Source organism: Microtus oregoni, unplaced genomic scaffold (assembly GCF_018167655.1).
Source record: "Microtus oregoni isolate MIOR12 unplaced genomic scaffold, Mior012 000020F_ref0000438, whole genome shotgun sequence".
Lineage (NCBI taxonomy): Eukaryota > Metazoa > Chordata > Mammalia > Rodentia > Cricetidae > Microtus > Microtus oregoni.
Window position 1 is genome coordinate 37,817,885 of NW_024543079.1, and position 72,089 is coordinate 37,889,973.

The window sequence follows — 72,089 nt, forward strand, 5'->3', positions numbered from 1 at the left end:
TGTGGGCATATTCAGTATTCACTGATTGCCTTACGGGTCCTATTCTGTCTCTGTTCCTTTTCTTTTCTATCTTTGTTCTTCTTGCCTAAAATTTCTAATCTACCCGCCCCTACCCTGGAAGTGCAAACCCCATTGAGGCTGGACCCCAACAGGATGGGCAACTTATCAGCAGGGTCTCATTGTCCCCAGGGTCCTGGATCACCATGGATCTCAGGGGTCAAAATATTGGATGTTCTCTTTGGCCCTCATCCCTTTTGGTGTAGGCTTTCAAGGGCAGTTTTGACGGTCTTCTGCTGTAAACTCTGTACAGCATTTAGATGAAGTCTGAACCAAACAACCTGAAGAGTTTTCAACACATAAGTCCTGGCTTTGGTAAGGCTTGGTTTTCCAAGTGGCTAAAGTTTAACAAAGTTACCAAAAACTTAAGTGATTATCTACATTAAACAAATTTAAGCAGTAACATTTTTGATTATTTATTTCTCAGGGCAGGGTTTCTCTGTGTTAACCTGGCTGTCCTGGAATTCGCTCTGTAGACCAGGCTGGCCTTAAACTCACAGAGATCCACCTGACTTTGCCTCCAAAGTGCTGGGATTAGAGGTGTGCATCAGCACACCTGTTTCTTAAAAAAACTAAAAAAAATTCAAAGTTAATTTTTGTTACCATGAATAGATTATTATCACCTTTGGAATTTTAATAAACTTTAATTGCTAAACATGCCATCCTGAAATTCTGTCTTAGTTAGGGTTATTATTGCAGTGATGAAACACCATGACCAAAGCAACTTGGGGAGGAGAGAGTTTATTTGACTTATGTTTCCACATCACTGTTCACCTTGAAGGAAGTTAGGACAGGAACTCAAGAGGGACAGGGACTGTGGAAGGGCGGTGCTTATTGGTTTGCTTTTCATGGCTTGCACAGACTGATTTCTAACAGAACCAGGATCACAAGCTCAGGGGTAGCCCCACATACAATGGGCTGGGCCCTCCCACATCAATCACTAATTAAGAAAATTCCATGCAGGCTTGCCTACAGCCCAGTCTCATGGAGGTGTTTTCTCAACTGAGATTCCTTCCTCTTCAATAGCCTTAGCTTGTATGGCATTGACTTAAAACTAACCATCCCAATGGATCCTTTGTCAGCTCAATACACAAACAAATCACTGTTAAGCCACAACCTTTCCTTTCTTGTTAATTTCCAAGATCACACATGAATATCCACATTACAATATAAACATCGCAACTTTTAAAAGTCCCACAGTCTTTAAAAATTCAAACACTTAAAAATTCAGTCCTTTAAAAATATTCAGTCTCTTTTAAAATCCAAAGTCTTTGTAAAATTCCAAATCTCTTTAAAATTTCAAAGCCTCTCAACTGTGGATTCCTTTAAAATCATATTCCATAATAAAACCAAATTTAAGCAGTAACTATCTACAATTACAGCCCTACAGGAGGTTCTAGAAGGAAAACATCAACCTGAAGAGGCTAACCACACCCAAGAAAACAAAAGGAATAAATAAAACCAGACGAGCAAATCAGAGGAAGCGGGAGAAAATTCACACCGCCACATCAAAATAACAGAACCAACAAACATTGCTTATTGATACTGCTCAACATCAATGGTCTCAATTCCCAATAAAAAAACACAGACTAACTGAATGGATTTGAAAACTTTTGCCTGTATCCAAGAAACACACAGACATACATCAGGGTAAAAAGATGAAAAAATATAATCAAAATTAACAGACCTGAGATGCAAGCTTGTATAGCCATTTTAATATCTGCCAAAAGAAACTTCAAAAAAAAAAAAAAACCCTCATCAGAAGATACAGGAAAGGATACTACATACTCATTAAAGAGAAAAATCTACCAAGATGGCATTCTTAATATCTATGCACCAAACATAAGAACAATCGAACTCTTACAAGAAACATTATGAGTGGGAGATGAGTGTAATTGAGATGCAGGTTTTAAAAGATATGAAGAATAAATACAAAACAGTTGTCAATCAGAAAGAAAGAAAGAAAGAAAGAAAGAAAGGCTACTAAGGCTTAAATCACATATTGACCACACGCACTGATAGTGGGAGACTTCAATACCCCACTCTTGGCAATAGACAGGTCATCCAGACAAAAAATTAATAGAGACATGCTGGAACTAAATGATGTCATAAATCAAATGGACCTAACAAATATTTTCAGAACAATTCACCCAAATATAAAAGAATATATGTCCCCAGCAGCCCATGGAACATTCTCCAAAACTGACCACATACTTGACCACAGAGCAATTCTCAACAGACACAAGATAATTGAAATAACACTCTGCATCCAATCTGATCACCACACATTAAAGCTGGATTTCAACAAAAACAGAAACAACAGAAAGCCTACAAACTCATGGAAACAGAACAAATCACTACTGAATGAAAAATGGGTCAAGACAGAAATTAGGAAAGAAATGAAAAACTTTCTAGAATTGAATGAAAATAAAAAAAAAATCAATGTACTCGAACTTATGGTGCACAATGAAAGCAGTTCTAAGATTCAAGTTCATATAGCACTAAATGCCTCCATCTAAAAAATGGAGAGGTCTCAAATTAGTAACTTAATAGCACACCTGAAATCTCTAGAATAAAATGAAGTAATAACACCTCAAAAACTAGATGGCAAGAAATAATCAAACCCAGAGTTGAAATCAATAAGATAGAAACAAACAAACAAAAAAACCACAAAGAATAAATGAAACAAAGAGTTGGTTCTTTGAAAAAAATCAATAATATTGACAAACCCTTAGCCAATTTAACTAAAAGGTGGAGAGAGAAGATCCAAATTAACAAAATTAGAGACAAAAAGGGAAGCATAAAAACAAACATGGAGAAAATCCAGAGTCATAACGAAATAATTTAAAAACTTGTACTCCAAAAAATTGGAAAATCTAAAAGAAATGAATAATTTTCTTGATGTACAACACCTACCAAAGTTAAATCAAGATTTAAAAAAAAAAAACAGTTTAAACAGACCTATAGTCCCTAGTAAAATAGAAGCAGTAATTAAGTCTTCCAATAAAAAAAAAAGACCAAGACCAGATTTCTACCAGGCTTTCAAAAAAGAGTTATTTCAAATATTTCCCAAAGTATTCCACAAAATAGTAACAGAAAGAAAATTGCCTAATTCATTCTACAAGGCTGCAGGTATTTAAGTATTTACCCTGGTTCTTAAACCACATAAATTACCATAAGGAAAGAGAATTACAGACTAATTTCCCTTATGAACAGAAATGCAAAAATTCTCAATAAAGACTTGCAAACTGAATCCAAGAACACATCAAAAAGATTATCCACCATGATCAAGTAGGCTTTACCCCAGAACGTCACGATTCAATACACATAAAACAATAAATAGAACCCACCACATAAATAAACCAAATGACAAATCTGCAAGGTCATCTCATTCAATGCAGGAAGGCCTTTAACAAAATCCAACACCCTTTCATGATAAAGTCTTGGAGAGATTAGGAATGCAAGAGACATACCTAAACATAGGAAAGGCAGTTTACAGCAAACCTATAGCCAACACCAACTTAAATGGAGAGAAACTCAAAGTATTTTCACTGAAAACAGAAACAAGACATGATTACCCACTCTCTCCATCCCTTGAAGTCTTATCTAGAGGAATAAGACAACTGAAGGAGATCAAGGGGATACATATAGAAAAACGAAGGCATCAAAGCATTGTGACTTACAGATTATGTGACAATGTACAGTGAGCCTAAAATCTTTCCCAGGTAATTCCTACAGCTGATAACCACTTTCAGCGAAGTAGCAACACACAAAATTAAAGCAGAAATCAGAAGCCCTCCCATACAAAAATGACAAATGGACTGAAAAAAAATCAGGGAAATAGCACATTTCACAATAGCCTCAAAACTATGAAATATTTTTGGGTAACTATAACCAAGCAAGTGAAAATCTTGTATGATAAAAAATTTTAAGATATTGAAGAAAAGTCAGGCAATGGTCACATGTGCCTTTAATCCCACCTCTCAGGAGGCAGAGGCAGGAGAATCTCTGTGAGTTCATGGTTAGCCTGGTCTACAGAGCAATTCCAGGATAACCAGAGTTTCAGGGAAACCCTGTCTCGAAAAACCAATGTGTGTGTGTGTGTGATATATATGATGTCAGAAGATGCCTAAGACCACCAGAAAACACAGATATTTACATTACAATCCATAACAATAGCAACATTACAGTTATGAAGTAGCAACAAAAATAATTTATGGTTGGGGTCACCACAACTTGAGAAACTGTATTAAAGGGTCACAACATCAGAAAGGTTGAGAACCACTACTCCAAAAGAAGAAACAATAAAGCTGTCAATTTTCAGAATATAAATAGAGAACGTTTGAAAAATATGACAGGGCCCCAGACCTTAGTAGACCCCATCCCTTAGCACAACTGACTGCAGGACGGAAGTACCATTCAGGTCATAAAATTCAGCATATAGACAGCACCACCTGCCAAAACTAAAACAAAGACCTAATCCATCCAAGTCCATAGTTCTGAAAAAGTCTCTACGTGTAGTTCCACTTCTGGCTAACTCTTCTTGTTAACTGAAGTATGTCAACCCAGAACCTTGTTTTTGTGCTTAAAAGCTCAATCCGAGAAAGGTATGGGGCTACACTTGGATCCCAAACACCCAATATAGTAGCCAACTGGCTAATAAAGACTTTCTGTTGGCTTAAACCCATATCAGAGGAGTTGTCTCTGGTGGATATCCCACAGCAAAAGCAGTATCAGATTTAAAATAGATTTTTGAGGAACAGGAGACCAGAAAGAAAGTCTTAGAGAGCGTGTCAAAAGTAAAAATGAATGTTGAAGTACTCAACAAATCTCAGCCCTCCACTGCCATCCATCCCTTTGTCCCCTTGCCTCCTCCAACAAAACTTCCGCTTCCTCCTTCACAACCACGCTTTGCTCCTCTCTCCCTAGCAACTCCCAAAGAGACTTGGGCCATTCTCAAGACGAACCAAATTCTATAGGAAAAGGAAAATAGTATTAGAGGTCCTTTAAATCTAAAACTAAGAGGAAGAGGGGACTCAGATTCTGTCTTTACTCCCTGGAGAGAAGTGAACTGAAACCTTTGATTATGGGCTTCTCTGACCTGTATCAGGAAGGACTAGGAATTTGTAAAAAAACAAAATTTCATAAACCAAGATTTTTCTTGCCTATATCAATTAATCCACTTATTGCTTTCAGGAAGTAAGGCAGAAGAAGGTTTTGCTCTGCAGAGTGGAATCCGCTACCCTTGAGGACTTTTGCAAATAGAGGCAGATGCCAAAAATGCTCGTACTGAGTTAAGAAATCATCTTACTGGTCTGACACCAAAATTATTACACGAAATTCTGACTGTACCAAAATAACACAACAGTGTAAAATAAGGCCAGGGGAAACTGTACCTGACTTCTATGTCTGGTTTGCAAAAACATTAGAGTACTCAGGAACTCTTCCTAAGAACTTTGAGGGTCACAGGAATGATGTCTGTCTAGTTCCTGGGTCTTGGCTGCAGTGTGCTTTGGGGTGGGGGTGAGGGGACTTGTGCCTATGTTATATGTTATATTCTCTGAAATTGCAACTTCCCTACAAATGAGTATTTCCTCTAGGAGGGAAAGGAAGACTCCCTAGTCATAAACAAGAGAGAAACAACAGTCATGCCTGAGCATAAGATCCTTGAAGGCCCCTCCCCAACAGTGTAAAGAGCAGTAACACCTGGTTAAGAGACGTTTGGACTGTAGAACAGCTTGCAAGCTGCACAGCAGATCTGGGGTTGCAGGGTTTGGGGAGCCATCACCCATGTTAAGTGGGTTTCCTAGTGATGCAGCTGCTTTTGAATTATCTTGTAAGGAATCCTCATCCATACTCATGTTAGTAATTCCAATAAAAACTCATTAGTTCACCAAACTGGATACTAGTACAATTGTGACTTCAGCCTATCGCGAGCTCCCTTTTTGGAGAAAGTTGATTTTCCTTATTTTTTTTTTGACAAATTGTCCAAAGTTTTATATACAGAGTCACCAAATCTGTCCCTCTCACAATTGGTGAATCAAGATAATCAAATTCATTTGTCTCTTTAAGATTATAAAATAGTTAGAATCATAGGCAGATAGAAAGAAAGAAAGAAAGAAAGAAAGAAAGAAAGAAAAAAAGAAAGAAAGATGACACACACACACTCTGTCTACCAACAGAAGGTTCAAGAATCCAGTAATTATTCAGTCCACGAGACTGGATGTCTCAGCTGGTCTTTGCTGTGTGCTGGAATTCTGAAGAAGTAGGCTCCAATGCCAGTGAAGGGATGGACTTGCCCGCAAGAGCAAGCAGGCAAAGAGAGCTTCCTCCTTCCATATCCTTTATATAGACTGCCAGCAGAAGGTATGGCCAAGATTAAAGGTGGATCTTCCCACATCAAGAGATCTGGATTAAAAGTGAGTCTCTCCACTTCAAATTATTTAATTAAGAAAAACCCCTCAGAAGCGTACCCAGCCACTTGGGTTTTAGTTAATTCCAGATGTAGTCAAGTTGACAACCATGAATAGCTACCAGAAATCCACCCCTTGTCAAACTGACACACAATCTATCTCCTTATGTCATGCTTTATTTCTAAATGATAACAATAACCAGATCATAATTATATATAACATGGTATAACTATCCCATGTACAATAGCAAAGAGATTATATGTTTAACCAGGTCATTATTATGCCTAATATAACTATTCTTTATACAACCACTAATGCATTATGAATTTTAGAATAGGGGAAAATATCTCCTGAAGGACATTTTTTAGTATCTCAAACTTAATATAACAACCACTAATAATTGATGTTATATGATAAAAAATTAAAAGAAAAAACAAATATCTGTACAAATATATTCTTAACATAATATGACAGAAATGCTCATGTCAGTTATAATCTTCTATTCTGCAACCGATCACGTGGCCTTAGCTCGTATTTATAATTACTGTGCTCTACTTGCAATTCTGGACTTCATCCACCCTTAGCAAGCACCTTGGGAGATCATGGCTCTTTTCCTGGAGAACTAACCCAGACCTTCATTCCTAAGGGATCTGTGTCCTTTGTCATCGTGCCTGGATTAGGTTATCTGACTCAGCTCCATGGCTGAATCTTTGCTTCTGGGACCTCTTGCAGAAATCCAGGACCCCAGAATAGGTTCTTCCTTTTTTCAGGCTTCTCCACCTCCCTCCCTCTCACTCACCATCCCTCTGCCTGGAGGACACACAGGATGTTTTCTTTCCATTTTATTTCCCCACTAGGTTGGGTCTTCCCACTTCCTCCTTTCTCCCTCTGATAAACATGACATGAGGTTACAGTCCAGGAAACCTACACCAGAGGAGAGAGGACCCACCTCTTCCTCGTGGGAGCTCCTGGGTCTCTGGAGTTCTCTTTCTTGGAGTGCCTGGCTTAGTTGAGTGGTGGTAGTTAGAAGAAAGGGAGAGACTTCCATAGAAGTTTCCCTCTCAGACTGATGAGTCCTCAGTCCCCTCCACATCAGCTGAGTGGATACACTGGGGAGGGCAGGTGGGATGTGGCAAGAGAAGGAAAGAAGGCAGCCCTGCTTCATCACCACTTCTGAGGACACACCTGACACCAAGGGCCTCATTAATACGGTATTCCTTCTATGTACCCAGGACATGCAACGCCTTTCGTGTCAAATTATTTTTTATAGGGAAAAAAGATAAATATCAGCTAAGGTTGGAGTTGTATCTCGGTAATGGCGTAATTACTTAATATGCATAAAATCATTAGATCAATTTCTATACTACAAACAAACCAAATCAAAGCCCTCAAAACAGCAGACCAGACCTATATGTTCAAGTGAATAACATGATGTCAGACACAGCAGAGTAAGGGAGAGAGAAACCCAGGGGAGAGATTGTTCCTAACAGGTAGGAGAAACAGGTTACTGTGTCTTTGGTTCATTTTTTCTGTAGCTTGGTGAGTATTACATGATTCTGAGCAACAGGAAAATGCCAAAGCAATATTTATGAACCCAAAGTGGAGACCAAGGGTTGGGTTTTAAAGTTTGTGTTCTATCTTTATCATATCTTGTTGTACTTACAAGCTTCACTGTAGCTGCTTTCTGGGACTCAGCATCCATTCTATGTTTCCATAAGTTGTCGCCGGGCAGTAATAGAGTAGACTCTGAGAGACAGTGATGGTCCCTCCAGGACAGGGGAATCTAGGGCTCGGTACATCAGACACCAGCGCTGTGGCTAGAAGCTGGTGGTGAGCTCGGTTCATCCCTAGTCTGGTTTAGGGGTTCCACAAAATCATCACCCAGACAACGTGGTAAACTTTCTTTGGATGTGGGCTTGAGGGATGGACAGAGACCTTAGCCACAATGACCACTTCCTTCAGTGTGGCTCTAACTTCTGCTCAGACTCTGCTAAGTGTGGGCAGATTTATAGGACAGCCTAGGTTGGGAAGAGACCAGCCAGAGGCTCCTGGGCTCTTGTGAGTTTCACCCAGGCATTCTTACCATGGCTACTCTATTTTGGAAGGCTCTGGGCCTGGGACCTCTTCTGCCAACATTTCTGCTGGCATTTGCAGGTGAGTCTTGGCCATGGAGACCCTCAGAGCATGCAGGCCAGCACTCAGGGGTGGCAAAATCATGTTCTAGACAGGAGCTGAGTCCCATGGAACTTTCCTGGTCTGTTTGAACATCTTCATATTGTAGACCTTTTAGGGACAGGGAGATAGTGGGATTTCAGGGATCAGAGGGAGAACATGTGACCCAGAGGTGGGGGCTGGGAGGCCTGGTGGCAAGGAAAGGATCTGGGGTCTATGATGTCAACTTTGGACTTCATGGCTGCCAGTTTCAGAACTATGAAACACATATACTGTATATAAATATAAATATATATATATATATAGAAAGAGAGAGGGGGAAGGGAAAAGGTAGGGCAGGAAAAGGGAGAGAAAAGAGAGGGGGAGAGAGCTAGAGAGACAAAAAGGGAGGAAAGGAGGAAGATAAGGAGGAAAAGAGGGAGGGAGGGAGAGAGAGAGGGAGGGAGGAAGAGAGAAAGAACCTGGAGTAAGCAATGAATCCTGAATCCAATGTCAGGTGAACCTGCTAAACCTTCCTTAGTCACTGACAGACTATGTGACTTTGAGCAAGTTCCTAAACCTCTCTGAGTCTCCGCTCCCCCCGGGAAGTAGAGGCAACAGTCCTATCCTCTCACAGTTGGGTTGTGGGTGAAATGAGCCCCTCCCTATACCTGGAAGTGTTTCATAACTGATCAGGTGCGATGTGGAAGGTGTCAGAGCCCCTGGGCTGCTCTCTACCATCTGTCTGTCTTTGTAATTCCAGGACTACAACTTGACTTTGAAAAAAGGGCTCTTGTCACTGGGACCCTAGAACATGACTCACCATCTGAGCAGAGTAGGGGTGCAAACACATACAGCATCACAATTAAACCATCGCTCTGAATCTCCAAAAACTGTCCCCACGAGAAGGACAACCTTTATTGCTTCAGGGGAGAGCCCCTGGAGCAGTGAGTGCTTTGCCCCAGTTTAACTGCATGGGGCTGAACGAAGCATCCTTGGAGGGAATGTGCTCCCATTTTTACATGGTTTCCATTTTCTAACCGTGAGAATAGAGCAAAACTGAACCTGGTTGAGCAAGGATCTGCGGGGTAGGGTGTTGAATCCTTTGGGCACATGCCCAAGAGCAGCATAGCTGGGTCATGTGGCGGAGTTATTTTCAGCTTCTTGAGAATTTCCCAGGGTTTTTTCTCCACAGATTTTCAGAGGGACAGCAAAAGTTTGCAGTCTCATCCATAGCGACGGGGGGGGGGGGGGGGGGGGTGCCTTCCTCATATCCTCACCTGCCTTCGTTGCCTGTTCTTGACCTCAGTCACTCTGGTCGGGGTAGAGGGTAATTGTCACTTCACTTGTTTCCTTTCTATAGCTGCGTGGTGGTACTTACCCCTCTCTTCTGTCTGAGGCTTGCTTCCAGTATTCTGTGGGGCTGTTTTGAAGGATATAAATTCTTTTAGCTTGTTTGTGTGATGGACAGGCTTTCTGTCCATGGCAGATAGTTTTGCTGGGTACAGATGCCAATCTTGGCATCTGTGGTCTTTTAGAAGTTGCAGAGCATTACCCCAGCCTTTTAAATTTTCAACTGAGAAATCAGCTGTTATAATGGGGTTTTCCTCATATGTGAGTTGGGAAATTTTCTCTTTTTGCTTTTTGTACCCTCTCTTTGCCGAGTATATTTAATGTTTTAACTCTAACACGCACAGGGAGTTTTGTTTCTGGTCTTGTCTACTTGCTGTACTGTGTGTTTCTTGTGTCTCTGTGTTTGCACCTTTCCTTAGTTTGGGGAAGTTTTCTCCTACGATCTTGTTGAAGATGTGGTCTTTGCCATTGACTTCTCTTTCAACTATTTCTATAATTAGAAGATTTGATCTTTTTCATGTCATTCCATAGTTTCTGAATGTTCCTTTCCTGCCCTTTAAATTTTTTATAATTATTATTTGCCTGAGTGTTCTAATTCCTCAACTTTACCTCCAGGACATGATAATTTTTGTTATTTATTGAGCTCTACATTTTTCTCTGCTCCCCTCCCTGCCTCTCCCCTTCATCCCTCTCCCAAGGTCCCCATGCTCCTAATTTACTCAGGAGATCTTGTCTTTTTCTACTGTCTACTTCCCATGTAGATTATAACTATATAAGTCTCTCTTAGTGTTGGCATTATTGTCTAAGTTTTCTGGGATTGTGGTTTGTAGGCTGGTTTTCTTTGCTTTATGTTTAAAAACCACCTATGAGTGAGTACATGTGATAATTGTCTTTCTGTGTCTGGGTTGCCTCACTCAAAATAATGTTTTCTAGCTCCATCCATTTTTCTGCAAAATTCAAGCTGTCATTATTTTTTTCTGCTGTGTAGTACTCCATTGTGTAAATGTACCATATTTTCCTTATCTATTCTTTGGTCGAGGGACATTTAGGTTGTTTCCAGGTTCTGGCTATGACAAACAATGCTGCTATGAACATTGTTAATTAAGCACACGTCCTTGTGGCATGATTGAACATCCTTTGGATATATACCCAAAAGTGGTATTACAGGGTCTTGAGGAAGGTTGTTTCCTAATTTTCTGAGAAATCGTGACACTGACATCCAAAGGGGCTGTAAGCTTGCATTCCCACCAGCAATGCAAGAGTGTTACCTTTACCCCGCAACCTCTCCAGCATAAGTTGTCATCAGTGTTTTTGATCTTGGCCATTTTTACAGGTGTAAGATGGAATCTCAGAGTTGTTTTGATTTGCATTTCTCTGATGACTAAGGATGTTGAACATTTCCTTAAGTGTCTTTCAGCCATTTTAGATTCCTCTGTTGAGAGTTCTCTGTTTAGATCTGTACTCCATTTTTTAAATTGGATTGTTTGTTCTTTTGATGACCAATTTCTTAAGTCCTTTGTATATTTTGTAGATCAGACCTCTGTCTGATGTGGGGTTGGTGAAGATCTTTTCCCATTCTGGGATTTTGATGGGCATTGCATTGACTCTGTAGATTGCTTTTGGTAGAATTGCCATTTTTACTGTTAATTCTACCTACCCAAGAACATGGGAGATTTTTCCACTTTCTGGTGTCTTCTTCAATTTCTTTCCTTCAGAGATTTAAAGTTCTTGTCATACAAGTCTTCCACTTGTTTGGTTAGAGTTACTCCGAGATATTTTATGTTATTTGTGGCTATTGTAAAGGGTGATGCTTCTCTGATTTCTTTCTCAGCCCATTTATCATCTGTGTATAGGAGGGCTACTGATTTTTTGAGTTAATCTTGTATTCTGTTACATTACTGAAAGTGTTTATGAGTTGTTGAAGTTCCTTGGAAGAAATTTTGGGGTCGCTTATGTAAACTATTATATCATCAGCAAATGATGAAAGTTTGACTTCTTCTTTTCCAATTTGTATCTGCTTGATCTCCTTTTGGTGTCTTATTGCTCTAGCTAGGACCTCAAGAATTATATTGAGGGCTGGAGAGATGGCTCAGCGGTTAAGAGCACTGACTGTTCTTCCAGAGGACCTGAGTTCAATTCCCAGCAACCACATGGTGGCTCACAACTATCTGTAATGAGATCTGGCGCCCTCTGGCCTGCAGGCATACATGGAGGCAGACTTTCTATACATAATAAATAAATAAAATCTTTAAAAAAAGAATTATAGTGAGTAGATATGGAGTGAGTGGAAACCTTTGTCTTGTTCTTGATTTCAATGGGTTCGCTGGGAGTTTCTTAATAATGTCTTTGTGTGGTTTGTGTATCAGGGTAAATATAGCCTCATAAAAACAGTTTGGCAATGTTCCTTCTGTTTCTATTGTGTGGAACAATTTGAAGAGTGTTGGTATTCATTCTTCTTTGAAAATCTTGTAGAATTCGGAGCTGAAATCATCTGGTCCTGGGCTTTTTTTTTTTTTTTTTTTTTGGTTGGGAGACTTTTGATGACTATTTCTATTTCTTCAGCAGTTATAGGTCTGTTTAATTTGTTTATCTGGTCTTAATTTAATTTTGGTGATATTTATCCAGAAAGTTGTCCATTTCCTTTAAGTTTTCCATTTTTGTGGAGTACAGGTTTTTGAAATATGACCTAATGATTCTCTGTATTTCCTCCATGTCTGTTGTTATGTCCCCCTTTTTATTTCTGAATTTGTTAATTTGGATATTCTCTCTCTGCCTTTTGGTTAGTTTGGATAAAGGTTTGTCTATTTTGTTGATTTTCTCAAGGAGCCAACTCTTTGACTCATTGATTCTTTGTATTGTTCTCTTTGTTTCTATTTTGCTGATTTCAGCTCTCAATTTGATTATTTCCATCCATCTAGTTCTCTTGGGTGAGTTTGCTTCTTTTTGTTCTAGAGTTTTCAAATGTTCTGTTAATCCACTTAGTTCACTAGTGTGGGATTTTCCCAGCTTCTTTATGTAGGCATTTAGTGCTATGAACTTTCCTCTTATCACTGCTTTCTTTGTGTCCCATAAATTTGGGTATGTTGTGTGTTCATTTTCATTAAATTTTAGGAAGTCTTTAATTTCTCCCTTTATTTCTTCCTTGACCCATTGATGATTTAGGTGAGCATTGTTTAATTTCTATGTGTTTGTGGGCTTTCTGAAATTATTATTGCTGTTGAATTCTAGTTTTAAGCCATGGTGATCTGATAAGATACATGGGGTTATTCCATGTTTTTTTATTTGTTGAGGTTTGTGTTGTTACCAAATATGTGGTCAGTTTTTGAGAAGGTTCCACAAGGTGCTGAGAAGAAGGTATATTCTTTTATGTTTGGATGAAATATTCTATAGATGCCTGTTAATCCCACTTGAGTAATAACATCTGTTAGTTCCCTTATTTCTCTGTTCATTTTTTTGTCTGACTGACCTGTCTAGTGGTGAGAGAGGAGAGTGTTGAAGTCTCCCTCTATTAGTGTGTGGGGTTTAATGTATGATTTAAGCTTTAGAAGTGTTTCTTTTACATATGAGGGTGCCCTTGTATTTGGGGCATAGATGTTAAGTATTGAAATTTCCTCTTGGTGGATTTTTTTCTGTGACTAATACGAAATATCCTTCTTTGTCTCTTTTGATTGATTTTTAGCTTGAAGTCTATTTTGTTAGATATTAGTGTTGGGAATTTTTCCTAACGCGAGCTCTCTGCCAACGTAAAAAATCCCAAATCAAGCCAAATCACAACAAGCCAAATTAAAAAATATCCAGGTTTGATGGGATTCCTGCACTCTCGGGTGACCCTGAGGGGAAACCTGGAGGCTGCTAACACAACCACAGGGGGGAGGAAAAAAGAGACCATGAGGAAACTTTCCAGGGAAGTAGTTTAAATAGACTGAGGGCGTGGTCAAGATTTTGGTGGGCTTGTCTTGACTCTCCTCCAGGAAGGGGTCAAGACTTGGCAGGCACAGGTATGGGGCCTCCAAAGATAGAGGCCAGAGATGGGGCTTACATTCCAGACTGTTTGTATAAGGGGTAACAGGAAGCTGAGGTGATACTTTGACTAACATCTAGGCTCTCTTAGGAAAAAGGGGCGTTGACTCAAGTCTGGTTCCTTCTTGCGGGCATAGGGCGATGTGGGGAAGGGGAGAGCTAGGTGTTGGTGAATCCCATGTACTGTCATCCCAAAGACATCAGGCATCTGTTCCTTGGGGGAGGTGAGAAGGCAGGTGTCTGAGTTCAATGGAGAGCTTGGTTGGTTGTTGTTTGATGAGTCCATTGGCCCTCTCTACCTTTCCCAAGGATTGTGGATGATAGGGGTTGTAGAATTTCCAGATGTTGAGAGCTTCTGACATGAGCTCCATGACCCTGGAAGTGAAGGCTGGCCCATTATCTGTCTGGATGGTTCGTGGGACACCAAACCAAGGAATGATGTGGTCCAGAAGTACCTGAGCCACCACGTCTGCTGTTTTCCTAGAGACCGGAAATGCTTCTATCTATCCTGTAAAAGTGTCCACAAGTGTTAAGAGATAATGGAGTTTTTTATGAGTAGTCATATGAATGAAATCAACCTGCCAATCTTTCCCCGGTTGGTGTCCACAAAGCTGGTATAGAGACTGACGTATGTGGAGAGCCCCTTGTGTGTTGGCCTGGCACACATCTGGCAGGAGGAGTGAACCTGTAAAACAAAATCTCGGAGATGGATGGGGTCAAAAAGGGGCTCCAAGAAGCGGAATACATCTTTGAGGAAGCAGCTAAGGATTTCTCGACCCAGTAAAGGTGCTGGGCAAGCAGGTATCACTAAGAAAGAATGAGAGAAATATTGTCCTCTAAGAATGCAGAGCAGTGGCAAAGTTTTAAGTAGGGAGAAACAGGTCCTGTCTATCCCCATAACTGAAATTGGTGAGGGGAACATAAGGCTCAAGTGTGATGTTAGAACAGAATAGGTAGCTCCCATGTCCAAAATAAAAGTAATAGAATTAGCCACTACCTGCATCTTTACCGTAGGCTCAGATAGGGTTACTGGATATACCAAGTCTGGGCATCGTCAATCCTCTGCAAGGCTGAGAAGTTCGAAGACTGGCAGTTTCCCTTGCCGATGTTGGTAAGGCCAGACCTCCATGGCATGGCATAGAGGACAAGCCCACATGGGGGCATTGTGATTTCCAGGGTCCAGGTTGCTGGCAGATAGGGCATAACCTTGGAGGAGGTATAGTGCAATATTGTGCCATATGACCATTTAGGCCACACTAGAAATAGCTTGCCTGTGAGGTCGACTTAGGCTGGGCTCTATCAGGGTAGAGCCTTGTGGTTGGCTTCCCTTGTCCCCCTTCCCGTGACCTTAGGGCAGTTGCTAAAGCCTGGGCCCGCAGATTGTTATAGCCTTGTCTGTCAGGAAGGCTCAGCTGTTTCTTCTAGGGCATTAAAAACTTTAAAGGCCCTTTTCACCAATTCCCGTATAGGGGTTTAGGGACCCTCCTCAACCTTTCTTAACTTTAAGCATTAGTAGAAAAGGAACCTAGCTGCTCTTCTATCTGAGAGATATCTGGAAGAAAAAAGGGAATATGATCTTTTATAATGCTATCGATTCCCACCACCTCCCAGAGAGGACAGAGTCGGGCAGAGCTATGGTGGGATCTAGTATGGGAGGAGACTGGGAAGGATTGGGAGGGACTAGCCCAGTGGGGGGTCCAAGGGTGGGGAGATGAGGTAGGAGGGGGAGGGGTGGAGGAAGGTGGGTAAGGTGGAAGTTGACCTTGAACCTCCAGATTGGGAAGGGAGGGGGTAGGCAGGGAAGGAGAAGAATGTGGAGAATCTTGCTCCACAGGAGGGGGTTGGGTAGTGTGGGCTTGAGGGAGTGGGGGAGGGGCCAGTGCCTCCGGCTGCATGGTCCAGCTGGAATTGTTGGGGTCCCAATTCCCAGATGACCGGGAATTTGGAGGTGTTGCAGCCTTAGCGACCAAGACAGGTGCTGCGAGACACTGGCTACTAAGGGAAGGGCGAGAGCACAGAACCCAAAAACCGTGGACATAAGTAAGCTTTGCCCATCTGTCCTTAAAACGACAAAAATTTTCTAGGTCCCAGAGGACTGTAAGCTGTTCGGGACAGATTGTACTGATCAGCACCAATTTATAAAGATTTTGTAAGAGGCATCCTAGGGGCTACAGTGGATCTGGCTTTGAACTGCAAGTGTCCATTTTAAAGTCTATGCCCAACCACATGGCCTAAATTTATTACAGCGCGTCTGCTAAAATAGCTCTTAGGCCTAACGGAGTGTGGAAATTGAATGTTAGGTGTCCCTAAAGCAAACAAAGTCCACCTCAGCTAGGCCCAGTCTTGCCGGTCTAGCCGCTGCTGAAATCAAACTATTGCCGCTAGCTCACGGCTTCAAGAGTCCAATAATCTACAAAAGTAAGTATGAATGGGACCCCCAAAACCCTATAGCATAGACAAGAAAAAGGGACTCACCAAGACACAGCCCCTGTAGCTGAGGAGCTGGTTTTAGCATGGCATGGAGAGCTCAGATTGTGGACTAGGGGGCTTTTGAGGTGTGGCCTAGGGCCACACAGAAAGTCCACCCTACCCGGTGGGACCTCCAAGATGTTAGGAATTTTTCCTAATGCGAGCTCTCTGCTGACACAAAAATACCAATCAAGCCAAATCACAACAAGCCAAATTAAAAAATATCCAGGTTTGATGGAATTCCTGCACTCTCAGGTAACCCTAAGGGGAAACCTGGAGCCTCTAACAAGACAACAGGGGGAAGGAAAAAAAGAGACCATGAGGAATCTTTCCAGGGAAGCAGTTTAAATAGACTCAGGGTGTGGTCAAGATTTTGGTGGGCTTGTCTTGACTCTCCTCCAGGAAGGGGTCAAGACTTGGCAGGCACAGGTATGGGGCCTCCAAAGGTGGAGGCCAGAGACTGGGGCCTACAATTAGGTTAGCTACACCAGCTTGTTTCTTAGGTCCATTTGATTGGAAAATTTTTCCCCCAACCCTTTACTCTGATTCAATGTCTGTCTTTGAGGTTGAGGTATGTTTCTTGTATGCAGAAGAAGGATGGATTCTGTTTTCGTATCCAATCTGTTAGCCTGTGTCTTTTCATAGGTGAGCTGAGTCCATTTATATTAAGGGATATTAATGACCAGTGATTGCTATCTCCTGTTAATTTAGCTTTAATTATTGGTGATGTTTATTTGTGTGTTTTTCCTTTCTTTGGGATTTGCTGCTATGAGACCATCAATTGTCTGTGTTTTTGTTGATGTAGTCGATTTCCTTAGATTGGAGTTTCCCTCTAGTATTTTGTGTAGGGCTGGGTTTGTGGCTAGGTATTGGTTAAATCTGGTTTTGTCATGGAATATCTTGTTTTGTCCTTCAATGGTGATTGACATGATAATTTTTTTATCTTCCACTCAATCCATTCTATTTGCAAGCCTTTCTCCTGAGTTTTCTAATTGTGTTACTGTTTACTCAATTCTATCTTTATTACACCTTAAGCTCTCTTCAATATTTCTCTCTTTATTGGATTTTGGATTTTGTTCCTCATTTCATTCAGGTACAGATGATTTCTGGTGCATTTATTATTTTTCTCTTTAAGTTCATTGAGCTGTGTTTTTGTGTCTTCCTCATAGTTCATGATTTATTTGATATATTTTATGATTGTTCTTTTAAGTTCTATGCTCTGGGGTTCAACTATATAATTCACCATAGAGAACGCGTATGTGGAACCGGTGGGTTTGGGGAGCGAGACCTACTGTCTTGTTTTTTCATGCTTTTGGTGTTTTTGTGCTGTATCCTGAGCATGTGGACTTCTTTCTATCGTTGTGTGTCTGTTGTGAGATTCTAGGTGGCATTGGATTGGGTCAGGGCAGAAATTGAATGAAAGGAGGCAGGCCGGGAACATCTTGTATATAATCATCTTATTAAGAATTAGGTATGGAAGCCAGGCGGTGGTGGTGCATGCCTTTAATCCAAGCATTCAGAAGGCATTGCAGGCGGATCTCTGTGAATTCAAGGACAGTCTGGTCTACAAGAGCTAGTTCCAGTAATTAGGCCTGGGAATGTGGAGATGGTCCAGGGTTATTGAGGGTCAGGGGAACACAGTAGGCAATGGCTGTATGCGAGGTAAGTGTCCAGAGACATGCCTGCAAGTGTAGACATAATACAGGGCAGAGGGGGCCAGAAGGGAGGTGAGGTATATGCCTGGGACTGGTGGTGTGTGTGTGTGTGTGTGTGTGTGCACGCGCGCCTGGGGCTGGTGGGGTGTGTGTGCCTGGGACTGGTGGTGGTGGCAGTGGTGTGTGTGTGTGTGTAACTGAGTATGCCAAGCTGATTCACAGGCTGTATATCCAGAACCAAGCCTTTAAGAATGGGCATGGTGCAGGGGTTGGTGTGGGTCAGACAAACCCAGCAGGAAAAGACTGCGCAAGCCACAGAATTAGGCCTGCCCGTGTGGAAAGCAGTGCTGCAGTCTTGTGGAAGGACCTGTTTTCTGAAGCCTCCTAAAGTCTTGTTGCCCGAGGCAGCCGAAGAGTGGTACAGCGGGGTCATAGCTCGATTTCTCGGGCGTGTGTCCAAGCATGTGCTCTCTCTCCTCAGGCCCCAAATGGTATCGCCATGTCCTCTCCCATAGATGGATTTATTTGTTCCTCTGTTATTGAGGTCTTTCTTTTGTTTTATTATCTTTTAGAGACAGGGTTTCTCTGTGTAGCCCTGACTGTCCTGGAACTCTGCTCTGTGGACCAGGCTGGCCTTGAACTCACAGAGATCCGCCTGCCTCTGCCTCCCAAGTGCTGGGATTAGAGTCGTGGGCCACTACCACCCACAGTTTTGTTTGTTTCAGCTCAAGAAACCGCCCTGTAGAGTGACTCCTCATTTTCTCTCTCTGCACATGCTGGGCTTCCTGGGGACACTCCTTCCCCCCAGTATTCATATTTTATTGGCTGTTTGCTCATTATGGTCCATTTGCATTTCCCTCAATGTCAGATAGCACAGGTACTATATTCTCCCTTGAGCATGGCTGCAGGGAAATGCATTTTGACTTGAGTGAGCCATTGCTCTAAAGCTCTGGAAAAGTGACCTCAGGAAAAGGGAAAATTTTCATTACTCATGAGACGGGCCTTGCTAGTGGTCACATACTGTTGTAGATTGGTTTCTCCAACAATGCGAAGATAGTCACAACTGGTTTTTGTTTTTTGTTTGTTTGTTGTTTATTCAGCTGGGAAGCCTTTCATCTCTCTGGAGGGCCCAGAACAGAGGATGACCACTGCAAAGCCAGTGACCTTCACCTGCACCGCTGGCCTTTTCAGCTCCAGGAACCTCAGTGTCAACTGGCTGAAGGACAATAATAAACATCCAGCTTCAGCCCCAGAACTGGTGCCTATCAGCAAAGATGTTTACTACGTCACAAGCAAGGTATCCGTGGCATTGGCCAAACATGATATCTTTTCTCAGATCACCTGTGAAGTCACCCATGAGGACCTCGATGAGTCCCTAACAATGACCATCAATCTTTCCCACGTGATCCTAGGTGAGTGAGCACTGAAACACATGGTGGGACCGCACTGGTAGCACGGAGGCTTTGCCCAAAGCCCCGTTTTATAATGGGAAATAGAAATTGATCATCACCAGCCTTGAACAGATGGATATGGATGAAAAGTACAGGTTCCATGGGCTGGCCAGCTGGGCTTTGATCTTAGCTGTACCATTCCAATCATATTGGTCACGTGTCTTAAATGTTCTGTGCCCCAGTTTCCCTAAAAATTTAGAATAAAACTAACACTTTCCTGGTAAGTTTCCTCTGAAGATTAAACCTGTCGTTCCTTCTAGAACACCCAGAAGGAACTATGCTTAATGCACTGTAAGTCATTTACAAATGTTTGACCTTACTATTGTACGGATCCTAGCATCCTTCCCTAAACATATTTTTTATTTATATTCTTGCTAATGGTTAAACGTTTCTAAATACTTATTATTAGTGGAAGCTGGTGGTATAAGACTTGTAATCTCAGTTCCTTGGGAAACAGGCAGAGATATAACAAGTTCCAGGCCTGTAAGGGTCAAGATTGAGTGCAAGGACAGCCTAGACATTTTGTGAAATAAAATACAATAACTAAAAAACAGAGCTGAGCTTCTCCTTCAGTGGCGGAGTGCTTGTCTTCTACGCATAAGATCCTGAGTTCTGAGAATCCTTTAGCATTGTATGAAATATAATTCACTCATAAAATGAACATCTACTATATGCCAGACACTGCTGTAGGTGTTGTGATTATAGAGTCCCTGATCTTGTGGGGCAATTCACTTTAATAATTCCTGTGATTCTATGTCACAGTATGGAATGTTTAAAACACAGACCAGACTACATATCCACGTGTCTCCAGCTATGTTTCATGAATATTTGTTTCATGAACATTTGTCCCTACTTATCTTACATGAAACATATAAAAACATATAAAAATTGTTCATTTAAAAAGGGTGAACTCTCTTCATTGGGAACTCACAGCAGCTGGAAGAGAATTGCAGGAGATCAGGCCACTTGACTTCCAGCATGAGATGGAGAGCTCATGGACCCTGCCCCATATCTGTGGGTCTCCTGTGCTTTCTGAAAGAATGAGAGACTTTTCCTTAAGGGTGTGGCCCTGGTAGGTCAACCACGCTCCATTGTCCCAAACCCATGAGCATATAAACAACAAAAATTATACTAGCTGGAATTAAAAAAAAAAAAAAAGAAAAGAGGGGCTGAAGATTGGTTTAGTGTGGCAGAAGGCTCAGGAACTCAAGATCATTCCTAGCTACATAGAGAGTTAAAGGTCATCTTGGAATTCTTGGGCCACCGCCAACCAACCAACCAATCAATCACATCTTAACAAAACAATCCAGAGACCCTGGAACAGGGAACTAAGACAGTAACAAAATTTCACCTGTTTACTTCCTGCTCTTGTCTAGTTATCCCTACACTGAAGATCACCACGGAGCCCCCGCAGATCCAAGATCATGCGCATCAAAGAGTGAACCTGACTTGCCACGTAAACCACTTCTACCCCCCAGTCGGGCAGCTTGTCTGGATTAAGAATAAGTACAAGATCCTGACTCTCAAGCTCTCTCAGGCCACAAGGAACTCCGATGGGACATACTCTCTAAAGCACACACTGCAAGAAGGTGCCATATCGGATGAGAGCACCTTTATCTGCATGGTGATCCAGGTAGACCAGCCTCCACTGAGGATTGGCATTACCCTGGGAGACCAGACCCCCAGTAAAGGCAGAGGTGTGTGTTTTGTCTCCTTTTACCGCCAGGCCATTGTTGCTGTGATATGATCCTTCTGTATGCTGTAAATATGTAATACTCTCATTGGTTAATAAGAAATTTGTTTGATCTATAGCAAAGCAGGATAAAAGTAGGCCAGACAAGCAAACTGGGAACTGGGATGAAGGTGGACAGAGTTAAAAGAGGTATGAGCAGGCTGCCCAGAGAACCCTATAAAGCCACGGACCATGAGGCGATGCATAGATTAATAGAAATGGGTTAGTTTAAAAGTAAGAGCTAGTTAATAATTAGTCTAAACTATTGGCTGAGCACCTCGTAATTAATATCACTTCTGTGCATTTAGTTGTACCCAGGCCAACAGGACAGAAAAGCTTCCCTGCTATTTACATTGTGCTTGAAGAGCTAGACTCCGGGAAACCCTTGGTAAAAGTAGAGAAAGGACGCCCTCCCTAGTGAGAATGCTGTGGAATACCCATCCCTACCTGCACCCCCTTTCTTCCAGATATTTCCACCAAGAAATGAGTCTCCCTTGCTGCACTCATCATGTTGCAAGTTTTTTTCTTCTTAACCCTTGGTTGCAAGAAATCGCCAGCGTTAAGGACAGCTGGGCTCCAAATAACGTGTGGGAAAAGCAATTAATCAGGATGTGAATTCAGCTGGATGTTTCTGGAAATCAACTTTGAAGAGCTCCAGAATTACTCCTTAGCTAGGGAAAGGGTCACACAGCGTGGGTGTCAATCCCCCGTCACTCCCTTCTCTCTGTTCCTTTCCCTTCTTTCTATGCACAGGGCTCCTGATTTCTTCTATTTCTTCCCCATTTTACTCTTTGCAGACTCACACTATTCTCCCACAAGAGGGCGCTGTGCCGTTACAATCCAGAGCTTCCTTGTTTCTTAATCCAGCTATGCTTCACACTCTTGGGAGAAGGGACTGCTGTTCTGAAGCAGACCTGTTAGTGCAGGTGCACAGTCAGGGAGAGATACAATAAAATGTCAGGCACGGGCAAGCCAGGGGACGGCAGTCTGCGGGCTTTTCCTTACAGCGCACGTGGGCTCTCTGCAGTGTATTGCAGCGCAGGTAGCTATCAGAGAAGGAGCAGAGATGCCAGGCAACCAAACAGCCCATTCGCACAGCAGGCTTCCACCCTGATTTCCATCTAGTGGCAGAACCAGCCCTTTTCTGGTTGCTGTAAGAATTCTCAAAGATAATGATCTCCACATTTCTTTGGGTCCTGTTTCGTTGCCCAGTAGAAATAAGAAAAATATTCACACAGTTTGCTATAGATCTGGGTGACACACCACAGAATAATGCTTTTTCATAGGAAGAAAGTTGCATGATGTTTTAACAAAGTTTTTCTATTTTATTACTATGGTGAGAGCTGTATACAAGGCACTAACACATCTCTGGAGCTGTCCCTTCCCATGCATCCCCAGATCCCTGTCCTCAGCACCAGACTCCTGGGTACATCTACTCACACTCTGTTCTATCCGGTTAGAGCCCTCAGAGCTCTCCCTCCATGTCACCTACAGAGCACCAAGCGCTCATCACCCACAGAGCAGGCACTGCATAGCATTGGTCCTGCTGCCCCAGCTCACACTATGAGAGCAAGCAGGCAGCAGAGTAAGAGGAGAGTCACAGCCAGCAGCACTAGGCTTACAGAGCAGCTGCCAGATCACACGCTCGGTGCGGTGTTTCTGTATGCTTCACTTTTTTGCCACCTTAGAATGAAGACCTTAGGTTTATCACAAAATGCCTCTCAAATTGTCGGGAACTCTTAAGGATCCCTCTCAGAGTTCAAATAAAGACAACACAATAGGCAAATGGAGCTAAAATCTGAAAGCTAAGAAAACTATTCACAACACAATCTTTCTCTCCATGCTGCTGCTGCTGCTGCTTCTTCTTCTTCTTCTTCTTCTTCTTCTTCTTCTTCTTCTTCTTCTTCCTCCTCCTCCTCCTCCTCCTCCTCCTCCTCCTCCTCCTTCTCCTCCTCCTTTTCATGTTACAAATGCTCCCAGTAATATATACCCCTATAAACCAGCAATTCCTCAGCCCTAGCAGCTTCCATGGCTAGAATTCTTTATCCCCATAAAAATCAGATAGGAGTTTTTACACACAGAGATCTGTGGCTGTCAGCTCAAAGGTGGGAGTGGCTTAGTACACGTCCTTAATGGAGACAGTTAAGAAATGGATTAAATCACCAGGGAATTCTAGAGGAGAAGGCAAGTGCACTTCGCTACATTTTTAGGTTATTAGAGCAAGAACTAAAATGTTTAGCTTTCAGTAAAATTACAGACAGGGCACGGATTTTTTTTTTTTAAATCAGTACACCACTTTTTTTGTCCCAGCATTCATGCAGGGTATTGGGAAATCAAGAAACCTATGTAAATAATCAGGGTGAAGCTATGGCTCCTGGTTTGATTACACATTCACCAGATGGTGTAATTTCTATAGGCCTTCAGGTCTGGAGTTTGCACCTATTGCTCCAAGCAATAGAAACAAAGAGGAGACCCAGGTCTCTAAATTATCAGTGTGTATATATATATATATATATATATATATATATATATATATATATATATTTAGTATACAATATATGCCTTCAGGCCAGAAGAGGGCACCCGACCTCATTACAGATGGTTGTGAGCCACCGTGTGGTTGCTGGGAATTGAACTCAGGACCTTTGGAAGAGCAGGCAATGCTCTTAACCGCTGAGCCATCTCTCCAGCCCCTAAATTATCAGTTTTAAGGTATGCTGTTATCAGCCGTTCTGATCGTGGGCATTGTGGGTCTGTGTGCCAGCAGGAAGGAGGTCTTTCTCTGGGTTGTGGTTAATCATCTCTTCTGCTGTCCTTGAGTGTTAAACACAAGCAGTAAAATCATCAGAAAACCGAGGTGAAAGTGAGCGTAAGGAGTTAGGGATCTTTTAATGTAATGTTAGTTTGGGGTCATTGTATTCCTTACCCATAAGTGAGGTAAAACCAGGGCCTGCTTATTATCCATCTGAGCAGATATGAATTAGCAGATTTTGGCAAGCAGTAATTCTGTGCCCTTGGATGTTTGTGGATATCTGAAATGGAATGCTCTTACTTAGACTGTTGGTAAAGATAATTGTAAGAACGCAGGTCTCTGGATTTACCTAGGAGAGAGAAACGAAGGCCTGGCAGTGGGAAACTGTTCTTACACGTAGCTAGGAGAATACAATCGCTAAACCCCCAAAGCGTAGGAAAGAGCATAGAAAATGATCGAACAGTTTTGAACTATGGAAATTAATTTCCAAATTTGTAGCAGAAGGGGAACCAGCTACAGTGAAGAATCTACAGCAACAACCAGCCACTTTATTCACTAAGCAATAATACCAAAAGACTTGCTTTTGGGTTTGAAACCTTCACCCAAAGCCCCTGACTTTGATGAGTCCCTCGTAAAAAGACAGCTGAATAATGACTGTAGAATGTTGCTGCCTGTGGCATCAAATCCTATCGGAAGATATTTGCTTTTCTTGAAATGTCACATCTGAATATGCCACCCACCCCCCACAAACAAGTGCTTACACTTCAGTGACGTCTGAGAGCCCAGGTCTGCAGCTTTATTATGCCTGGCCCTCTTCTGCATGTCTCCCTCCCCACCTTGGAGTTTATGTGTAAACTTTGCCGCTGAAGGCATCAGAGTGGCCAGAGCCTGTGTGACCCCAGGAATACAATTTCCTTTTTAATTTGTTTCATCTGTCAGTGAGAGATGCCAAGAACTCCTTCCCTTGGCTCCTGCATGGTATCTGAACACTGGGGCACAGTTGAGCTTCTGCAGTGATTATTCCAAGTTTGCATGGTGCCTGTCCCAGAGCTGGACTGAAAGCAAGACAATATTAAAAATCGGAGATGTGGAGGCAGATTTTTTTGTTATAGGTATATAGAAAGGCATATATAGATTTTTGTAAGTTGATTTTGTATTTTATTACTTTGTTGACATTGACGAGAATTTCTAGAAGCTTTCTGATGGAACTTTGGGGTCTGTTATGTATAAATGTAATAAATTACATAAATGGACATCCAGATAAAACTCATATGCTCATCTCAATAGGTGCAGAAAAGGCCTTTGACAAAATTCATTGTGCCATCATGCTAGTCATAGAAGGATTTCATCATTACATATCTTCTGGAAATGGAGATAATTCAACTTCCTTTCTGACTGAACCCCATTCATTGTGTCTCCTGTTTTATTGCTGTAGCTAGTTCTCCAAGCACTATAAGGCAAGAATGGGGTGAGTGAACAGCTCTTGTCACTGCTGATTTTAGCAGGAGTGCTTCAAGTGCTTTTCCATCTAAGATGATGTGGACTATGGGCTTGTCACATGTGGCCGCTGATGTCCTTCTACAATTTATATAATGAACACATATTGACCTTTTGTCAAAGACCTTTTTGGCATCTATAGAGATGAGCACATGATTTCTGTCTTGACATTCATATGATTTATTAAATGTATTGAGTACTTATCAATCCTTGCATTTCCAGGAGATAGCCAACTTGATAGTGGTAGATGATTTTTTTTAAATGCACACCCATATTAAGTTTGCAATTAGTTTGTTGAGAACTTTTGCATCTCTGTTCACCTTGCACATTGGCCTGTAGTTATCTTTATAGTTGTATCTTTGCCTGGTTTGTATGTAGAGTAACACTGGCTTTGTAGGAAGAGATTGGAAGTGTTACTTCTTTTTCTATTTTTTTAAAAAAATAATTTATGAGTGTTGTGGTAGATTGTGATGGTATCTTGTTTGTGCTTTAACAACTAAAGCTTGCATGAGGATCAGAGTATGGAGCTTGTCACTAGTTAGCCATGGAGGTCAGGCAGTGGTGACACACACGGTTAATCTCAACACTCAAGAGGCAGAGTCAGGTGGATCTCTATGAGTTCATGGTCACCATGGGCTTCGATGAGATTGATCCAGTTGAAAAGAGATGCAGAATGAAGTAGCGGTGTCTCATACCTTTGATCCAGGTACCTGGGACTCACACACAGTTAATCCCAGCACTAGGGAGGTGAAGACAGGAAGGGATATGACTAGGGAGCGAGAAATATAAGGCGGGAGGAGACAAGAGGTCATTACATTCAGTCTGAGGATTCATGGAGACAGGATCATGCCCACCTTGGTCTGGGGATTCAGCAGAGGTGAAAGGTCTCACGAGTGGCTTCTTTACTTCTCTGCTCTTTTATTATCTGAACTACAGTAGATCTTGGCCAGTCTTGTACCATTCTGCTATGAATCTGTCTTAGCCTGGATTGCTTTGTTTTGGTTGGTTTGTTATCTCTATTTTTATTGCTGTTTCCACCTCTGTATTTGTTTTTGGGTTGATTTAAATTGTTTATCTCTTTTTGGTTCATCTTTGGTGGTTTGGGAGAATCTAGAAATTTGTTTATTTACTTTCTTACGTAATGGAGTATAGATTCCAATGGTATTCCTTTAGAATCTTCTAGATCTCTTTGGTGTCTGTTATAATGTTTTCCTATTCATATCTGGTTCTGTTGAGCTAACTCCTTTCTTTCAACTAATTGGACTAGCAGTCTGTCAATCTGATGGAGGAAGGTCATTGGCTAATAAAGGCACTGCCCTGACCCATTTTATTGGTTAGAGGATAGGTGGGAGGAGTAAACAGAACAAAATGCTGGGAGGAAGAGGAAGTGAGGTCAGAGACTCCACAGCTCTGCTCTCCGGAGCAGACGCCTCAGCAGAGACGCCATGCCCTGTTCCCTGGCAGACACAAGCGATGAAGCTCGGACCCAGGATGGACTAGGCTAGAATCTCCCCGGTAAGCACACCTTGGGGTGCTACACACAGATGATTAGGAATGGGCTAAATTAATATGTGAGAATTAGCCTAGAAGAGAATGGGCCAGGCAGTGTTTAAAAGAATACAGTGTCCGTGTAATTATTTCGGGGCATAAGCTAGCCATGTGGGCGGCCGGGTGTGGGGGACGCAGCCCTGCCGCCCCATACTACTACATCAATCTTTATCTTCTCAAAGGATCACCTCTCAGATTTGTAGATTCTTTATACTGTTTTCTTTATTTATTCTTTGATATCTAAAAATTTTAAACCAACTTTATTATAAAAACTTATAAAAATTACACACCCAAGTTAGCTAGACCCAATATGGAGACTGATCAATGAACTTTTATACAGTTAGGCTGTCCATTTTGAATGGAAGTTGTATAGCTTCATTGGACTTTACACTTTCAATACTGAATATATTTTATATATCCACCTACCATCAAAATAAAAAAAATCCACAACAGAGGTGAAACTGAAGCAATTAAATATTGTATCCCATTTCATAAGTCATATCCATTACCTGCATTCATTCCTTTCTCTTTTCCTATAGTACAGCCTTTCTTGTTCTCTTCTCTACTTTGTTTACATAATGCGTATATGGTTGGTTAGATTCCACCTATGAGAGGGAATATGCACTTTTCTTCAACCTGAGGTTTTGTGATCTCACTTAAGATTATGCATTAGAAGTCCATCCGTTTTCCATCAGATTTTGTGATTACATTTTTCTTCAAAGCTCAATAGCACAAACATGTGGTGTGTGTACATATGTGTGTATGTGTGTGTGTGTATCCCAAATATTTTGTTATCCATTCATTGTTGGAACCAGCAGGAAAGACTGCGCAAGCCACAGACTTAAGCCTGCCCGTGTGGAAAGCAGTGCTGCAGTCTTGTGGAAGGACCTGTTTTCTGAAGCCTCCTGTTATTGTCGTTTTTCTTTTCTTTTATTATCTTTTCAAGACAGGGTTTCTTTATGTAGCCCTGACTGTTCTGGAACTTGCTCTGTAGACCAGGCTGGCCTTGAATTCACAGAGATCTGCCAGCCTCTGCCTACCGAGTGCTGGGATTAGAGAGTCATGGACCACTACCTCCCACGGTTTTGTTTGTTTCAGCTCAAGATGTCCTTTGTCACCACCCTGTAGAGTGACTCCTCATTTTCTCTCTCTGCACATGCTGGGCTTCCTGGGGACACTCATTCCCCCCCCCCCCCAGCAGTCATATTTTATTGGCTGTTTGCTCATTATGGTCCATTTGCATCCCCCTCAAAGTCAGATAGCACAGGTACTATATTCTCCCTTGAGCATGGGTGCAGGGAAATGCATTTTGACTTGAGTGAGCCATTGCTCTAAAGCTCTGGAAAAGGGATAATTTTTATTACTCATGAGACGGGCCTTGTTAGGGCTTACATACTCTTGTGTATTACTGGTAATTCTAACAATGAGAAGATGCTCACAACTGGAGTTTGTTGTTTGTTTTTTGTTTTTTCAGATAGGAAGCCTTTCATCTCTCTGAGTGGCCCTGATGAGAGGAAAAAGACAGACACTTCAGATTTAGTCCCTTTTAACTGCACCGCTGGCCCTTTCAGCTCCAGGAACCTCAGTTTTAATTGGCTGAAGGACAATAATGAACTCCCAGCCTCAGCCCCAGAACTGGTGCCTATCAGCAATGACTCTTTCTATGTCACAAGCAAGGCGTGGGTGCTATTGGCCAAACAAGATATCTTGTCTCAGATCACCTGTGAAGTCACCCATGAGGACCTCGATGAGCCCCTAACAATGACCATCAATCTTTCCCACGTGATCCTAGGTGAGTGAGCACTGAAACACACGGTGGGACCGCACTGGTAGCACAGAGGCTTTGCCCAAAGCCCCGTTTTACAATGAGGAATAGAAATTGATCATCATCAGCCTTGAACAGATGGATATGGATCAAAAGTACAGGTTCCATGGGCTGGCCAGCTGGGCTTTGATCTTAGCTGTACCATCTCATAGGCTACACCATATTGGTCAATGGTCCGTGCCCCAGTTTCCCTAAAAAATTAGAATAAAACCAACACCTTTCTGGTAAGTTTCTTCTGAAGATTAAGGCAGTTGTTTTTCTAGAACACCAGAAGGAACTGTGTCTAATGCGTGGTAAGTTGTTTATGGGTTCTTGATCTTACTACTGTATGGACCTAGCATCTCTCTCTAAATATATTTGCCCTATGCATACCATTGCCAATGTTTAAAATATCTAAATATTTATTATTAGAGAGAGATTGTGGGATAAGGTGCCGCACACTGCGCCCCCGTGTCTGTGCTCGGTGCGCTATTACCCAGTTACCGAGCTTCGGGCAAGGGGCTGGAGGTTGAAAACTCAGACACAGAGACAGACCAACACACACAGCTCCCAACGCTGGTTCAGAAAGCCCATCTTTATTAACACCATGTAGACTTAAATACACTGCAGTCAATGGTCAACAGGTGATAATCCCATTCTCTGATCCTCTAACTAGGCACAGCTTCTAGTAACTTATATTAGAAGGTTCTAGGAGGGAAAAGCAGCTGAAGGCCAGGACTCGTTAATCCCAGGACTCATTAATCCCAACAATAAGGCATGTAATCTCAGCTCCTTAGGAAACAGGCAAAGATGTAACAACTTCCAAACCTGTAGGGGTTAAGACTGAGTTCAAGTCCAGCCTAGACAATTTAGTGAAATAAAATGAAATAAGTGAAAAACAGGGCTGAGCTTCTCCTTCAGTGGCAGGGTGCTTGTCTTCTATGCATTAGATCCTAAATTCTGGGGAATCATTGGCATTGGGTAGAATATTATTCACTCAATAAACAATGAACAGTTTCTTGTGCCAGACACTGCTGTAGGTGTTGTGATTACAGAGTCCCTGATCTTGTGGGGCAATTCACTTTATTAATTCCTATAATTATATGTCACAATGTGGAATATTTAAAACACAGACCAGACTACATATCCACGTGTCTCCAGCTATGTTTCATGAATATTTGTTTCATGAATACTTGTCCCGACTTAACTCACATGAAACATATAAAAACATATAAAACTTGTTCATTTAAAAAGGGTGAACTCGTGAACTCTCTTCATTGGGAATTCACAGCAGCTGGAAGAGAACTGCAGGAGATGAGGCCACTTGACTTCCAGCATGAGATGTAGGTCTTCGTGGACCCTGCCCCATAGCTGTGGGTCTCCTGTGCTTTCTGAAGGAATGAGAGAGTTTACCTTAAGGTTGTGGCCCTGGTAGGTCAAGCACGCTCCAGTGCCATGAGCATATAGAACGCATGAATTAGACTAGCGGGAATGTAAGAAAAGAGGGGCTGGAGAGATGGCTTCGTGGAGGCAGAAGGATCAGGAACTCAAGATTATCCCTGGCTACATAGTGAGTTCAAGGTCATCTTAGAATTCTTGGGAGCCTGCCAATCACCCAATCAATCAAATCTTAACAAAACGATCGAGAGACCCTGGGGCAGGGAAGTAAGACAGCACCAAAATGTCACCTCCGTTTGCTTTTTGTTCCTATCTAGTTGTCCCCACAGTGAAGATCACCAAGGAACCCCCAGAGATACATGATCATGCGCATCAAAGAGTCACCTTGACTTGTCACGTGAATCACTTCTACCCCCCAATCAGACAGCTCACCTGGACTAAGAATAATAACAAGATGCTTACTGTCGAGCACCTACAGACCACCAGAAACTCCGACGGGACATACTCTCTAAAGCACACATTGCAGGAAGATGCCATGTCTGATGAGAGCACCTTTAGCTGCTGGGTGTTCCAGTCTGACCAGCCTCCGCTGTGGGTCATCATCACCCTGGGAGCACAGCACCCCACTAAGGGCAGAGGTGTGTGCCTTGTCTCCTCTGTGTTCTCAGGGCATTGTGACTGAAGGGCTAGAGACTCAGGGAAACCCTTGGTAGAAGTAGAGAAAGGAAGCCCTCCCTAGTGAGAATGCTGTGGCATAGCCCCACCCACACCTGCACCCCCTTTCTTCCAGATATTTCCACCAAGAAATGAGTCTCCCTTGCTGCACTCATCATGTTGCAAGTTTTTTTCTTCTTAACCCTTGGTTGCAAGAAATCGCCAGCGTTAAGGACAGCTGGGCTCCAAATAACGTGTGGGAAAAGCAATTAATCAGGATGCGAATTCAGCTGGATGTTTCTGGAAATCAACTTTGAAGAGCTCCAGAATTACTCCTTAGCTAGGGAAAGGGTCACACAGCGTGGGTGTCAATCCCCCATCACTCCCTTCTCTCTGCTCCTTTCCCTTCTTTCTATGCACGGGGCTCCTGATTTCTTCTATTTCTTCCCCCTTTCATTCTTTGCAGACTCACACTATTCTCCCACAAGGGGGCGCTGTGCCGTTACAATCCAGAGCTTCCTTGTTTCTTTATCCAGCTATGCTTCACACTCTTGGGAGAAGGGACTGCTGTTCTGAAGCAGACCTGTTAGTGCAGGTGCACAGTCAGGGAGAGATACAATAAAATGTCAGGCACGGGCAAGCCAGGGGACGGCAGCCTGCGGGCTTTTCCTTACAGTGCATGTGGGCTCTCTGCAGTGTATTGCAGCGCAGGTAGCTATCAGAGAAGGAGCGGAGATGCCAGGCAACCAAACAGCCCATTCTCACAGCAGGCTTCCACCCTGATTTCCATCTAGTCCTGTGGCAGAACCAGCCCTTTTCTGGTTGCTGTAAGAATTCTCAAAGATAATGATCTCCACATTTCTTTGGGTCCTGTTTTGGTTGTCCAGTAGAAATAAGACAAATATCCACAAGGTGGGATGTATCGATCTGGGTGACACACCCCAGAATAATGCTTTTTCATGGGAAGCAAGTCTCATGATGTTTTAACAAAGATTTTCTATTTTATTACTATGGTGAGAGCTGTATACAAGGCACTAACACATCTCTGGAGCTGTCCCTTCCCAAGCATCCCCAGATCCCTGTCCTCAGCACCAGACTCCTGGGCACATCTACTCACACTCTGTTCTATCCGGTTAGAGCCCTCAGAGCTCTCCCTCCGTGTCACCTACAGAGCACCAAGGGCTCATCACCCACAGAGCAGGCACTGCATAGCAGTGGTCCCGCTGCCCCAGCTCACACCATGAGAGCTGGCAGGCAGCAGCCAGAGGAAGGTATGAGTCACAGCCAGCAGCACTAGGCTTACAATGCAGCTGTCAGATCACAAGCTTGATGTGGTGTTTCCGTATGCTGTCTTCTTTGTCACCTGAGAGTACAGACCTTATGCTTGTCACAAATCATTTCTCAAATCTTATTGGAAGGTTTTTACTTTTCTGGAAATGTCACATCTGTCTATGCCATTCAGTTCCGACAACCAAGTACTTAAACTGCAGTGATGCCTGAGAGCCCAGGTCTGCAGCTTTATCCTGTATGTCCCCATCCCCAGCTCTTGGAGCTTATATGTGAACTTTTATCTTTTCTTGAGCATCTTTCAGGCATTTACTGATATATCCTTGAAGTTCATTGGGCTGTCTGTGTCTTCTTTAAACTCTTTGGATTCTTCAATGACGTTTATAATTTTTCCTTTACATTTTTCCCCGTGGTTCATCTAGATATCCTTCAGTGGGAAATGTTTCTATAGAACTAGTGATTGTTGGTGCTGGGCATGCAGTCTTGGTCATTCACAGCTATGTTTTTGCTATTGACCTAGGCATGTGGATTTCTTTCCCTGGTTGTGTGTCTGAAGTATGGTTCTTCCCTGCTTCCTGCTGGGACGGTGCAAGAACTGTGTGGCCAGAGCTAGACTTGGGTTCAGAGATGGAATGGTTAGTTTTTGGTTCTGAGTAGGCTTACTAAGAAGATCCACTGCGAAAGCTATACTTCTGGAGCTAGATGTGTGCAGGTGGGCTTGGGGGAACTCATCAGGAAAATCCAATGGGTGATTTTTTTTCTTTCTTTCTTTTTTTCTTTCTTTCTTTATTAAAGATTTCTGTCTCTTCCCCGCCACCGCCTCCCATTTCCCTCCCCCTCCCTCAATCAAGTCCCCCTCCCTCGTCAGCCCAAAGAGCAATCAGGGTTCCCTGCCCTGTGGGAAGTCCAAGGACCACCCACCTCCATCCAGGTCTAGTAAGGTGAGCATCCAAACCAATGGGTGATTCTTGCTCCCAGAACTAGACCTGAGAATGTAGGAACGCCACTTGCAGAATTGTGGGACTGTTTGGGGAAAACCAATGCATGAGCCTGTGTTTATTATTTTAAAGATACTAACAACCCCTCAAGTGGTCCTTTGAGATTTTGATGTTGTCGTTGACACTTTTAAAGTAGTTACCAAGCATGATGCATTCAACATCAGCTTCCTTACTTGTTAATCCCAAGAAATAAGATTCACCCCACTTTGTTAAAGAGTGAGAGGCATGAAAAGTTAAGTTGTTGAGGCGTGTGTGTGTGTGTGTGTGTGTGTGTGTTACAGATGTAGTTTGGATCCCAAAGTCTAAGGCCTGCCTATGGGCATTAAGAGATTTCCCTTAGTCCATCAACTCCAGCCTGACAGCAAGGGAACCAGGATAGGACCAAATTAGGCCCTCTGAATGTGGGTGACAGTTGTATGGCTGGGGCAGACTGTGGGAACACTTGCAGTGGGACCAGGATTTATCCCTACTGCTTATACTGGCTTTTTGGAACCCATTTTCTTTGGAGGGATACCATGCTTAGACTAGATATAGTAGGGGAGGGCCTTGGTCATGCCTCAAAGCAATATACTAGGTTTTGTTGACTCCCTATGGGAAGCCTTACCCTTTCTGAGGAGTGGATGGGGTGGGATAGGGGGAAAGGTGGAGGGGGCAGGAAGAGAGGAGGGGGTGGGAACTGGGGTTGATATGCAAAATGATAAAAGATAGTTTTTTTTAAAAATTAATTAATTAAAAAAAAAGAAAAATTTCCCTTTAGCAGTGACTGAAGGAAAGACTGAGTATAAGGTCAGAGGCCTAGACCCCGGGACTAGGCTAACTGGTTTTGAACTCCTGGCTATGCCACTAATTACAAACTTGGACCTGTTCTCCCATCCATTGCTGCCTCCTTTTTCTTGCTTGTGAACTGGGGATATTGACAGCTACGTGTAAAGTTGCTGGGGGAGGGGGATTTGACAAATTCTAGAAGAGCCTCATTGCTTGCTATGAGTGTTTTCTATGTGGTGTTGTCTTCTGAGCTACATGGAAGAGCCTAGGAGCCTGGCATTGCTTGCTATGAGTGTTTTCTATGTGGTGTTGGTCTGCTGAGCTGCGTGTTCTTTGGTCTTATTGTTTGCCATCTGCAAGTAGCTTCAGAATCCTCCTACCAGCAGGAAATATCCAAATCTCCACGAAAGAGGAAGTGGTGGGACTTTGCAAGGGGGGCTCCAGGAAACTGTTGGCACTGGAATTTGATGTGCCGTGGATCATCTCTTCTTTCAGGAAGGAAAGACTACGCTAACCACCTCGAAGGCCCCCTGCAGCGGTACTCACCGGGGACAAGCATCCAGCTGAAGTACACATCCTCGGAGTTACCAACGCGGCAGGTTACTGTGACCTGGCTCAAAAACAACCACAGCCTTCTCCAAACCCAGACCAACGTCTTATCCAGTGGAAACGGTTATAATGTGACTAGCAGTGTGCTTGTCCCCCTGGAGAGTAATGACATCCTCTCCTCAGTTCTCTGCCGGGTTGAGCACAAATCGTCTGTGGTTTTCCAGAAGGTCATCACCTTGGACCAGTACCTCCGTGGTAAGACTTTTCTCTTTCTGGAGAAGGTAATGCTGAGATGGGCTGTGGGCTGCTCTTGGTGTCAGTTTACTCATGGAGGAATGGCCTTACTTGGTGGTGACACCAGAAACAGAATCTGTGACGTTCTTAATGCCATGCTCTGCTCAGACTGACTATGCAGAAGTGGCATTTGCTGTTGTCATAACTACCCACATTAACTCAGAATCACTTTCTTCATCTGAAAAACAGATAGAATGTCTACCCTCTGAGATTTGGTTATAGTATTGCTATTCTATAGAAAGAATACTAGAAGGGCTTGGTGAGCTTGTAAAGTGTGGGGACTGTGTTGTCCTGAGATCATTACGACCTGGACGAGAGTCTGATTTTTCCTTTCGTTGATCTTTACAGGATGCACCAGTGCTTGGTAGATCTGTAAAGTCAGGGAGATCATGATGTCTCATACCTAGGAGTAAATTTAAAGGTTCAAAACTGACCAATAAAAATTAACTATCTAAAGCCTATAAGACTTTCAAAATTTAAAAAATATTTCCTTCTAATTTTTTTGTATCTGCACAATAGAATAAATATGCTATCATCATGGAAGCAACCCATCATTTTACATGAACAAAAATACTAATATCACCACCTCCAGAAAGCATAGTTCACAACTGATCCACCGCATTATGAGGTGGGTGTAACATGAGGGGCTGCTCATTGGGGTTTCTGTCCCACCCGGTACCCCACATCTGGCAAGCCCCAAAGAAAATCACACAGAGATCTCCATAAGTTATAAAACTGATTGGCCCATTAGCTCAGGCTTCTTATTAGCTCTTGTAGTTTATATTAACCTATTATTCTTATCTATGTTAGCCATGTGGCTCAGTACCTTTTTCAATGGGGCAGATCATATCCTGCTTCTTAGTGGTCTGGGCTGGAATGTGGAGAAATGGGCTTCCTCATTCCCAGCATTCTCCTGTTCTACTTCTTGTCTGGTTTACCCACCTATACTTCCTGTCTGGCCAATCAGCATTTATTTAAAACATGATTGACAGAATACAGACAATTCTCCCACATGGGGGGGGGGTCCTGCCTTACTTAATTGATCCAGGTATCTTGTACTCTTTGTCTTATTCTTAAAGATTCAGACATGAAAGCACCCAGTACTGAAAAGCTGTTGAGCGAATGAATGATCTCTGCCCAACTCTATTTATGTATTCAAGTTGCTTGTGTTATCGGCCTTGGTATGTTTGGATGTCAAATAGGAAAAGGTAGTTCAGGGAGGCCTCTTTTTTCTTTAATATTTATTTGTTTGTTTGTTTGAAATCCCAAATGCAGTTTCTTCTCCCTCCTCTCCTCCCAGTCTCTCTCCTACCTTCTCCTCTCTCCCCCCATTCCACTCCGATTCCTTTTCTATTCAGAAAAGAGCAGGCCTCCTACTGATATCGACAAAACATGGTGTATCAAGTTGTAGTAAGATTAAGCACCTTGCCTTGTATTAAGGCTGGGCAAAGTGACCTAGTATGAGGAATAGGGTCCCAAAAGCAGATAACAGAGACAGACAGCCCCTGCTTTCATTGTTAGGAGTTCCACAACAAGACCAAGCTACACAACTGTAACATATATGTAGCGTGCCTAGATCAGTCCATGCAGGCTCTCTAGTTGTTGGGTCAGTCTCTGAGCTCCTGTAAGCCCAGGCTAGTAGATTCTGTTTCTTTGTGATTCCCTTGACTCTCTGGTGCCTACAATCTTCTCTCCCTCTCTTCAGCAGAAGTCCCTGATCTCGTCCTTATGTTTAACTGTGGTCTGCATCTGTTTTCACAAGTTGCTAAATGAAGCCTCTCTGATGACTATGAGGCTAGGGACCAATCTATGAGTATAGCAAAATATCATTGGTCATCATTACATTGGCATTTTCTCCAGTTGTGTTTGGGTCTCTCTTAGGTCTCTAGGCCATCCAGACTCTGGGTCCCAGCTCTCCAGGCAGTGTCAGGGATGGGATCATTTTTGTGGCATGGGTCTGAGGCTGGACCAATCATTGGTTGGCTACTCCCACAGTCTCTGTATCACCCATATCCCAACACATCCTATAGGCCAGACAGGCTGTAAGTCAAAGGTTATGTAGTTGGCTTGGTGTCCCAGTGCCTTTACTGATAGTCTTGCCGGGTCACAGGAAGTGGCCAGTTCAGGCCACATATCCTCTTCTGCTAGGAGTCTTAGTTGGGGTCTTCCTTGTAGATCCCTAGGAGTTTCCCTTGTACCAGGTTTCTACCAGACCCTGAAATGACCCCCTTTCCAGTCTGCTCTTTCAGTTCTCCCCCCAATCCCACCCCACATGATCCTTCATATCCCTATCCCCACCTGTCTCCAGTCCACCCACAAAACCTCTTCTATTTCTCAGGGAGGCCTCTTTACCCAAGTATTTCTTACGTAATTCCCTGAAGTTAGTACAATTGTGTAAGGAAGAAAAGTCATAGAACATAGAAATGTTCATAAATGAACTGATTACTTATCAAACTAGCTACCGTTTCAACCTTTTCTTACACAGCACATATATCTCCAGCTAGGTTTTCGGTTGTCTTAGGTCTAAAAGCAGGACTTCAGGCCTCAAACCCTGAGTTCCTTGAAGTTGTAATACATAGGACTTATATTATCTACTCTAGACAAAGAGCTGAAATCTGCCTAATTTAGACGTTGGAGAGTTGATTTGGCCTTAGAAAATGTCTTAATTTCAAAATCTCAGAAGCAGAGCAAAAGCAGCTTACACAAAGTCTGGTTGACTTTGACATCAGTGTAGGGCCCAGAACCTAGACCACCCAGCCTTCTGCTTAGTGTTCTGTTTCTACCATGCTGCTACTTCACATGAAAACTTCTGTAAAGGATCATAATGGGGTTTTCAACCCTGTGTCCATTGTCTGCCATTGTGAACACATTGTATCGTATGCTGAAAACTCCAACCAAATCCCTTCTAGAAGCCATCAGATACTAATTTCGGAAGACTTATAGTTTGGTTATCACTATAATATAGCAGTAGATGTTCTATCTCTGAGTAACACCACAATTTGCTACATGAGACACTGGACAAATTGTTTAACTTCTCCAAACTAAAGAGTTCTTTTTACTACGTAAAAATCTTAGTATCTTGGTCTCTAACACCTAGTATCTGTGAATCTCCAAATCTTGGGATTATCAAGTCATAGAGTAGGGCAACTGATTTGTAGTTTGCTAAGTGGATTTGATACATTTTCTATAGCTTAAAATGAAAAGAAGAAATATTAAGATGTGTCTTATCAACCCATCTTCCCATCCATCTATCCAAACCTGCATTACCACTCTCATCCCAGCATGCATTTCTCCATTCACGCACCTGCTAACCAATACCTGAATCTTTGTTTGTGGCAGGCACTGGGTTTGGTCCTAGCAGATGACCCTACCCTCAAAGGACTTCCAGTAGATTTCCTACAGTAATTGTTTGCTTTATATGAATTTTTGTCTCAGTTCCTCCTGCAGTGAGAGTGTCCCAGTCTTCTGCTCTCTCCAGTTTGGTGACTGTTACTTGCCATGTGCAGAGATTCTATCCACAGAATGTGTATCTCACCTGGCTAGTGGATTGCCATGTGCTCAAGAGACTGGAGCAACCTACACCCAAGAGGAATAAGGATGGGTCCTACACTCTGGAAATCTTGCAGTCGATAAACACATCAATGCAGAGGCCTGATCAAGTACTCACTTGCAAGGTAGAACACGAGGCACAACCTCCCATCCAGGCCAGCATTATATTTTCTGCACCATCCTATATCACGTCCAAAGCCGTTGGGAGCCTAAGTAAGTATGTCTCTTTTCTCTTGTGCACATTGGGGTCACTTTGATTGCTCATTGCACTACAGAAGACACTAGAAAGACAAGGAGTTATGAAACTCATTGATGTCTCATCCAGATTAGGAGTCTGTAGTTTCGTGAATAGGCAGTGGCTTCCTTTAGAGTGACCACCCAGAATGGTTCTTCCATTTCCATTGGGAGAATGTTCTACCAGTTGAACCTTGTTGAAAATGCCCTAGAGAAAGTTTAGCAGAGTGCTGATCCATGAGATCATGATGTTTGTCACTAGTGGCCATGAGATGTTTGTCACTAAGAGTCTGATTTAAAGTAGTCTCAGAAGTGTGGGGGTAAGCTTGCCTGTACACCATTCTATAATACTTAAACGTCATATCTGGGGACTGCCTTATGCCCATTCTAATAATAATTAATTAATTATTTATACTTAGTTATTTCACAAACATATAACCTCTATTCACCAGTCTACTTACCTGCAATAGGGTGTGAATCAGGTTTCCTAATTTATAGAATCCTTTTGAGGGCTAGATGTTAATATACAATGTCTATATAATTGATAGATTATCTATACTAAATGCCAGCCATTACTATTATTTGAATTTATATAAATTGTTTTCTAATTAATTTCCAATCATTATAATTGTGTAAATTTAGGCAACACAGCCAACCATCTCTCAGAAATCCTATTTCTTCATCTATAAGATGTTACTGATACAACAAGGGTTACAATAAGTGACCACTAGACCATGGGGACAAAGCATTAATTATATTCATGCTGGCAAATTGGTGAATGTCAGATCTTTAAGCAGTGTTTGCTGGAAAAATTCAAGGTAATTCACAGGTCTCTTATTTCTGAGAGCTAACTGTAAAGCAGTGAGCCCAAGGATGAAATGAAAGTTGCGAAATACTTAGAACTTCCTGGCAATAAGAAAGAAGGAAAGAAAGAAAGAAAGAAAGAAAGAAAGAACTTTCTGGCTACCCACATCACATAAGTCATTTCAACTCACATGACACCATTTGTTGACCCCTTTGCTCTGTGTATTTTAGGTTCGGAAAAATCTATCCATATTTTTGTGGCTTTCCTCCTATGCTTCAAGTTACTTCTGGTGGTGAGTGCACTAGTTACCTACATGTATAAGCGGTGGAGCCTGTAACTGGTGAGTTTGAAAATCGGCCTTAGTTCTTAGAAAGTGAGGTCACAGTCATGGCCGTGGGTAGTAGAGGACTTCGGAATAAACACACAGAGGTCACAGGATATGCCTTCAAAGCTTCCCACAAATGATATCTAGCCTCAAGAGGAGATTGTAAACCTCCTTAAATACCATTTGGAATTCTTAGAGGCTCCCCAACTGTGTTCACTGTGTAGCATCCTGGAGTCGGAAAATTTTCTAGTATGTTCCTTAGGATTCTGGGTGTAAGGATTAAAGATGTGAAAATGAAATAATAATCAAGACCTCCTAAGAGTCTGCCCACATGTTGTTAAATTTTACTATGATGTCAACCAATAAAACACATAGAAAAGAATGGACATACTAAGTGGAGGAAAAGATGAATGTACATAGGGAAGAGAGGCCAGAACTCAGAAGGAGGTGTAAGATGTAGTACAGAGAGGCTTCATTTCTGATATTACTTTAATAAGTGATGAGAGAGAGAGAGAGAGAGAGAGAGAGAGAGAGAGAGAGAAAGAGAAAACTGGCCACTTAGTGTGCATTCAACAAATAGTAGTAGAATTAATACATGAATGAAAAAAACAAATGAGCAAATGATATTTCCCATTTCCACATGGCCGGTAACACATTGTCCCCTACCCTCTCCAAGGAGCTCAAATGGAGAGAAGATGAAAGGACCTGTTGGTGACCCAAGACTCCTGCCCTTCGCTCTTCCACCTTCTCCATAGGTGCACTGCCTCTGTATACTGTCAGAGATGGACTTGAGTTCCTTAGGGATGCTCCAGCCTTGAGATGCTGAACTTCAGATGAGCTTTGCTTCCATCCTAAGGCAATTTGATGAGAAGGGAAACAGATGCTCGCTGTCTCTGAGTGTGGCCAACCCATAATTTCCCAGTTTTCACTACTCTATATAATTTCTGCAAGTGTGATTTAATTTTAGCAGACACAAAGCTTAAAATTACTAGAATGTTGAAGAAATATTTTCCTATCTCAAAATGGATAAAAACAATATAAAATATCCCTGGACACATTATACCATTTTGCAAAAGTATTAACCTTTTGCTGATATCTTCTTCAATTTCTTTTAGAAATCGCCCTGCCTCTGCTGGTTTTCTTTCTCAGTCATGGTTCTCTACCGTTATGACATACGCACAGCCTTTAAACACCATAGAGTAGCTTTGCTTCTATTTTTCACAACATTTATTATATTGCATACAGCATTTTGAAACTTTATTTCATTTTTATACTTACTACACCTCCTGAATTTATTAATGTTGAAACATTAGCTGTTTTATTCATTTTACAGTACTCTCTGGTCTTCTATTGTAACAGTATGCCATATTTTATTAATCCATCTCATAATGGACACTGAACCTTTATTCAGCGCTTTTGCTATTACAGTTTTGCACGTGGGAGAATCTTTCTTTTTCCTCAAGCAGGGCACACAAAGCAGCAGTGTAGGTAACATTTATATGTTTTGTTACCTCAAAAACAAATTTCAATTTTGAACCTGTGCTCTTATTTTGTTACACGCATGCATGTGTGCATGCATACACACACACACACACACACACACACACACACACACACACATTTTCTTCCTGATGTTGCTGGTGGTACATGTATAATAGGTAGCAGAGACCTTTTATTCCCTACAAGATTAGGTGATCCAATATACACTGACATGGCATATTCAATTTCTATAGTCTAGAGCTGTGTTGATACACTTTATCCATTAATCTATACGTCTAGCTCTGTCAAGACTATGCTGCTTTAGTTAGAATAGTTTTATAATTTTTGTTTTTTTTCTTCTAGGAAAATTGTTCTAATTTTTCTCACTTAAAATTGTCGTGGTCATTTTTTATTGTATCTTTGTGACTGCTTTTGTATTTTAAGGAAATTATTCATTGTATGAGCATTCTGGAAATGGCATTAAACATTCTCCTAAAATATCAGCAGGATCAGTGTGGCTTAAATGTTATCATAAAATGTTCTTTTATATCAAAACCCTCACAACTGGAACTAGGTACCCCCTAAGTAAACCTAAGCAGGGTGCATGAATCAGAGAGAAAGGAATGTTAGTTATTGTGCAGTAAGTGTTGTGCCTAGACCACCACAGAGAGGGAATTTCCAGGGCTCGGGACCCTGATTGGCTGACATTTGCCATGATGGATGCCAACTATCTGGAACCATAAGCCAAAATAAACCCTTTCTTATATAAATTGCTTTGTTTGTGGTATTTAATCACAAAAAAATCATAAAATTGGTGTGATGGTTAGTTTTCTATCAACCTAACACAAGCTGGGTCATTTGGGAAGAGAAAACCTCAAGTGAGAAGATGCCTCTATCAACATGTCTCTTGGCCTGTGGTCAAGACTGTGGTGACATTTTATGATTAGTGATTGATGTGACTGGGCCAAGGGTACTATGAGAGCTGCCACCCTTGAGCAGGTTTTCTAGCTCCATCAATTTTCCTGCAAAATTCAAGCTGTTGTTTTTTTCTACTGTGTAGTACTCCATTGTGTAAATGTACCACATTTTCCTTATCCATTCTTCACTCAAGGGGCATTTAGGTTCTGGCTATGACGAACAAAGCTGCTATGAACATAGTTGAGCACATGTCCTTGTTATGAGTGTTTTTGATCTTGGCCATTCTTACAGGTGTAAAATAGAATCTCAGAGTTGTTTTGATTTGCATTTCTCTGATGACTAAGGATGTTTGAGCATTTCCCTAAGTATCTTTCATTCATTTTAGATTTTTCTATTGAGAGTTTTCTGTTTAGATCTATACTCCATTTTTTATTTGATTATTTGTTCTTTGGATGACCAATTTCTTGTTCTTTATATATTGTGGTCCCAGATATACACCCAGACACACAGAGGTCTCTCTTTTCTTCCTTTTTTTTTACTTTTTGTTATCTTTGATTTCTCTTTTTCTTTCTCTCTGTCATTCATTCATCACTTCTTTCTCCCTTCTTTGTTTTCAGTCTTTTGTTTCTTCAATTTTTTTACTTTCTGTCTTCATCTTTCTTCTTTCTTTTATTATTTCTTTGTTTCTTTCTGTCTTCCTTCATTTCTTTCTGTTTTTATTTCTGTCTTTATTCTTTCTTTCGTTTTATTCTTTACTTCCTTTCTTTCTCTATTATTTTCTTCTTTATCATTTAGTTCCTTGTTTTTTCTTCCTTTTTTCTCCTCCTTTTTTCTTCTGTACTCTCTCTCTTTCTTCTCCTTCGGTCACCTCTCTTTCTGCCATTGTTTATCTCTGTCTTTGTTTCAATCTTTCTTCCCTTCTTTATTCCTTTTCTCTGTCTGTCTTTCTTTCAACTTCTCCTTTCTTTCTCTTCTATTCTTTATCTTTTCTCTTTTCTTTCTGGTCTTTTTTTTGCTTTTTAATTTACATTTTATTTTCTTTCATATTCTGTTCTATTATTCCTTTTATTTCTTCCTTTTTCTTTCTTTCTTCATCTCTGTTTCTTCCTTTTTATTTTCTCTCTTTTTTCTTTATCTTGCTTTTTTTGCTCTTTTTTCTATCTCCTCTATTCTGTCTTCCTTTGTTTGTTTCTCCATTTCTGTATCTTTCTGCTTTTATTTCTGTTTTTCTTTCTGTCTTTCTTTTTCTGTCTTTCTGTCTCTGTTTCTTCTTTCTGTCTTTTACTCATTCTTTTTCTTTCTTTCTTCTATGTCTTTTTTCTTTCACTGCCTTGTGTCCTTTATATTCTGTCTTCATTTCTTTCTTTTTTCTCTCTTCCTTTTTTATTTTTTACTTCCATTTCCCCTTTTCTGTGTTTCTTTCTCTCTCTTCAATTTTTATTTCTTTTCTTCTTTCTTTCCATTTTTCTGTCCACCCATCTTTGTCTTTCTTAATTTTGCTGTCCTTATTTCAGTATTTATTTTCTTCCTTTGTCTCATTTCTTTTGTTTTTATTTCCTGTTTTGTCTTCCCACTTTCCTATCTTTCTTTCTGTCAATTTTCTTTTTTCTGTTTGCTGTTGTACTAGACTGTTCATGAAAGCTGCTCTGCTATTCCATCTGTGTGCATTGCTGTACTAACCCATCCAAGGGCACCACTTTCCTACCACCTTTGTATTTGCAGTAGTACTACATCCATGCACACTTGTCTAGAAGCATCTTTGTACACTTCTGTATTACTACACCCTTGTACACCACTCTCCTAGTATAATATATGCATCTGCTGTGTTCTAAGAGTATATACATAGATGCTGTGTTACTTGAACAACCATGTGCAGTACCAGCTCAACCATGGGCAGTGCTATATTAGTACATGCATATTTTCTTGTGCTGCTGTAGAAGTGCTGGACTTGTCATGACCTATATGCATCTGTGTTACACAGATGAATAGCCAAAGCTCATGATCAGTCAGCATCTGTATTACTCTCTGTCTATTGTTCCTGATGTATTAGCATCTTTGTGTACACTGAAACTCATGATCTATAAGCTCCTGTGTTATAATCTGCCTATAACTTAGCTCCACTTGTTAAAGGATCTGTGTTAAACTCTTCCCGCATCTTCTGGATATATATATAAAGTGAATATATATATATATATATATATATATATATTCACTTTCACACTGTGATCACACACAATTTAATGTATATACGTAGCATGTGATAGCTTAGCTTGTTCTTTGTCCTTATTTACTAACTGAGCAATAATTAAGACTTTAAATGACTTGGAGACTGATCCTCATTGGCACCAAACTCCATAATCATTCAAAAATTCTCCTCCTACCTTCCCTCTGATCATTCTCCTACTTTATCTCCTTGACTGCATTAGTCTTTCTATAATCCCTCCCCAATTCCCAGGTTCAGAAAAGATAGGAAAATCTTTTTAAGTTTGTAGATGTTTGAATGAGAACATCTCCATAGGTTCATCTATTTGAATGTTTGTCCCCAGTTAGTAGAACTGTTTGGGAAGGCTAAAGGTGCGACCTTATTGGTGTGGACTTGTGAGAGGTGTGTCACCAGGGGTAGTCTTAGAGATTTCAAAAGCACACAGCAGTTCAGTCACACTCTCCCCGTCTGTAGATTGGGATTTAAGCTCTCAGCTACTTAAAGAACATGCTTACCTGCCTGTCTTCATGCTCCCTGCCATGATGATCATGGACTAACCCTCTGAAACTGTAAGCAAGTCCTGAGTTAAATGTTTTCTTCTATAGTCTGACATGGTCATGATGTCTCTTTCACAATAGAACAGTAACTAAGGCAGAAGTTGGTACCAGAGACTGGTATCATAAGGTATATCAGTAAAATGATTCATATTCCATAAATTGCAAAACACCTTAAAGCATTCACTAGTATAAGCAGGACAATTATCGGTTCTCAGTGTAATAGAAGTCCCAAAGGGAAGGTGAGTAATAAATGATTAGTGGCATCCAAGGTTGTTTGATCCCTGTGAGCAGAAGCAATAATCATATTTTTAAAAAGATGTACCAATCCAATCATTACAAGAACATATTCTAAACATGCAAATTCTGAGATATGTGTAATATCTGTTTGCCAAATGGCATTAGATTTTAACCCTCAAGGATTCGTTATGCCAGCAGAGGGCAGTGGTGTGAAGGAAGAATAAGATGGAGTTCATGAGATCCTCCCACCCCCACCCCCCCCCACCCCCCCCCCACCCCCCCCCCACCCCCCCCCCCCCGCTGTCTGAAATGAAAGTACCAGGGCAAGAGAAGGCTGCTGCATCGGCTTAAGCATTAGTGGATGCTAACAGATTAAAGGAGCAAAATATGAGATGCTGGCAGATTAAATGAGCACGAATATGAGTTATGAAAGAAAGGTGAGTTTGCTGTCATATAGATGTCTGAAGGGAGAGAAATAATTGTGAAATAACATTAGTAGTGGGTTTAGGCTCAAGTCTTGAAATTTCTAAAAGAAATAGTTTGAACACAATATGCAGAGTTGGTTACACTATTCAATGGCAGAGAAATATCTAATAACAGCTGATTGATTTCAGTCAGTCTGGACTGCTGAGCTGTACAACCAAGGGTGGTTAATCTTTTTGTGGAGAATATGGAATCTGTATATAAAAATAAGTTCCTCGTCCTTTTGAAGAGCCATCTGTAAAAAAAGTATTAAAATGTAATTTTAGATAATACTCAGGGGGTATCTTCAAAAATTCTTAAAAGGGATTCTTTAGGATAGTTGATTATCTGTACATCCCAAGTAGCATGAAACTACTGCCTGCTGTTTATCACCAGTGTGGAACAAATAGTCAACTTGCATTTAGTGGCACAATGATTTCTGCTGGTTCTTTACCAGTAAATTGTTTACGAACTGTCCTTCCCATCATTATCAAGTCTACACATTCCTGTAAACAAGGAGTTACAGAAAAAGGGAACACTTCTGCATTGCTGGTGGGAATGCAAGCTGGTACAGCCCCTTTGGATGTCAGTGTGGCGATTTCTCAGAAAGTTAGGAAACAACCTTCCTCAAGACCCAGTAATACCACTTTGGGGTATATATCCAAAGGAGGCTCAATTGTGCCACAAGGGCATGTGCTCAGCTATGTTCATAGCCACTTTGCCATAGCCAGAACCTGAAAACAACTTAAATGCCCCTTGATCAAAGAATGGATAAGGAAAATGTGGTACATTTACACAATGGAGTACTACACCGCAGAAAAAATAATGACAGCTTGAATTTTGCAGGAAAATGGATGGAGCTAGAAAACATTATTTTGAGTGAGGCAACCCAGGCACAGAAAGACAATTATCACATGTACTCACTCATAGGTGTTTTTTAAACATAAAGCAAAGAAAGCTAGCCTACAAACCACAATCCCAGAGAATTTAGACAACAATGTGGACACTAAGAGAGACTTACATAGATCTAATCTACATGGGAAGTAGACAATAGAAAAAGACAAGATCTCCTGAGTAAATTGGGAGCATGGGGACCTTGTGGGAGGATTGAAGGGGAAAGAGAAGAGGCAGGGGGGAAAGCTTCAGCCAGCTTGTAAAATACATAAATAAAAAGACAACTAATTAAGATAGCATTGATATAAAAGAAGCTGGTACCCATGACCTCAGCAGGCAGGCATGAAATAGCAAGGGAACAGAGGAAGAAATTCATCCTCAACCCATAACTCTGTGTGTCTTCCCACACGAATAATAACTGTGGATGCCAAGCACTGCTTGTCTGGATCATGATTTGCCCTCTCCTTAGTTCCCAAATACAAGACATTGTTTGACCCCATTTTATCCCACTCTGAGTACAGTGTGGGGCTAAGATCAAATGGATCTCTGGCTTTCCATGTTGGTTGGAATTTAAGACCTTTGGAAGTCAACTTGTTGGAATAGCTAATCCTAATTTAAAATCTTAGCAGCCTTGTGTGGCACTTTTACCCAGTTAGAAAAGCAGCTGCTGGACCGCCTGTCTAAGGAAGTCAGACTTAACCACGCCAAGAGACTGCCTTCACCCCTTCCACAAGACTATGCCGAAGGTTTCCCAGGTTCTCTGAAGGAAATGGGTGTCGAGGGAAAGAAAGCATAATTCTGTTCCAAGAGAGTAAAGATAGGAACCTTAGAGGCCTCAGTTTGTTCAATCTCTTCCCCTTCTGGGGGAAGGCAGAGAGATATTAACTAGGCTGTAAAAATCTATTTACTATAGACAGAAAATCTAGTTCTGCTGGTTGGAGTAAGTGTTGTGCCTAGATTGTGAGGACCCCCAAAAGACCACCACAGAGAGGGAATTTCCAGGGCTCAGGACCCTGATTGGCTGACATTTGCCTAGGAGTATCTTGGCAAAAGGGGACTAGTGAATGCTGGGCTCAGGGAACGTCTGGTGATTTTATCTAATCTTATCTAAGGATTGGAATGTCAAGTACTTCCCTTTAGATGCTGGCCCTCCCTAGGTGGTGTCAGTTTACCGTTTTTTTTTTTTTTTTTTTTTTTTTTTCCTGGAACCCAGTGAAGTCTGCCGGTAAACCAAAACCCAAACCTACTTTTCAGCTGGTCTTTATTAAGACTTTATTAAGACTGCCACAGCAGCAGTGTGGCCAGACTCTTCCGGGCCCCACAGTAATGCTTTGTGTCTTTGGTTTTTCTCTTTTCTTTTTTCTTTAGTTATTCTCCCATATACAGTATGCTCAATGGTATTGCCCACAGCATCTTTGCCTTTGTCTGTACAGAGTATCCCTGGTTTCCCTGGTAATGTCCTTGGACCCGCGGGTTTTGTATTTGTTAGGAAAGACTCATATTGCTATGGGTCTGGGCTCATTCAGAGATTCAGCAGCTAAACCATGAATTCGTTTAGCAAAGATGAGGTTTTACTGAGATTAGCACCTGGGCTGCACCCAAGAGTAGGGGTTCTCAAGATGCAGTCCCAAATCACATTTGTCAGGGGCTTATAAAGAAGAAGGACCACAAAGTTACATTCTGGGGGCTGTATCAGCACATAGCCTGCTCACGTGCAAGCATTCCTGCCAGTGTGTGAGCCTGGACTTAATTAGCAAACAGACGTCTTTGGTTATCTTGAGCAAGCAAGCTTGTTTACAAAAGTGGAAACACATGGTTAGTATTGTACCGTTATCTTGCAGGTCAGCAATTTTAGTTAGGATTGTTCAAGACCAGACAATTGTGAGAAAAAACCAAGGCATTCCAGGAAGCCCTCTGTTCTTAAGCAAGCTGGCTAGGAGGGTCCTGTTCTCATGCGTACAACTTTTACAGGCTCGAGGCAGTTTTTGCTTTATAGATTTTTTTTGTTTTTGTTTGTTTTATTTTGGTTTTTGAGATAGGATTTGTCTGTTTAATAGCCATAACTGTCCTGGGACTTGCCTTGTAGACCAGGTTGGCCTGGAACTCATGGAGATCCATCTGCCTCAAGTGTTGGGATTAACCCGCCCCCCCCTCCAGATGCTTTCTAAATCTTTAAAGCACAGTATTTAAGCTTTAAACATAATGTTAGCCATCACAATACTTGATATTTTTTACATATATATGAGAAAAAGAACTCATCAGGCCACTACAGATGGCAGCTTGGAGCTGGGTCTCTACCTTCCATTCTAGCTATGGTTCATGAATGAACTCTCAAGTCAAGAAGATTCACAAACAACAACATTTCACTCGTAATGCCTTAAGCTAAGGACATTTTATTTGAACTTCTCAGTGTGTCTTCTGATGGTTATTTTTCTATGTAGATTTTATTGGAATTGTGATTACAATAAGGCTAGGTAGGTGGATGAAGAGGCAGAGTGATTGAGAGCATGTAGGTATGGATTTAGATACAAACCTCATCAACACAATCTTTTTTTTTTTAACTTCAGAGACTTTTGATGGTTTGGGTCTACACAGTCTGGCCTCTCTCATCTTCCTGGTGGTATAAAGCTTCGAATAATTTCAGAACTCATCTAGAAAATGTATATAGTAAAATGAGCCCTGGAGCACATGAGTTTCATCAGACTGTCTCTAAAGCATCTGGTGTGTGGGGGCTCTGGTGAGCTCTGGGGACCAGTTCAAAGGCTTAACATAAAATGGTATGTCCAGGCTTAACATAAAATGGTCACTGGAGAAGAGTTGTTCTTAGTCAGGTGCTGTCTTAGCCTAAAAAAAAGGCAATTATAGGTAGACTGGACATCCATTTGCTGCTGCCGTGTATTTAACAAAGCTTTAGAAAAGCGACAGTTTCAGCAGGCTATGATTTATTATACAGGAAGTTCAAGGGAACTCCTATATGTGAGCGGTTTGTGTTCTTGCTCTGAACACCTGAAATCATCTGAGCAGGAGAGGATGTGACCCTGACCTTGGACAGTTCCTCCGGTTTGTTTTCAACTGCTAAGTAGGTCACTGTGCACCGTCCTTCTGGGAAGCAGGACCAGCTCCTGTGGGACTTCCTGTCGTTGGGCTACCCTCTGCTTTCCTTTTGCTCTCCACTCCACCCTAAGGAGCCTGCAAGAGCACTCAAGTAACTGGAAATTGTCCTGCCGTCCTCCTGAACAACCGGGTCCGCTGGTGCTATGCAAAGAAAACAGGCCAGAGGTAGTGCCTAGCATCATTTCTGACTTCCTGTAGGAAGCAGCATAGCTCTCGCTCTTCCCTCCCAGGCATGACCCAGATCATGTCCTTCTTTAAGCAGGAATACAAGCTCCTTTAGTCATAGAAACACTCTGTCTTAAAGTAGGCAAGATATTCTGACTGCCTCTTGCAGCAATTTTGATCTGTAACGCCAAAGTTTCTGATTAAAATTTATATTTAAATTTGAAATTCACAGTATTGCATAGACAACAAAATGGGTAAGAGATTTGGAGGACATATTAAGACAGACAACATTCATATATTGTGAAAAGCACTAGTAAGGCTATTATTATTATTATTATTGCTGAGGGTGAAGCCGTGGTTCTCGCAGGGTTAATTCCAAAGGTGATTGCCTATAGTCTCATGGCAGCCATTGCTTTTCACCTTCAGTGAAAGTAATTTATAGTTCAGTCTCACATGCAGGCCTACTAAGTTAGTATTGCTCCTCGGAGTCTTCTTATTAATAAAATTAGCCAAATTAGCCGCTGGAGAGTCATATCTAATGACATTCTACATTTTTAATAAAGGCTCAGAAATATTGTTGTGGAGCCAGTGATACAGAGTCAAACATATTAGACTATGCAGGAAAGTTCACTGTGTAACTCAGAAAAGGCAAAACTGCCTCCCCCCTCACACCCGGGAATAAAGACATAAAGACAAACTGCACAACAAGTAGGCAACTTTGGGAGGAGGGAGAATGCCCTGGGCCATGCATGGGGGAGGGGGAGTTACAATGGAATTACCTATTTATCAAAAACAATCAAATTATATGTCCAATTTGGGTACATTGGTTGTATGTAAATTGTACCTCAAAGCCACTTTTAAAAAGAACATGAAGTAGACAAAATCAAACTGCTTTAAGATTCCATATTGGGAACTGAAACTAAGTAGCCAGGTCACCTGTTCCAGGTAACATAGGGAGTAAAGGCGAAGTCAGGATGACTCTATGTGTGCAACAGAGGCCAGCGAGACACTGAAGAAGGCAGACACACAGTACAGAGGACAGGTAACCAGGTCATGTGACAGACGTGGATGAGTAGAAACAGGTACATTTATAAGAGCTAGTTCGGGAAAAGCCTAAGTTAAGGCCAAGTTTTCATAATTAATAATAAGTCCCCACGTTGTTATTTGAGAGCCTGCAGCGCAAAGGAAAGTCTGGCTCCAGAACACAGGAGCACCCATGTGTATGAGGTAGCACTACAACCCCAGGAGGGACAAGCGCGACAAGGCGCCTGTGCTCTCACTCCTGGAGCAGAGGTAGGTAGCTGCAGGCCAGTTATAAAGTCAAGAAAACATTCTACAAATGCCTCATTCTCTGAAGGAAATGAAGAGACATAGAGAAGGGATGCCGACGTGACCTGGGAGAAGTTGGGGGTGGAGGACTATGAGGGGCGGCTGAGGACCACAGCTCCGCCTTGACCACGCCCACTCTGTGCCCAGGCAGACAGGCTCTCTTGCCCTTGCTGCAGCGCTCTGAAAGAGGGGCCGGCTCACTTCTTAACACCAACTCTGCTGAGGAAATTCCAGCCATCCTCTTGTCTGCTCTGCTTCCTGTACCTAAGTCCTGAATGTGTCTGCTCAGCGCCTCCCGAAAGGAGCCCAGGCGGCCATCACTCTCCCAATTTCAACCGTCTTTTAGGAAGCTGACTCTGGGAAGAGCTGCAGACTCTGCTTCCCACACCTAACCACCTGGGCTCAAAGAGGAGAAACTAGGCCTTAGCCGCACAACCCAGAGGTCAGGGAGCCCACAACAAACAGGCTGTCTTTGAATGCTTGTTCTGCTGAGAGTTAGGGCAGCCTCCACAATCAGCACCCTTGGTAGGGAGGACACAAGGACTCGGCCACCAGACCCTGCCCTGCCCATCTCACACTAACCACAGTGGGCAGTACCCCACGGGTGTTCACCAAACTCCCATTGACGGAGCACAAGCAGAGAGAACCGTGCAACCTACAAGATCAGCAGCAGGCAGACTACCGGCCTAGATAGGGAGGCCCCAAACAGGGAATAGCGTTCAGAAAGTCCCAGTCGGCATGCCACCGACAGCAGGAGAAAGTTACGGTATAGTCTAAAGGTTTCTGGAGGTTGTGATTTCATCATACCTCCTTGGAGGCAGGGAAGACTCTTCCTCCTTATCTACTGACAGGGACAGCTTCCTCTTCCTCCTAGTCAGGTGGTGAGAGACACCAGCTGCAATAGCTCGCCTTGCTTTTCTCTTGGCCTGCACCCAGCTTTCCTCTCTGGCCTGCACCCAGCAACACAGGTGCAGGGCACCGGGCAGCTTCTCGCCTGCTGATTCACGCCCCCACACACACCATCACTTGGGAAACCTAAGGTCATCTGGCCTTTTCCCAAGCTCTTCCTCGGCTCCTTTACCCCTTTCAAAACCACCCGCCCAGATCCACTATACCTGAAAATGATTCTTTTGTTATTTTTCAATCAATATATTTGCATTATTATCCCGAACTTCTCTTTAGTAAAAGCCCCCAATGAAGATAGGTTTCACCTAAGAAATAGTAAAAATAAAACATACAACCAAGGGGATGGGAGTGTAGTTTAGTGCTTATCTTCCATGCAAAATATTCTGGGTTCAGTCCCCAGCACTGGAATTTTAATTGAAGACAGGACCATGGTCTAGAAATTCTTGGTAAAATGTCTGGCTGGAGTTGGGGAGAAGACTCAGCCGGTAGGTGCTTGTCCCTAAACCTGATGACCTGCCCTCCTCCAATGTTCCCCAGGACCCACATAGTAGAAGGAAAAAACAGTCCTTCAAATTATCTTCCAGCCTCCACATGTGTGCCAAGCCATGTGTGCACATGAACACATTATGTATACACAAGACAAAATAAATAAAATGTATTTAAAATATTTTTAGATTTATTATTTTTATTTACTATGTCTGAATGATTTGCCTAAATGCATACATGCGTGCCACATTTATGCCTGGTGCCTGCAGATGGCAGAAGGTGTCAGATCCCTTGGAAATAGAATTATGGATGGTTGTGAGGTGCCACGTGGGTGCTGAGAACTGAACCCTGGTCCTCTGCAAGAACAACAAGCGCTCTTAAGCACTGAGCCATCCCTCCAGCCCCTATTTAATACTGGGACAAAGTCATACTACAGGCCAAAACTGTGTTAACAGTGATTGTTTTGGGGAAACTGTGGCTCTACATGTCTGGTGATAGTACATGTCTATGTGTCTGGTAATAGTACATGTCTATGTGTCTGGTGATAGTACATGCCTATGTGTCTGGTGATAGTACATGTTTACGTGTCTGCTGATAATACATGTTTACATGTCTGGGGAAAGTACATGCTCTACATGTCTGCTGATAGTACATGCCTAAATGTCTGGGGAAGGTACATGCTCTACATGTCTGCTGATAGTACATGCCTACATGTCTGCTGATATTACATGCCTATGTGTCTGCTGATAGTACAAGTCTACATGTCTGGGGAAAGTACATGCTCTACATGTCTGCTGATAGTACATGCCTACAGTCTCGCACTTGGGAAGGTGGGAAGAAGATCTGAGCTTGAGTCCAGCTCAGGCTAGACAGCAAGATCCCAAAACAATCAAAGTAAGTGGGGTTGGTAACAATTTTCTTCCAGTATGTCTTTCCTCTTCTCCAAAAGGGGCCTTGTGTCACCATGGTAACGCGGGCCTCTAGACTCCTTTTATGATATATAGCTGTGTGAGAGACTTGAGACCAGTTGGGGAAGGGCGGAGCCAGAAGAGCTATTAGGAAGCTGAGCAATGAGCCAAGGTAAATGAGAAGCACCTGCCAGTATGCTGAAGTGTGGGCCGGGCTTAGAGAGATGTGGGCGGCTTCCTGGGTCCCCCACCCAAGTTATCACACCAAGTGATGGGGCTCGTTGTGGCACTTCATACATATATGCCATTATCCTTAGTTCTTACACATCCTCCAGACTCTTAAGGAGGCAGAATCAAAGCATGGGCACAGACCTCTACTTTCCTATGGACAGGAATAGGTCATCGCTCTTCAAAAAAACAGTAGGGGAATGAGACAGGGCAAGAGTGAGCTTGAGACAACTCCCTGAGTGAGGTGGGGAGGGGTGTCATGAGACACAGAGACTGTCACACTGACAATGGCCATTTCAAAAACGATAAGATCGAGCTGGGCATGGTGGCGCATATCTTTAATCCCAGCACCCAGGAGGCAGAGGCAGGTGGATCTCTGTGAGTTCAAGGCCAGCCTGGCCTAGAGAGCACATTCCAGAACAGCTGTGGCCGTGCAGCAGAGACACTCTGTCTCAAAAGACAAAAAAAAAAAAAAAATTAAAATTAAAAAGTTCACTCATAAGAGTGAAAATCGCTCTCTTTTAAAACAAGATAAAATCACTCCTCTCTCTCTCTTTCTCTCTCTCCTCTTCCGCCACTCCTGTCCCCAGAGACCCATTTCTTCCCTCCCATTCCCCTTCTCTCCATGAATTCCTCACCTAAGCTCTGTCTGTATGGCATATTTGTCTGTCTGTCCCTCACCTGCCCTGAGCTCTCAGCTGCCAAAGTCCCTCTCGCGCAGAATTAAATCATTATTACAGTACTGAAATGAAACTTTGCTGGCATACTTGATGCTGCTCAGCGGGAGCTAAGAAATCAGTGGTGATTAATCAAGAAGAGACCAGCATCACTGAAGTGAAATCTTCAGGGAAGTGTTTCCTGAGAGCACAGTAAAGCTATGTTCCGGGGGCAGCCAAGGTTATACCTCTAGCTGGCAGCCGGACTTAATAATGAGTAAGCCACCCAGGTGGTACTGGTTTTGAAGGCATGAATGGGTGAGGCTTGGCACTGTGAGAGGGCAGGAGAGGCCAAGGAAAGTAAGACCATAGCAAGTAAGGTCACGAGAAGACTCTTACACTAGCCAGTGAAGAGAGGAGAGGAGCATGGAGCAGAAGAGAGCTATTAGACACAACAACAACAACAAAGAGTTTATCTAGGGGAAATAACCTCAACAGGGAGCCAAAGAGGAACACAGAGCATGTAGAGCACCCGTGGGGAACTGAGGATATGCTACCAGAGAGGAGGGTCCCGCAGGAGATGCCCCAACAGAGTTACCAGAGCGGAGGTTGGCTGTGTGCAAAATCCTACACAAAGATGGCCCTCACCCAGAAAAGAAGCTCAAGACAGGCAAATCACTGAAGCCTGAGAGCCAACAAGGGGATCCAAGCTTTTGAGCTCCCAGTCGATGTGAGAGATTGTCTCAAGCACATAAGTTACAGAAAAATGCAGGCACCGCAATGGGTCTTGACATGAACAGGTCTAAGACATTAGCCAGGGTGAGAAATTTGCAATCCTGGACTCATAAATGGATACTGAGTTTAAAATCAGGTCTAGGGGCAGGGAATTGCCTCGCATTGGAGAAAACCTTTTATAGGATTCCAGTAAGTGGTCAATGGAGCTCAGAAATTGAAGTAAACTTCTGGGCTTTGTCTATGAGGAGGAGAACATGACAGAAGGAACCTCTAGTCCTGCTGTTACTCTGTGTTGTTGACATGCTCTTGTCTCAGGGAAAGAAGGACTAATTTGGGGTAACTCTCAGTGAAGTTCCCCAGGATACTCCAAGCTTCAATCCCCAGAGTCTCACACCTTTGTGGTGGGTGTACCTGGATTTCTGGATGTCAATCAGACCAAAGCTTCGGTAACACAGCAGTAGTTTGGAAGGAGAAGCCTGCAGATTGTCCCATCTAGTAATGTTCTTAGGAACACAAGGGCAGTCTGCATGTGTGTGGTGTATTAGTGGCACACCTGAGGCAGTAGGATGGATGCCACTTGGGCTCATGGGTTTTTATTGTACCTTAAGAAAGGTGAAATACCAAGTTCTCAGGCCAAGAACACCCATGCATAGACATAATTTTAGGACAGTTTTATTGCTGAAGGTTGAAAGCGTCATTTAATATGACAACTAGAGAGTTATGAACATGGAAGTCACTGAAGGAACCGGCTGAAGTCACTGCTAATGACAAGGGGATGACAGATGACCTTTGTGCAGAGAGCTTCTCAGGGGCACGCTTCAGAGCCCACCTGTGTTCTTTCACACTTGAAAAGTCCATCATGTCGCCATTCGGAAGTATCGGGGCAGTCTGAGCACGGAGGTGGCATCTCCCTCTCCATCATTGTCCCCTGAAGAGGAAGAGACCTGAAAGTCCTCATAGAGGACATTCAATAGGACCTAGGAGCATGCTCCCCACCCCCGTCTCTCAGGGCCGTGCTCTCAGAAGCTGGGGTCTGCTTCTCAGTGGGAAGTCCAGGGGGCACTGTCAGGAACCTGTATCTCCGGCAATCACAAGGAAAGGTGATCAACTGTGGCTGGTCTGCACCTGGGCTGCAGCATTCTTGCCCCTTCCAGAGGCCTCTTTTCCTCCTAGTCCTTTTGCATTGGCGTGGAACTGACTGTCTGGGGAGGAGGCCTGGGAATCAGTCTTTGCATTGCTCGCCTCTGGTGTTCAAAAATATTGAAGTAAAAGAAAAAGATAAAATTAACACTCACGTTGGACTTTTTGGGCTTACTTACTCAAAAATAATAAAAATTACTGAACTGAAAAATGAAAACCAAATTAAGACTTAAGAGAAAGGCAAGTACAAGCTCTGACCATCCTATCCTTTAGGGCATCCTGAGGTTTGCCTGGCCACCTTCCTGGTATAATGTGTGTAGAATTTCTTGGAGGATTTTCTCCTGAACCTCAAGAGCAGGACTGCTCGGCTTAATACACAGCTAGGGCTGTGTGAGACCTTGTTCTAATTGCGGCTCAGAAGATATGCAAACTGAATTCAGATAAAAACCAACACTTCGCAAGCATGCAAATCTGGGCGGAAAAGGAACCGTCCTGTGAAAGGAGAGGATGAGGAACTGACGGTGTTTTTCACTCTGTGCCCCAGTTTCTAAATCGCAGAAGTTTGAAATCACTTCTAAAATAAAAGAATAGGAGCCAATGAAGTAGCTCAGCAGGCAAAGGGGCCTGCTGCCAAGCCTGATGACTTGAGTTCAATTCACGGAACCCACACAAGGGAGATACACAGTTCCTGCAAGTTGTTCTCAGACCTCCACCTGCTCAGTGTGACATGCACAGGTACACTGCATACACACACACACACACACACACACACACACACACACACTCACGCACACATAAATGAATAGATTTTATAATAAAAACAATATAATTTATATTTCAAGTTAGGAGACAAGTGGACATATTTAAGAGAAATCAGTTTGGAAGTGAAGCAGAAGCAAGCACTTGGTGACACAGTTTGCTCCCATGAATTTGTGTTCACGAAAGAGGCGGTCACGGTATAAGCAAAACACACGATCGTTGCAAAATCAAAGAAAACCCACTTCTCAACACCCCTAGATAGACGTCCTAAGCCAGTGTCACAACAGTTATGTGGTTATTGTGTGTCACAAATTTAAGTGACACAGCAAGACGAGACAAAACAAAACAAAAAAAAAAAAAAAAACTACCCAATTAGCTAACAGCAGCCACGGGAGCACAAGATGGCTCGCTGACTCTGGAACAGGAAAAGGTGCTCGATGCTTTGGGGCAGTGGCTAGAGCCAGTAGGATGCCTCTTTGAAAAACCAAGTTAAGCAAAGGGGGCTTGGAAAGATGTGGAGCAGCTGCAGGTCTCAGGCACTGCTGGGGGCAGCTGAGAACGGCAAGGTCACTAAAGAGAACAGATGTGCAGTGAGCCACTGACCAGCAGTTTTCCAAGGAAGAAAACTGAAAATGGAAGTTCACACAAAAATTCCCAGCAGCCCTAGCTTGACGGGACATTGACGGGGGTCGGATGTATATTCAATCATGGCGTATCCATACAATTGTCCAACAGTAGAAAGAAATGAAAAGACTAACAAATCTAGAAAATTACAGTGACCCAGAGAGATCAGATACTGAAGATAGTACAACATGAAATTCCATTTAATGAATTTTGTTATAGAAAGGCCTAATTAAATAGTGATAACAACTTTTTTGGGTTGGTTTGGTTTTAGGTTTTTTGAGACAGAGTTTCTCTGTGTAGCCCTGACTGTCCTGAAACTCACTCTGTAGACCAGGCTGGCCACTAACTCAGAGATCTGCCTGCCTCTGTCTCCCAAGTGCAGAGATTAAAGGTGTGTGTATGCCCACAGAGTTCCAGGACAGATAGGGCTGCACAGAGAAACCCTGTCTTGAAGAAAACCAAAATAAAATAATAAAAAAAAGTGGTGACAAAAAAAAATGAATTATGTCTGCATGGAGATGGGGCGGAGGTGGCTCGGTTGGGGTGCTTCTTTCACAAGATGGGTGTTTATTGAAACTGATCAAGCTGTACACAAACTCAAATAGATGTTTAGTTATACCTAAATTATAGCTCAACAAATGAGTGGGGTATTTTTTGTTGTTGTTTTGCTTTAGTTTGGTTTGGTTTTAGTTCTTTGAAACAGGGTCTCACCTCAGATGCAATTTGCTTGGAATTCATTATGTAGCCAAGTTGGCCTCAAACTCACACTGGTGAGGCAGCATCAACATCGCAAATGCTAGACTTACAGGCAAGTCACCGTGTCTAACTTAAAACTGATTTTAAAAGAAAATATTACAGCTAAGTGTGACACCATTAGAGCCCCCCCCCCCAAAGTGTATGTGTATATATATACTTAAACATGCAAGAAAAGGGGGGATGTTAAGTGGGGTATCATGTTGTGTCCTCTTGGGGTTCAAGGTTCTTTGGGTGTGAAGGAGATATAAAAGGATTTTTTTTCCCTACAGATTTTAAGTTTTTTGCATTTTTAGAAAAAAAAAATAACTCAGCTAAAAGAAGGTGAGGCAGAAGCGAGATCTTCAACGATTAGGAAGCGTGCCAGAGGAGGTGACATTCAAGTCCAAGTTTTTTAATTCTAGAAGTGGGGTAATCCACATCCCATGGGAGCTGAAAAGGAGGCTCTTTATTCCCTGCTACCCTTTCTAACAGCACAAAAAAAGTCCAAACGTGAGATTATATATAATATATATTAAATAATGTTTCTGACAGGGACATTTCATCATTTAGATTGTGCTTTCAGTTTGTAAATAGAGAGTTGTGACCCTTTCTGCACCTACATCTTGGGAACTGGGAGAGCTCTTGCCCACTCACCCCGCACTGTGGCTTCTGCACAAAAGGCTCCACCACAGACCAAGCCAGTCTGCAACCCACTGAGCCAAAGATGCAACTCAGCTTTCTGGCCCCACCATACATTTTTATGCATTATCGAATCCTACATCTTACTCCCTAAAATATGAATCATCCCAAGTTTTATAACAGGCATCTTTTTATAGTCACAGATAGGACACATTGGAAAACATATGTTTCACTTTTAGAACACTGACTAGCACGCGCAGCCACTATTTGTGGAAGGAACGGATTGGCACGGAGCTGGAACACAAACGCCACATTTATCTTATAACATCTACTTCCCCCGTCTTAGTTCGGTTTTGCATCGCTAAGAGCCTCAGCTGACTAACTCAGCAGGGCAAACTTGCTCGAACTGTGGGCATGCTGCCACTAGGTGGTGGAGCTGACCTTCCAGTCTGAGGTTGAGTCTGCCTGTCTGAGATGGAAGGAGGAGAGAGCTCCTGGTCCTGACGGCCTGTGTCATTGGCAAGGGGACTTTCTGAACGACATCCCAGTAAACATGGGATCTGTTTGCTGACACCTGTAAACATGGCTGTCTAATGATGACAAGAAACTCTTCACTGGAAGCATTTTTAGAGATTTCCAACCCAGGACTCAGGATGCAGATGACCTCTCGGCAAAGCAGTGGTTTATTAGTGCCAGGGAGCTTGGCTTTGCTTGCCATTCTTAAATCAATCCAGTTGGTTGTGATAGTGCATGCCGGCAGGATTTACTTAAACCAATCCAACCATGGAAACACCTAGTGCAACTCCTAACCCATATTTCACTATTAAAGATAGACCTCTTTTGCCTCCAACTTGCTCATTTCTCCATGGGCAGAAGCCCATAACCCAGGTCTGGGGCAAAGTGCAGGGCAGGACTGGCTTATGTGGGATTCCCATCTGTATGCTGTGATTACCATTAATGAATAAAGAAACTGCTTTGGACCTATAGCAGGGCAGAACTTAACTAGACAGGGAAAACTAAACTGAATACTGAAAGGAAGAAGGTGGAGTCAAGGAGAAGCCATGGAGCCGCCACCAGAGACAGAAGCGCTGAAACTTTGCTGATAGGCCAGGACCTCATGGGTTAAATTAAGATGTAAGAGTTAGCTAATAAGAAGCTAGAGCTAGTGGGCCAAGCAGTGATTTAATTAATACAGTTTCTGTGTGATTATTTTTGGGTTGAGCAGCCAAGAAACGAACAAGCGGCCAAGTGGCCCCCCAAAAGAACTGGCAGCACACAGAATTTGACATTTTCTATTATTCCCTTTCCATCTCTAAGACTGCTCTCCTGTAAAAATTGGCTTGTGGACCCAAAAGGAACCAAATAACACTGTCATAGTGCAAAGGGACAAAGGTTTTAGCAGATGTCCCAATTCCTGTCCCAGCCCTTTTGCTTCTTGATAAAAATCAAGCTTCAGCAAGGATTCTGCTCAGCTGGGCAATCTGCTCACCTAATGTCTAATCAGGTACCTCATCCAGGTGAGGTGCAGTGTTCCACCTTATCATCAGCAAGAATCCTGGTAGGTGCATGTGCCTAGAACCTTCATGACTCCCAATATTTCCTGTCAGCCTTGTTCAATTCTCTGGCACCCACCATGCTCCCCAGATTCTTCCTTGTCCATGCAGGACCCTGATCCCAGCCCAGGTCTACACTACACTCTCTTTCCCCCGTTGCAACAGTCCTAATGAATCTCTTTTTGCCGTTAAAATGACGCTCTAGCTCTGGTTGTCCTTTGGTGTAGAATAGTTTTTATCCCATGGGCCATTTTTCTCAGAGCAACTTTTGATTATTGTGACTTGAACCTGTGCTTTTCAGAATGGTGGCTTTATGTAAATAAAGCTAGAAAAGCCTTCCCAATGCCATGAAAGGGATGCTCAACAGGAAGGAGGATGCTTGAAGGAGTACCAGAAGAGCCCTGGCACCTGCTACTACTCCTTAGGGACATGACCAAAACCCAAAGGCACTGAGACATCTTTGGCTCCACTCGGAGCCAGGGAAGCTACAAGCTGTGAAACTACAAACTGTAGAGAGATAGAAATGATGAAAACCCTAGCAAGAAAGTGCTGAATTCTGCACAGACTGATACACAGCTTCCTGTGGTCCCAAAGGAGCTCAAAGGACCATCTCAAAGATTCCCTTATTCCATGTCTCAACACAGATGGGCCCATGGGTTTGGAAGCTTATGATTAGGGTGAGGATACATGCTGTCCTCTGTGGGACCCACAGAGCTCAAGGCTAAAGACCTAAGATCACATGACAGCATTTTCCAGAACTACCACAGACCCTACCCTTCCAAACATCAGCTCTGTGCTATAGAGACCTCCTAATACAAGGCTGGATTGAGTTTCTGCTACAGCACCAAAAGAGAAGCCATAATACCTCCTTGACTGGGGGACTGCTTAGCTGTGGTATCTCTTGCCCTCTGTTTAAAGCTAAACCTCGTGCCAGGACCTTTGTTCCCCTCTTCTCAATCTGGTCATATTGAAGAAGTCTCCCTCTTCTTCTTTCCACTGTTATGTATTTTCAAACTGACTTATTGAGAATGTGTATCTTAGCTTGTTAGTGGTACCAGAGCCCGGGTTCTAAACCTTCTACTCCAGTAACACCAAAAGCACCCAGCCCACTGGAGCAGTGAGTTCAGATTGACAATGGAGAACTCTCTCTGCTGGAGTTTGGAGGGCTCTACCCTTCCCTGAGGGGAGGGGTCCCAGCTCTGACTTCTGCCTAGTGAGCAAATGCTTGTTGCCTCTTGGGTTCCATTTGTATAACTGAATGCGATGAGCCCCGGGGTCCTGCTTCCTAAGGAGGGATCTTCTGAGATTACCCAGAAAGGACACAGCAAGGATAAAGCACTTGAGTCACGTGTCAAGCCCGAGGGCATTTCTTTAGTCAGACAGGCTCTTTGTGCCACCTGGGTAGGGCTCCTTCCCTGTTCTACCACCCAGCCTCCTCTCTACCTTAGCACATCTAGCTCTGAGAATAACACACAAATAGGACTGGAAGTCTAAAGACACAAAGACCTCTTCCATCCACAGGAAAGGGCATTTGGGTGATAAGAGATGTGTTTCCCTTGGCTTTCTCAATTGACCATGAGTCTCTCAAGCTCTGAAGCCTCCCCTCCTTAAAAGCAGAGAAAATGTACAAAGACACTTCATTAGCTAGAAGGTGTCCCCTGGGACAAGAGACCCATGGTTGGAATGGCAGGCACTTATCACTCCTGTCTCAGAGGCACGGTCGTAAGATGGGTGGGATCCTCAAATGCCTTATGTGTGTAGATAAAGAACACCTCATTCTCCCACACAGCAGCCACCTTTCCCTGTGTGCTCACATTTCTGGGAAAATGCATGGTTTGCTTCTGACAGACTTCCTTGATTAGATTACTTTTTACCTGGAAATGCAGACCCAGCTTCAAAGAAGATCCAAATACTCCATGGGACCCAGTAAACCAGACGGCTTGGGGTTCCTTCCACTCAGCACTTAGAATCTCTGGTGATCTGGCTCACACATAGGTCCAGATGGACAGCAATGTCATGGACATTTCCAGATGGACAGCTCTTACCTGATCTGATACAGAGTTCTGTTTTATCAAATAGCTACATTCATAGCTTCCCTTCAGCCCTGGTCTCATTCCAGCAGGACGCAGGCTTTTCTGTCCCAGCTGAGTGACAGGTACAGTGTTCTCACACCTGCCCAGTCACCTGTGGCTGTCGGTGCTAAACTGAGCAAAGCAAGCTGAATGCTTAACAGGTCACCAGCAGTCCACGTTTTGGTAATCCTATTCTGCTCCCCAACATTGCCATCCCCTCTCCCTTCACTACTGAATTCTCTCCACAAGGTTTCCTACAAGCTCTAGCTTCCTGGTCTATGGCTCCTATCGTTGTTTTCTTCCCTTAAGGACAACTTAGTGACTCCTGGACTCCCATCCAGTGCAGCCCCAAGCCACCCAGCATTGTTGTGGAAATTAGGGATGAGTGAATCAATTCTTAGATGCCCTTAGAAATCTACCCCAATATCAGCCAATATAGTAATGATTAATACATTCCTCCTCAGACTCTGAATCAAGAAAGAATCCTGTATCCCGTCAAGGGTCCTTTCAGCAGCCGACGAGTATCAGTCAGAGTCTTTCTGTAAATCCGTACTGATACTCTTCCATGGCTGACTCAACTGCAAGAGTTCCCTGTGCACACACAGAACAAAGGCAGCACTACAGGAAGCCCTCCCCCAAAACGTGTCTTTCTCAGCAAGATGTCAGACCTAACATCTTCAGAACTGTTTTTCTGAGAGTGCCGCTAGTGAGTTCTCTTATTCCCTAGCTTATGTCCTTTTTAAAGATATAAAATGTTCTGAGGTTTCTGGATTACCTCCTCCAACTTGCACAACCTCAGATTTTTGGTACAAAACCCCAAACAATTACTAATGGATGACACAAAATTCCTTGCCCAGATATATTGTTACTTATGTATAAAACAAGTACTTCAGAAAACCTACAGCCAAGAGGAGCCCAATGGTATTTTATTAATCACCCAACACACATTTAGCTCTTCTCTATGGGAATGCTGGCTCTAAATCTAATAATTTATCACTTATCACTTTGAAGGGTATGACACTATATTGATAAATATTTATAATATTCATTGTAATGGATATTTTGATCAAGTGATGAACACATCTGCTCAATGTGTTTTAATGTAGTTAAACTGGAGCACAAAAGACAATCTCTGCTAATGGGCAAGATTCTATCAAATTAGTATGTCTATGTTCTCTATGCTTAGTTCCTTCACAGTCAAAAAATTTAAAATTGGATGGGATATTAGATTAGTGTGAGCTTACTCACATTAATAATATTAGTGAGTAATAGAGTGAATACTTGTGAGCTATTTTCATCTACACATGCTTCTACCTCTGCTTAAGACATTTTGTATATATATTTATCACACTGCAATATACATTTCTACCCCTGATCAAGGTACTTATACATTGTTTACATTTTGAGATCATTGTCCTCATTTGTTGCACAGTTGTTTATGAAGTCTTAGTCTTTAAGTTATATAGGTATTATAACCTATATAAGAACTAATCAGGTTCTTTAGATACATAGAGATTATATTCTGCATAGATAGGTGATCTTCAACCACTTCAAAGAGCTGTAGAATATGGCATTTAAATAACTTAGGGTTATGTTGAAGTGAGACACAATTGTTCCTGGCAGCACCAATCTATTCCCAAGAGAATGTTGAACACCAAAGACACTCCACTTGAAGCTTGTTTTCTTCCTGGCAAAACTGACCTTTGGGCAAGAAACTGCCCATGCATTGACCACTGACAAAATGCATGATGTCCGGAGAGGACAAGCAGGATACAAGAAAAAATACTGTCAAATCTTATCAAGACATTGTAAGATGGTTTTGAAAAGTTTTCTGCCTCTGAAAATGGTTTGTCAGTTACTCTAGGCCTTAGCCAAAGTTGGTTGCTCCAAATGAGACTTTGGGTGATTGCCCAGGAAGCCAGTTGTCTCTGTCATTTTTACACGTTTTGGAAGTTGCTTGATTGTACTTCCTTCTTACTCAAATAATATTATTTCCCTTCTTCGGGTTTTCGATGGGGTTGAAGACTAGATAGTTGCAGTTACTTTCCTCTCATAACTTGACCAAGTTATTTATATACAAGACTTAAATTCATTAGGATAGGATAATTATTGAAACATTTCTTGCTTGATATTGTTTATGCTGGTTGTAGTTCTAATTTTTATACCTGATATTTGTTCTTATTGTATATAACTTTGTATTAGGCTTAGAACTTTCTTATTTAAACAAAAGGGGGAGGGGCCGTAAGAATTCCTATCACCAGTAGTCTTTAAGTTACCCACCCACTTGGGCATGGCCTCTTATACTATTATGCCAATGTAAAGCATGTGTCTGGCCTCTTTCCTGGCTGTGGGGTTTTGTTGCTGTTCCCCATTCCAGCAGAGGATTGCGATCTGTGAGTCTACCCCTAAATAAATAGCCCTCTTTTATACTCAGTTCTGAGCTAGTGTGGGGCTGCTTTTAAGTATCCTTCTTCATTTGTTTGTTTGAAAACAGAAAAAGTGCTCCTGGTTATTTTCCTAGAAGACTGTTATCTTACTTGCAGTGACAATTGTCTTCCCTTAATCAGTGAGTAATGTCTTCAGTGGCAATGCTATCTATCATGTGAGGGAGCCAGATAAGGGTTTTATCTGACCAAAGGGTGTCATTTGCTGGTTTACAGAAAATGTCTCAGCTCCCCAACTGGTGTATGGAGGGAGAGCTTTGCCAGGATGTGCTATAGAGTCCTGGGTGAGCACCACCTCAGGAAGATTCCAGCAGCTAGAAGCCTTCACCATGGGTCTCAGAAGAGCCTTCTACCTCAGCAGGGGCAGCCAGAGGTGTGCAGAGCTGTGGCCCTAGCTCAGCTGGGAAGTTTGCCCACCTGTCTCAGAGAAATGTCTCAATTTCTTCAAGGAATTCCGTCTCAAGGAAGGAACACATCTCTTATTCCCCCTGATGCCTGAACTAGATCTTTAGGTATGAGACCGAGATACAGATCTGGTGTGGGGCCATGGTTTGTATTTTGTCAATTATATTTTAAGTAAACACTGATTGACCAGTAGTTAGGCAGGAAGCATAGGCAGGACAACCAGACAGGAAGTAGAGGTGGCTCAATGGGAGCAGGAGAATTCTGGGAAGGAGGAAGCCCATTCCTCTGCAGTTGTGAGCCTGCCACAGAAGAAGCAAGTTAGACAAGAATAATGGGCTAATATAAATTATAAGAGTTACTAAGAAGCCTGAGCTAATAGGCCAATCAGTTTATAGTTAATGTAGACCTCTGTGTGATTTCTTTGGGACTAATAATTGCGGGAACCAGTCAGGACAGAAACCTCAGACAACACAGATCCAAAGTATAGGTCCAGACCCATAACCCTGAAAGATTGCCCCCTTGAAGAAGTGCACCCCAAGAGCAGTGCATTTGAAGAGAAAGGTACAATGGGGGACTTCCTCCATGAAAGCCTGTGTCTGAGGAGAAAAGTCGTTCAATCTTAGAAGACACAAGGAGGACCAAGAGGAAGCAGGTGAAGAAGGGTGCTGTCCTGGGCTCTTACAGGACCTGGACAGATGATCCAGGTCCCAGATTACTGCCTTGGATGGCCACACCCTCTGAAATAGACTCCACCATCAAGCCAAACATGTTTAATCTCTATTTCTTGGATCTTTCAGACTATTAGAGTTACTGAGTTGCCTCCCAGAGGTGCCTTCAGACATGGTTGTAATCACTTGCAGTGATCACACTGCAAAGTAAAGGTTCACACCAAGCCGGGCGGTGGTGGCACATGTCTTTAATCCCAGCACTCGGGAGGCAGAGGCAGGTGAATCTCTGTGAGTTTGAGGCCAGCCTGGTCTACAAGAGCTAGTTCCAGGACAGGAACCAAAAGCTACAGAGAAACCCTGTCTCGAAAAATTAAAAAACAAACAAACAAACAAAAACATTAAAAAAAGGGTTCACACTAATGAGTCCACTTCATTCCCACCACAGTCGAAGAGGCATATTTTGTCATGGCTGCCATATGATTTGGCAACTGGGAATGGGGAAATGCTTTCCTGAGGTCACAAAGTGTCAACCACGAATCCTAGATTTGACCTCAGAGTTTTGTTCTTGTGGTCTGAGCCTTCAATTAAACATGCAAAACCTTGACTTCTAGCTCAAATCAGATGTGCAGATAATTACATGGCCTCCTCTTTGACCACTGTAGACTTAATCAAAAAGACTTCTTCCATTGACTCCAGTGGTTTCCATCGGGTCACCAGTTCACTAGGGCACCGTCTGTCTTGGTGGGGAAGCCACAGTAGCAGGAAAGTGAGACAACCGGCCATGCTGCCTCAGAAACAGGAATCATAACTGTCCACTTTGTTTTTTATTTGAGTACCCAGGACTCCTCCAGTGGAAATAAATTTTAATAATATTTATCAAGCACCTACTATAAGTGAGGCCCTGTATCAGTTATCTTCAGGATTTTGCTCCATTTATTCCTAATGTGTTCCACAAGACCAAGGTCTCTATCCTGACTGCACAGAGAAAGACTCACTCTAACTGTGGTGTGCCACATTCCAGGATAACCACCCAATCAAACTCGCTGTGCCCTTGCTGATGTGTGTCCGTGTTATCTATCAGTAACTGGGAAATTCACAGCCTCACTTGCTATGCCTCCTGCTCTCCTACAATCTCACAGGCTTGCCAAGTTCCCACATTCAAACATCAATTCTTTAATAACTCTTACTTTACCTTCATCCTTCTCCAAAAACAGACTAACAAGCTAATCTTTGTCTTTCTTTGTTGTTAAATAATGCTATTTCAATGAGTCAATCCAGACGTCTTAGAATTAGCCTCAACTTCAACCAGCATGACTTTGGGATTGATCTGACTGGGGAGACAGGGAATAAGGAAAACAACGGACACAAATACTAAAAAGCAGAGATTGGATGGGCTGTGCTCTCTGATGGAATCACCACAGAAGATGCCCAGAAGCTCAGGACATCTATTATATACAGCAGGAATGAGAAGGAGGCAGGTAACTAATCTTTTTAGAGTATCATTGCAGGAGAGAACTCTCAGGATAAGGGGCAGTCTCAGGATAAGGGGCAGTCTCGGGATAAGGGGGCAGTCTCAGGATGGGGGAGGGATAGGGGACAATCTCAGGATGGGGAGCAGCCTCAGGATCGGGGGGTAGTCTAAGGCTGCAGTCATCTGGGAAGAGGAAGCTACAGATGATCTCTCTGCATACACCATCCACATCTATGCTTGGACTGTTGGAAGCCCATTCTTCTTAGCCTGATCTTGCTATCTTGGGTCTAGGGTCCTGGGATCCTTGACATGGCCATGCTCACGCCAATACAAACTCACTTAGAACTTCATCTGCTCCTCACACTCAGCTTTCTTTCCTTGACCCCTCCTTACCCACATCCAATTGGTTACTGGATCCATTCTGATTCTGCATGAAAATACCACAAATTCATCCCTTCTATGTTCCTCCCTTCTGTACTGTCAAGGCCTTGTGATTTCCTTCTGGACTGTCTTACTGGCTTTAGCCTTGACAATTTCAGCCCCTTCTCTACTACTGTGAGAAGAAAAGGAACTGACTGTAAATGCAAATCTGACTGTGCCATCCAGATTGCCCAATCTGCAATGTTCTTCACAGTCTACGCCCATCATTTCCTGCAGAGACCTGGCCTGACGTCTGTTGAAGGAAGATTGCTTGTTGGTTTCCGGCTGCCCAGCCCCAAAATAATAACACAGAAGCTATATTATTTAAATCACTGCTTGGCCCATCAGCTCTAGCTTCTTATTGGCTAACTCTTACATTTTAATTTAATCCATCACTATTAATCTGTGTATCGCCATATGGCAGTAGCTTACTGGGAAAAGTTCCATCATCTATCTCCGGCGGGACTCCATGTCTTCTCTCTGACTCTGCCCTTCTTTCTCCCAGCATTCAGTTTAGTTTTCCCCGCCTAACTAAGTTTTGCCCTGATATAGGTTCAAAACAGTTTCTTTATTCATTAAGTTTATTCATCAATCCCACATTAGAAGTCCTTTTTCTTTGGACACTTTCCAAACCCCTTTGTGTACCCCTCTTCCTTTAAGATTTGGTATAAGCAGGAACATCTCAAGGATGTGTCCCTAATGCACTGAAACCCAGTTACCTGGTCTTCCTCTTGGTCCCTCGTGTGCACTGCCATTATATTATGTATAGAATTCTATGATAGTTGTTACTTTTGCCTTTCCAGAAAACCTGTGAGCCTATTGAGACAAGAGACCATGTCTTACTCCACTTTGCATTCCCGGTGTTCAAGTCAATGCCCTTTATGCAGGAGGACCAAAAGTCAAGCAAAATTAATGCACACCGTTTCCAGAGGATCGCTAGTCTGTAATTCCCCATGGTGTAGACAAGCCAGGTTGTACAGCTCAGATCCATCCTAGAATCTAGCCTCCTCTCTCCCCTCTTCTTATTGACAGTTAGGAGAGAGGTGTATGTCAGTATTGCCCATCTCCAAATCTGGTCAATTGATCTCTTGGGCCCATATCTTTCAGATATTGTAAATGGCTGGTACTTCTCAGCAACATTACACAACTCAACTTTCTTGAATAATTCAGACTATGCTTGCAACTAAATTAGATCTAGCTTTGAAATAAATCAAATCTCCAACGGCATCAGCTGGCTGTCCTCAAGTTATAGTACTTTCAACCTGTTCAATCAATCTTATCTCCGTTGGTAAATTTATAGAGTTGGCCCTTATTTCACTCTCTGTTTTTATGAGTTGGGGTCAGTTGGAAAGGTCTCCCGATAGATGGGTGATTTCTAACAAAATGAAACCATGACAGTTTTGTCCATCTTCTTATAAATGGCTAGTTAATCACCTAATCTAGTTTGGGGAACAAACTAAAGTAGAATATAAAGTTTATATCCTGCTGCGGAGAACAAAAGGATAAGTATTTTCCTACACGCAGGTTTTACTATGACAATCCAGCACAAATGAGCAGGATATCAGTCACCAGAAACAGCAGGTCCAGAATAACTTTTCTAACACATCACCATCATTTACGAAGATATCCCAAACATTTGCTCTGCCAACAGCTAAACTACCTACTAAGATAAATATTAGTCAAAGAAATACAAAACAGAATTCTTCAAAAACTGCATAATGAAAATTTCCCCCAAGGAGTGACCTCATTATCAAAAGTTTCCATCAACAAAGTCACCCACCCCAGTTGCTTAAGTGGGAGGCAAATCTATCTCTGGGTAAACAGTCAGAATCCCTAACTAATTACTTCATGATGTGTCTACATGACGCCAGTCACATTCGTAACGATGCCCAAAGCAGGCCTTGTTTTTCACAATCTCCTGATTTTTGTTAGCAATTATGGAGACATCTTCATATAACTCTGCTCCCCCTCTAACATGGTTCTTGAGTACCTGGATACCCTAGAAAAAAATATGATATCCCCCAGGCCAATCCAATGGAATATACTCATTTAAATAATGTCCAATCTGAGTCAATAACCATTTTAGAGTATTTACTGGGCTCTGGGAGCAAACAAACAAGAAAAAAAATTAAATCTTCAGGAGCTCTTACAGTCTATCAAAGAGAAAGTTTGACACAAAACTAGTTCAAGACAGGTGGGAAAAATAATATGGGGGGCTAGTGAGATGGCTCAGGTGGTGAAAGGGACTGCCATATAAGGCTGACGACCTGAGTTCAATCCCATGGAAAGGAGGACGGAGAGGAACAACTCCACAAAGCTGTCCTCCGACTTCTGCACAGGTAGCACATGCACACTGATACACATACATCATATACTACTAATAATAGTTAACAAACAAGTAATCTAGAAGAATGGAGAGAGTAGACATTGTCCTTGAGTACACAAAGTCTTGAGATATGTATGATTTAGTAGGAAAACATATACCAAGGAGGGATCTGAGCTGAGAATGTAGGGTTCATATGAAGATCAGTTAGCAGTACATATATGTAGAAAAGTATGGTGGGAGATAAATCTAGAAAGTAGAGGAAGGTGTAGGGACTTTGAATTTTTCATCCAGGGGCTTCATCTTGTACTGCAGCAATTCCAGGTATCTGGTCAACCTTTGTAAGTAGTACATGCAAACTTGAAATTAATACATATTCTATGGTGTTTTATATATATTCAACATATGTTCACTACATCAAACTCATTTAGAGTGCATATTTAAATTTTAAAGCATTTTCCAGTTTGATCTACATCTAATTGAAATAAATAAGTTGAAATGCCTATATAGAGAGTTGTAGTTGAAAGGTTTTATTGTGTCTTCTCAGTTTTGTCTTATTTACATCTATTTTATTAGGTAACATATATGCTCGTGTCTCTCTGGTAAATTAAGCTTTCATCATTTCACACTTAATTCACAATACTGATTCCTACCGTAGATCCCAGTCTAAGACTAGCATAGTCATTATAGTAGGTATAGCTGTTGGGAGTATTCAACTTTGCCTTTTAGTAGTGAATTCAGTACATCAGTGATATTTCCGAACTTGTTTCCACCTTTTCGTTCCCATTTTCTGTCCTTTTTCTCTATGCTGTGAACTTCTTTTCCAAGCATCTTCCTTTCCATTTATTTTATTATTTTTGTGGTGATGCTAAGATGGAACTCAGGTCATTGCACTTGCTAATTAAGTGCTCTACCTCTGATCTCCATCTCTCAGTGCTGGGATTGCAGCCATGTGACACCATACCTGTCTTGTGTGGTGATGAGTAGTGAACCCAGGTCCTCCTGAGTGTCAACATAACCAGCTTTATTTTTTTATATTGCTTGCAATATATTTTTATTAGTGTACTTATTCCATAGTTCTCTTGACCACTTCAGACATTATGCCCCCTACTTCTATTCTTTTTTACGGTTACATGGTATAGTTAATAGAGTAAAAAGCAGTATCTTTACTCCCCAAACAAGGATCCTACAATCATAACTTCCCAGTAACTTCTGAATATTTTTCATGCTTGTGTTCAATAATACTTTAGTTCTGAACTTTCCTCAATCCTAGCATATATTTATTAATGACATCATTGTTGTCATTATTATTGCATTATTGTTATTCATTCATTCATTCAGATAATAGGCTTTTAAATTTATCTTTAATCTTACAGTTTTTTGCCCATAATTATTATTATTATTGTTACTTATTTTTTTGGTTTTTGAGACAGGGTTTCTCTGTAGCTTTGGAGCTGTCCTGAAATTCACTCTGTAGACCAGGCTGACCTCGAACTTACAGAGATCCACCTGTCTCTGCCTCCCGAGCACTGGGATTAAAGGCATGCACCACCACCGCCCAGCCCGTAATTACTTTTTACACCGTAGACCTTCTTTACTAAATCATCTTTCTTAAAACTCTCTTCAGCAGGATGCCATTCACTTTGGATTTAGGAGACAGAGAAATGATGTAGGATTGACAAGAAGCTCTCCCTCTGCTAGAAGAGGCTATGCAGGCTGCTGGAAGAGAAAAGACATAAGAGACCTTACCCAGTGCTGGACCCTGCATACTACAATTCCAGCTCACCAGCAACCATGTG

At 42.4% G+C, this 72,089-nt stretch overlaps 1 protein-coding gene across 1 annotated transcript; it reads left to right on the plus strand.

The window, feature by feature from the left end:
• The first annotated feature begins 19,259 nt into the window (after nucleotides 1-19,259).
• Nucleotides 19,260-40,571, plus strand: LOC121460055 (signal-regulatory protein beta-1-like). Its single transcript, XM_041670168.1, has 8 exons — nucleotides 19,260-19,530; nucleotides 20,946-21,266; nucleotides 28,573-28,890; nucleotides 30,618-30,938; nucleotides 34,500-34,808; nucleotides 38,283-38,609; nucleotides 39,666-39,727; nucleotides 40,437-40,571. The coding sequence occupies exons 1-8, from the start codon at nucleotides 19,260-19,262 to the stop codon at nucleotides 40,473-40,475; spliced, it is 1,968 nt and encodes a 655-aa protein (XP_041526102.1). The 3' UTR covers nucleotides 40,476-40,571.
• The last annotated feature ends 31,518 nt before the right edge of the window (nucleotides 40,572-72,089 follow it).

Bases quoted from the DNA above. Each gene is read 5' to 3' on its own strand.
- LOC121460055 (XM_041670168.1), top strand. From the start codon at position 19,260: ATGACCACTGCAAAGCCAGTGACCTTCACCTGCACCGCTGGCCTTTTC. The intron at 34,809-38,282 runs GTAAGACTTTTC...TTTTTGTCTCAG, and splicing joins CTTGGACCAGTACCTCCGTG to TTCCTCCTGCAGTGAGAGTG. The intron at 39,728-40,436 runs GTGAGTGCACTA...ACCCTCTCCAAG, and splicing joins GCTTCAAGTTACTTCTGGTG to GAGCTCAAATGGAGAGAAGA.